Here is a 72,089-nt window from a genome sequence, read left to right on the forward strand (position 1 = left end):
TCGCTTCGTTAATGCTAATAATAATCCGTTGCCATTGCAGTTATTTTATCAAAATATTTTTGCTTATATTTTTTCCAGGACTGCTTTATTGATTTTCTGATATTAAGACAATTTTCAATGGCTTGAAACGTTTATTCTTTGTTTGCGGTTCATAGTGACCAACCTCTGTCCTCCGCAGAGGCCTCTTTGTGTCGTAGGGGGGCTGGGGAGAAAGAAGTATAGAGCACGCGGGGCACGATGGGAAGGGGAAAGAGAGAAGAGGTCTCAGTCATTTAACGCGCTGTTCTCCCATCGTCCCCCGTGCGCTTTCTATTTTTCGATTACTGCTTTTTTTATTGGGATATCCAGCGGGAGCCTCTGCGGAGAAGAGAGGTGACTAATTAACTCTGTTGCATGTTTTGTGATGTATTTATTTTATGCGGTTGTCTTTCAGCTATATGTTTTCAGCAGTGGTGGTACTCCCTTATTAAGCACGCATATTTGCCTTTGAACAGCAGGGTATGATTCTCAGGGTCTTCTGTTTTAAACATGGCATACAATTTCACTATAATCAAACACGTGTATCTGCCTGGATTTTATTCATCGGAATCAATGTATGCATTTCTCTTTGTGAATAAATTATAAAATAAGTTGGGTGCAAACTACGGTTTGAAAGAGCAAATATGAAATTGATATGAATTGATATAATTTAGTCATGTATTTGCCACAGACCAAAAAGCTAGTCCATAGACTAAAAGTCAAACAAATTAATCCCTCGTCTAGAGTCTTTTGAATAGGTTTGGAAAAATTTACATTGATAAAAACTATTAATTGGTTGCAATTGCCTGCTCTGTGATCCGGTGTTTGTTAAAGAGGGTTTTAGAGCAGTTATACTCGTTTTCTTCGGAGAAACGTCTTTTACCATATTGGCCCTCTTATGCAGAAGCTGTCTGAGGATTCGCAAAACATCAAAAAACAAATCTATAATTTTTCCTGTCAGCTGCAATACGATTCTTTTCCATGCAAATGATTCTGACTGAAATGTCAAATTTCATTCCTATCGGAATATAGTTTCACAAAACAGTGTGTAATCAGGGTTAGCCAAGAATGCAGTTTTGTTACGTTGAATATGATGGTGATAAAGTTTTTTGTTCAGACCGGGTCAGTGTTTAAAAAAAACAACTCAGGGCAGTATAAACAGTGACTTGAAATTAGATAATGATTAGGTCTTCCTCTAAGCTGAAAAGGAAGTCACGTTTTCAGTGTTGAAAAATCATGACAAAAACCTTTATTTATTAAAAGAGATTCCGTGTTTATTCGATCCAGTCGCGTTTGTACTGTTTTCAAGCACTTTTGAAATAGTCATTGGTCTAAAAACATGCACCCTAAAAGAGGTTTGACGTTTTGAGTTACTATACAACTTCCTTTGTTGTAATAAATGGCTGAGCAATTCAATGAATACATTAAGCCACATTAGCTCTGAGGAGCTCCTGAATGACTACTACTTTATTGGGGGTAATTATGATCACGGTAAAATGTTATACAATTATTGAATGATCACGGTAAAATATTCAACAATTATTCAATGAGAATGAGTATGATGCAAAGAATTATACAGATCGAAGAGGATAACAGCCTCGTAACCCTAAACTTTTAATAAGAGCAACAGCAAACTTTGTGGGAAATGTTCTTCACTTCTTGTCGCACATCTCTAATCTTCCAACAATAAAGTACTGGGTTGAAAGAAGAGTTCGAAAATAGGAGAGTTAATAATGCTCGCCAAGCGACTTCCATTTCGGTGGAAGAATGGGGTATGTTAATAGCCAGACCTATTAACAATGCAATGCCGTATGGAGCATAGCAAATAAGTAAAGCAAACTGCACCCATGCTATGGCGTACACCGTCTTCTTGTATCGCGCTATAATTAGTTGATTCTGGCGTGCTCCGTATGGTTGTTCTTGTTGAATTTGAGCTTGCTGACGACGAAGAGAGACAAAGATTTTTATGTAAGAGAACGCTGAAATAACCACAGAAATTATCACTAAGAAAATGAAGGTCCCTCTAGTAAAGAAATATGCTATCTTATTAACAAAGAATATAACCCCTGTGTAAGTTAGGGCACTTAGAAACCACACACCGACTATGACCCCCCAAACGCGCCTTAAGGTTACAGTGTGTCTATATCTCAGCCCTAATGATAGGGCAAGAAGTCTGTCCACACTTATAGCGGACAATGTAAGAACCGATACTAGAGGCAACAAACCACTCCAAAACCCTCGATATTGCTCAAGGGCAAGAATGCGATCCGCGCGGCTCTTTGTTATTGAAGAAATAAGAGTCTTTACGTAAATAGGTTGAGTGTGGAGACCAACTAATAGATCGGTGACTGCCAGGCATCGAAATAACAGTTTTGTTGGTGGATAAATAGACGTCACTTTATGAAGAGCAATCAGGATCAGAGCGTTGCCAAGAGATGCGGTGATGGCGAGAAAAATATTGAGACCTGCAAGAACTGCCATGCTTGTTGAATAAGCATTCCATGATGCTGTTACTTCAGTCGAGCTTGTGCTGTTTTTATATTCAGTTAAGTTTGCCATTAGTCGTGTTAACTGCTTTGTTAAAGTACACCGGCCCACTGTTTCTATAGAATAATTTTCTTTTAGCCAGGTTTATGATGATCAAATTAATGCTGTCGCTATCTGCGGTATATTATACACTATATTAATTTTGGGAGCCTGCGTGTCTATTAAACAAACTTGACTTGCTTTTCAATAGAAAACCATGTTTTTTTTTTCAGATATTCTCAACATCCACTTGTAAATTTGAAACCACTATGAAGATTTCAAAAAACATTTCAAGGATACACCGGTATTCAGCGGTTATTTCATTCTATTTTTTTAAGCTTTCTTTTCTTGACCAAGATCGTAGAAGGTATTATATAGTTATTTTGTGTTTATTTATCGGGGTGTTTCGTTGACCTAATGAAAGTCAAAAATGAAAACAGCGATCTACACTTATTTACTAGAGAAAATTGAAACTATGGCTTGACAGCCTGAATGGTAAGATAGCCGAGAGGGTAGCGATAGTAACCTTAAGTGCCATAATAGGTCTTTTGCATTAGTAGTTGATCACGTGATCAACTTTCGGTAAACACGAAAACAGTTCGCTTGAGGATGACTAGAGCCAGGGCTTGACGTAGGACTCGACAATTTTTCGCTTTCCCGCCATTTTCACGTCCTGGCAACTCGCATTTTTTTAAAAATGATCTTTTAAATTTTATTGGAGCGTCAATGTATTTGACAGTGAAAGTACTAATTGGGGACACTATTTTTACCTCTCCGACTTGAGACGGGACAGCCAGTTTGAGTGGTCATCCGAGCCACGCGAAGGTCTAGTAGCTTGCACGCAGTGCAAAGGGAGTAACTTAAAACAAAACTGAATGCAGGGCTGGCGCTACAGCAAAGGGTTGATTTAATAAAAACTCTGAGCAGTCTCAGGCCTGCTCAGAGTTTTTTAAGACCCTTAGTATCCAATCGAGAATCGAACCCGAACCTCCTCTCTTCAGTCAAGCGCTCTAGCGACTGAGATTGGCTCAAATGAACAATAGCTCTTGTGCAAATGTATTTCCAACAGGAGAGGCTAACTGTATCGGTTCCTAGAAAGGGAACGGGAAGCATCCCATGAATCGATTTGATTTGTACAGTGCCCAGGCCTCATTGGCTTGGCCGCGCGTTGATCTGGCCCGGCCACTTTCGGCCTTCTTGGATTATATCCTTCGAGTTTGTCAACGTCTGCTGGATTCGTTTCCCTAGCCGGGAAAGCTTCATTGGTTTCTATAGCATGTTTATTTATCATTCGTGGAAAAAGTTGTGTTCGAAAGGGAGCATGGCCGCCGAGATGCCATCTCATGCCTCCTACCTTGTGTATTATATTGTAAGGGGGGGGGGGGGGGGGGGGAGGGGGCGGGGGTGAATTTGAGAAAATAATCACAAAAAATAATTCGGAGAGTAAGTGTCATTGACCTTTATTAAGTATTTCCTATAAATTTTAAGATCGTATTTTTACCCCATACAAAGTCTGTAAAGCATGTTGCATTATTTTTTTGCATTTTTCAAGGGCTAAAGATGCGATTAGTCATCTGTAGTAACATCAAAGAAAATTTCTTATAGGAGCCCGAGAAAATAAATGTCAAATTTCACAAAATTACATCTTACTCATGAAATTTCCAGAATTTTACCTGCGTTTTCACAATTCTTGTGAAACTCGACATTCATTCTCTCTGACTTCCGTGAGAAATTTTCTTTAGTGTTATTACAGATGACTAATTACATATTTAGCCCTTGAAAAATGTAAAGAAATGCAATATGCTTTAAATTGCTCTGGTATAAGGTTTCTGTCCACTGAAAATTAAAATTACTCAATTTCCTGGTGGATTCCGTCTCATTATCATAAAGTTTGTTTTCTTCCTGTTAAAAGACAACTTATTAAGATTGCAATAGTTAATTACTTTCTGAAGTTCTGAGTTCATAACTGCCCCAAGATCGTGGCATAGAAGATATTAGCATCATTAGCAAAAAGTCGAAAGGAAAGCATATCTAAAGAGTTAGCAAGATCATTTATGTGAAGAAGAAATAATAGTAGCCCAAGGGTTGATCCCTGAGGTACACATTCATTGCTTCATAATTCAACACTTGGAACAAATGCATACGTATAACTGGATGGTCCCTATGAGCCGCATGGAATATTAGAACAAATTAAGAATGTATTAGTTTGTCCGAATATGAAAAAACCAATCAAACAGTCTTGAAGGCATTCGAAGATATTTAACAAATGACTGCAATTGTTATGCATTTCAGCTATAATAATTATCATTTGTGACACGATCGAGTAAAATAGCCGGCTTCCTTGTTTGCAGAAAACGAGAAATTTTTAAAAAATTCAAGCCACTTAACAATTAATATCACCTGCCCACATGCGTCTCTAATATAAACCGCAGTATTTTATATGATCATTTACACAACTGAGGTAGTAGTCATTGAGTGTTGCTAATTTAGCCTCTCTTTGCGTAGACATTCGATCAAACAAACGAAGTTTTATAGTTAATCCAGCTGTCACTGACACCTTTTTAGACTACATGTTTTGCCGTGCGGCAAAATGACTATTTCAAAAGAGCCAGTATGAAAACAGTTCAAACGCGACTACAGCAAGCACGGCATCTCTGTAAGGTCTCCGATACTTTTCGATTTTTACTTTTCGTGATTTCTAGCAAAGACGAAGAGCAAGTTGTACATGTACAAATAACTGTTTATGTTTTTTTTGAATTACACGCCAATTACAAGGCTTTCTAATTCCCAGAAGAGATGCGAGAACCGAAGGAAGCCAAACTAAATATAGAAATATGACCAGAAGGCTTCGGGATCATATTAGACGTTTGAACTTACACCAACCGGATTTTTCTCTCAACTGGTTAGCACCCCTGGCCCAGATTTTAGATTTTTAATGGTATCAGGACTGAGTGGAGTCCAATTCGGTCTGTAATTACGAGTGATTAACAACCGCGTGGCGGGAGTCCGATTTGTTTAATGACGAGTATGATCACAGACCGAATTGGACGACACAAAGTTCTGTCGCCAATTAATCATAACTTTAACAAAATTTGTGACGTATAAAATAAGGCTCTTTTTTAAATCAAACACAAGAAATTCCAAGATGTTTCTGCTAGCTGTAAAAAAAGCCATTTAAGCGCGCGAGTGATGGCGCGTTCTGTCCTATTAAACTGTCCTATAAAGGCTGATATCAGGCAGATGATAGCCAATCAGATTTGAGAATTTTGTTATAATTATGATTATAAGCATAATTGCCCGTCCTTACGGCCCATATATTTTCTTCAAATCAAACAAGCAGACAGGTACATTACCGTGCGATTGCAAAAGACCGTGAACACTTGATTCTAACAGGTCAATTGTGTAGTGACCAATCACAATAAGTTCAGGACATGCAAGCAAACTTCAAAAACTAATCATGAACTAATTACTGTTGCTTTTTCCGTTTTTTTTCTCACGCCTGATTGGCTTTTTTCCTGGATGCACAATAACGTTCCTTGTCATACGGATGGCTCCTTGAGCGGGCAAGATGACGAGAATCCTTTGCTTTGATTGACTACCTGAGCTGGCGAGAAGGGCCTGAGATCTTACCTGCTCGGGAACGCCAGTTTTGTTCCACCAAAAAACATTTAGTTTTGGCCATATGATAAATAAATCGTTTATCAACCGACGGCGAGCTTATTCGGTCAAAGATGACTAATTATGGCCTTGTTCTGTTTTTTTTTTTTTCGACCAATATCTAGCCATTTTCACCTCACGCTTGGTCAATAACGCATGCATAAGAGTTTTCTGAGTTTCACCGCAAGCATAAAATATTTTTTACATGATACTTGGTAGTTTGCACCCCTCGGCTTATATAAAAGCGAAAACGGGTCGTCGGTCTGAAGCCTGATAACTATAATTGCAGTTTGGAAATACGTATCACAGCTTACCTATATACTCTAATGTAGACACGAATATGACAACTCGGTATATATATAAATATTACTCTTCTTCGCTGTTACTCTTCGATAAACTTAACTTAGCACTTTCACGTGATTCCAACGTTGGAACCAATCAAATGGCACGGAGAAAACATTTGCATGTGCAACATAAGGCAATCGACTCAGCACTTTCAAGTGGAACCAATGAAATAACACACAAAAAGGAAGATTAGGCAACTTACAGCTAATGGCATCAAAATTCGTTCTGTTTCACGTAAATACCTTTTGTTATTTTAATTAGCTAATACCAACGGAAGAGTTTAAAAGAGTACAGAGCGCAACGCAATGAGAAGACACAAAGTGATTGCACTGTAAGTATCCCGGAGAGCTCCATACAATTCCTTATAATTTTGTTATAAGGAATTGTATGGAGCTTTCGAGGAGACTTTTCTTCATTAGCTTAGGCGCGGCGGATTTTGTCACGTATGATCAGTGCGAGGTGTTTCTCCCGACACCCTTCTGTCAGGAAAATGTCATCATATGAAAGCAAAACAGACACGATCGCGTCGGCAGGCCGAAGCCTGCAAAATAAAAGGCTTTTCTTCTTCCATTTCAGAGGTCAGTTTTGTTTCGATCTGGTCAAAAATCAGGTTTTTAGGTTGTAGGTAATAAAATATTGTCTTATTCTGTTCTCAAGGACCTTTAGAAAACGAGACAAACGAGATAATTGACTAGAGAAAGAAGCGTGAAAACGCTTTTTTGGAAGAAAATATTTTTTAATTCCCGGAGCGATTTTGCGAAATCGCGAAGCGCAATATATTCAGTTTCTTCCAAAGCCGTCATGATTAAGCAGTGTAAAACGATCACAACTAAAAATGAATTTAGTTTGTATCGCAAAAGCAGCGAAAATAGGGCTGAAAAAAAAAAATGGATCGGAAAAATTAATAAAAACACCAAGAAACCGTCAACCGGGAGCTTTGTCAAACAAACCGTTGGTACGGTTTATTTAACCTAACCTGGAAAAGGAAACGTCGGCACGCAGAATACATTTCATCCTACATGTAGTTGTGATTTCCAGAACGGACCTCGGGAGCCTCATTGCCGTAATATCTTCTACATTAACTTTCCGCTCCAATATTATGACTATACAGTACCAGTGAATTGTTTCAAAATTTAAAGCGGCCGAGACTTATTTCCATCAGCGCGTAGTTAATTAGTTAAGCAATAATAATGCACAGCACTGTAAATAACACGGTTCTAGAATATCTGATGGCTTCGCGTTTTGTTCGTCGCTGCATGCGATTTAATCGCTTATAACCTAACAGAAAATGTAAATGTACCTGAAGGAAATACCGTGTATTACCTTACCTTAACGCTGTGATGTGTGTAAATTTTTCTTTTGCTATGGTTTTAGACAATACGACTTCTCCTGACTATCAATTGTGCGTCAAAACAAGCGCGATAATGAAATAGTCGAAATGCCATGGTGTAGCACTTTATTACAAAGTTTTAGCTGGAAAACTTGTTACCATCTGATGTACACCTGTATAGTCTATGTTTGTAAGCTCTGCCTAAAGAATCACTGGGTTACACTGCACCCATGGGTGTGCCACCTAAAGTGCAGCCCATGTTTGTTACCTCTACCTAAAGAATCACTTGGTTACACTGTACCCATGGGTGTGCCACCTAAAGTGCAGCCTATGTTTGTTAGCTCTACCTAAAGAATCACTGGGTTACACTGCACCCATGGGTGTGCCACCTAAAGTGCAGCCTATGTTTGTTAGCTCTACCTAAAGAATCACTGGCTTACACTGCACCCATGGGTGTGCCACCTAAAGTGCAGCCTATGTTTGTTAGCTCTACCTAAAGAATCACTGGGTTACACTGCACTTATGGGTGTGCCACCTAAAGTGCAGCCTATGTTTGTTAGCTCTACCTAAAGAATCACTGGCTTACACTGCACCCATGGGTGTGCCACCTAAAGTGCAGCCTATGTTTGTTAGCTCTACCTAAAGAATCACTGGCTTACACTGCACCCATGGGTGTGCCACCTAAAGTGCAGCCTATGTTTGTTAGCTCTACCTAAAGAATCACTGGCTTACACTGCACCCATGGGTGTGCCACCTAAAGTGCAGCCTATGTTTGTTAGCTCTACCTAAAGAATCACTGGGTTACACTGCACTCATGGGTGTGCCACCTAAAGTGCAGCCTATGTTTGTTAGCTCTACCTAAAGAATCACTGGCTTACACTGTACTCACGGACGTTTGCCTCGCGCTCTCTTCAAAGACAAAAAAGCTATAGTCTGTTTGGCCAAAAATCAAGCTTTGTTTCCCCTAAAAATTTGACACCATATTAGGGACCCGAAAGACGTTAAAAGTTCCTCCATAATAGAAGAGTGTTTTGCTAGAGTCAACAAACGTTTGGCTTACATTAGTTTCAATATAAAGGTGCAAAAACGTATCAGCATAATTATAGCACACAAACATTGTCATCAAACTCCTGGCATGTAGCCTGAATGAGCTAACCAAATATGAATAAAGCATATAACGAGAAATATTCGTCAAATGGTCTTGTTAAGTAAATTATACTTCACTTTGCGAAAGAAATTTATCGCTTGTATCCGTGTTACGCATCGAAAAAGCGAGGAGTCATCGCATGACATTAGGTAACAGAGGTAATACTCACGAGTATGCGAGTTTGCGAGTTTGCGAGCGATTGGCGAGAATTCAGTGGTTAAAAGTCTGAACGAAGACGATGTCACCATTCCGTCATTCACAAAAATAAAGCGAATGCAGATTATTGAAGGACACTTTCGAACACTTCGATTTTGTACAGCTTGATTTCGAAGATAAAGTAACATCTTTGAATGTAACTACTCCACATATTATGATCGTGTATTCAAAGGACAAAGGTTTCATTGCAAAAGCGGCGAAAGATGTGAAAGTAGGCGATCAAATGTTATGCAGCAAAACAGGAACAGTTATAAGAGTATCAAAAATCAGCTCCTTCTACAAAACCAGGAAAATTAATGTTGAAACCGAGAGCGGAACCCTAGTTGCCAATGGATTATATGTAAGTGGAGTTTGTGAATATAATCCACGTATTCAAAACACAACATCTCAAAGCCCCCAAAATGTCTATTTCCTAAATGAGTTTTTGCATACCTACAGAAAAAGTCATGGTTATTTTCAGATAAATGTAAATTGGCCATCATATTTACACGTTTGATTTCTCAATGTGGCCTTAAATTTACACCATCTTATATTAGGGGAACTCAACGACAGCTTTCTGTATATAGTACTGCTCCATGAAGAAACAATTTTGCGCAGAAGTCATCGCCGTATCTGAAAAAAAAAAAAAAAAGCTAGAAATTTCTAGGTGTCTTGTTCAATTTATCTAAGATTTTCTGATGTTTTCTGTTCACTCGCCGACGATTTTTGGAATTTAATTAGAATTTCACTTCAAGCTTTCTTCCAACATTTGGCTATATTATTCGTAATAGTGGCGGTAATCTGATATTCTTGACCGTTTCATGCATGAATAGCATCTACGTATTTTAGGGAAATGGTAGAAATACGCCAAAAAATTCGAAAAGGTTTAAGTTTTTGTCCTGGGATGACCGAACAAATATACACTCTTAAATAGCTTGGCTAGAATGTATTCGTAGAGCCTTAAACGAACTCTACGCAGCTGAAAACAAGCTTTCGAAAAAAAGGAAAAGGAAAGAAAGGAAGAAAGAAAAAGAAACAGTCATTGGGTTGGTGCCCCAGTTGTATACCGAAAACTGGGGCCGGCTAATTGCTTTTATATTTTCTGTAACTTTTTACTCCATTGATGCAGTTAAATTAAATGATAAAGGCAGTGTAATTGCCTACGTCTATATATGTGTGAGTACTATGTAAGTTTTAAAAGTGAATAAATTCCTGTTACGCCACAAATATTTGTTAACATTTTCATAGTGAAATATTATGTAATACAGCAAGGGACCTCTAACGAAAATGCTCAGAGATTTTAATGAATTTAATGTATGCTTTTATATGGGATAAAAAAAAAAAAAAAACAATTGTCAACCTTTTCTATTTTTTTCTACTTTACGTAGGGGGAGGTAAGGGGGAATTGGGTTGTAGAAAAGGAAGACACTGATCCAGAGACTGAGACAGTGATTTTGAGGGAGGCGGTTTCCTTGTTTTTGGGTCTTCGATCTCTGTTTTCTACCCATCCTTCTTAGATGCACTGTTCTACGCAGAAAAAGACTGCCTTCTCAACAGTATAGCCCGGCTACAATGCACTCAACACCATCACAAACATAATTTGATACCTTGAAGAACACGTTAGCGGAAATGGCTCCCAATGTACTTCGTTCCGCCACCGGGACAGAACAGGGTGTAAATGCTGGTAGAATACCTAAACGATCGGCACAAATGCCTCTGTTTCTATTTGTGAGGCCATGTTTGATGTATGCAGCTACATAAATTGCCCTTCCGCTCGTTACACATATTTGTCCCATTTTAGATTCAAGGCTTAACCAAAGTAGCAATTTTTCGTTGTACTGGTAATTATCGCTTGCATTCGCCCAAGTTCGATTTATCAAATTCGAATATGAATTCTAGGCAATAAGGACAAAATTGCACAGGAGCAGGATTGATATTTTTGTATTTTTGTCTGGAACAGGGTCGGAAATTTATCACTATTTGTCCGAATCAGTTCCAGAGACTCAAAGGCTCAGTGGGACGCTTCCATGCCTTTGCTAACATAAGAGATTACCTCCACGAAAAAATGACAACAGCCAACTGCTATAACGGACACCCCGATAAAACGGAGAGTAGCTACATCCCCGGCAAAAACAAATTAGAGGTGTTTGACTGAAATAAATTCCCGATATTACGGACTCTCGCTAAAGAGGACACGAATTCGAGGTCCCTACAGTGTCCGCTATAAAGCAGGCCCGTGGCAGGGGGAGGGGCAGGGGGGCTCGAGCCCCCTCAGAAATTTTCAGACTTGAATTAAATTCTGCTACAAAAGTGGAATTTTTCTACTAAAATGGACAGCTGTCAATGGAAGCTAACGTTTTAAAGTATTGTTGATCATAGTAAGATTATGTACTGTTGTTCTTCTGTGCAATTTGGAATTGTGTAAATGAACGAAATCGTATTTTTGCTCTGCAAAAACAACCAACAGCTTTAAAATATCTGCTTATTAAGCATTAAAAAAGTCAGAAGCAAAATGGATCGAAATGCACCAATGACAATCCCTGAACTTGACCTCTTGAACTTTATTGGTTTCCTAAGAGGTCCCCCAGTGTAAAATATACTACTGTACTAGAGTAAAACTTCGGTGTTTGCGCGTTTATATTGTTTATATTACAATGTTTTCGCAAGAGCCGCCGAAAAAGAAATCCAAACAAGTCGAAAATAAGCAGGAAACACTTTTATTGTGGGTAAAACCCTGAAATGTAGTGGTCTGACATGTACCAAGAAGTATGGCTTTAACCGAGGGACCGAAGAGGGGAGGGGGGAGTTTATGTTGGCCACTCGCTCAGCCCCCACCCCCCAGGCATTTTATGCTTGCTACGGGCCTGTAAAGGGAGTTGACCTCTCTCCTCCGCAGAGGCTCCCGCTGGGTATCCCTATAAAAAAAACGAGAGCACGTAACGCGGTTAGGGATGGGAACTACTCAAACCGCAATTTTCAAGATGGCTTCGATGGTTTCAAAAACTTGCGGCTAAATACAGGAAGTGTAGCCTAGTAAGCATGCGATCTGGGTATGGAAAAGTGACCATTCCTGTCGCTAAACTCTCTATACGATCGAATCTCCAGCCCACGATGTATGGACGTCGAGTGCAATTTGGAATATTAATGCTTTTTTGGAAGTCATTGTTATTTAACGTTCTTCACGACTTCAAAGGTTAGGTTTGTTTAATATGGCACTTATTCAGCTGGGATTCAACTGGATCGATTCCTTCAAGTAGCAAGGAGAGTGTCCTGGGCTAAATACAGAAAAAAAAATATTCGCGCAAGGCAAAATTGAATGAAAAAAAATTCATGCACGCCAATTAACCCTAAAAAATATTCATGCTACGGCCTAAAAAAAATTCATACAAGGAATTTGATAACGAAAAAAAATTCCTGCGGCTCAAAAATTCCCCTCCCCCCCCCCAATAACTTTTCTAATGGTCCGTCCCTAAGGAGCTCAGTATGCGCACCGACTGTTGGATTTGTAAGAAAACTTTCTTTGTTTGAAAAATTGTGTGTAATTTGAAATTCAATGCACGAACCCCCAGCCCGAATTTAATATAAAACTACGAAATGACAACCAACTTATTGGGTTGATAAATACTGTCGTGTATAAACGATATGGGTAGATATGGACAGGTGATATTGAATGGCTTGAATTACTGATAACTGTGTCTCTGTCTGCACGCAAGGAAGCCAACTTTCGCTTCGTTAATGCCAATAATAACCCGTTGCTATTACAGTTATTTTATCAAAATATTTTTGCTTATATTTTTTCCAGGACTGCTTTATTGATTTTCTGATATTAAGACAATTTTTAATGGCTTGAAACGTTTATTCTTTGTTTGCGGTTCATAGTGACCAACCTCTCTCCTCCGCAGAGGCCTCTTTGTGTCGTAGGGGGGCTGGGGAGAAAGAAATATAGAGCACGCGGGGCACGATGGGAAGGGGGAAGAGAGAAGAGGTCTCTGTGATTTAACGTGCTGTTCTCCCATCGTCCCCCGTGCGCTTTCTATTTTTTCGATTACTGCTTTTTTTTATTGGGATATCCAGCGGGAGCCTCTGCGGAGGAGAGAGTGATTATTTAACTTTGTTGTTTTGTGATGTATTTATTTTATGCGGTTGTCTCAGGAGCCCATAACCCTGGTTGTCTTTAATTAAAGAATGTGCTTTTAACAGTGGTGGTACTCACTTATTTGGCACGCATCAGACGCTAAAAGGGGATTTGCCTTGGAACAGGGTGTGGTTCTCAGTAGTCTGTACACAGCCGTTGATCTATTTTTCCTTTAGTTCTTTTCGAAAAGATCGGCGAGCGGGAGAGCGAAGCGAGCGAGGGCGAGCACGGAGCGCGAGAAGGAAAAATTTCTTCCCCTACCCTACCCTCTTGCGCTGGCGGTCAATAAATCCTCCGCTGTTTATATCACGCGGCTCGACGGACTTTGAAGACTGAAATAGAGGATCTGTGAACAGGCTAGATTCTCAGGGTCTTCTGTTTTAAACATGGCATACAATTTCACTATAATCAAACACGTGTATCTGCCTGGATTTTATTCATCGGAATGAATGTATGCATTTCTCTTTGTGAATAAATTAATTAAATCATGTTTCAGCAAACTTAACCCCCGTAGGTGCCTTCCCTTGCCTTCCGTATGCCTTCCCTTAATTAATATGTATAACAGTCGCAGAAGCGGAGACAACTAACGACCGTCCGTACACCCACTACATGTAAGCCGATGCCAAATGTCAGGTTATTTTGGCGGGAAAGCGTATGGCCACCCGCGTCTTGTGAAGCAGAGACAACTAAAGAGTCAATAAAGACGAAAACGGAAAGCGGAAAATGTTTCTGTATCCGTGTTGTTTTACAGCGGTTACCACTAACACGCGCCCTCAAAGGGTTTTTTCTTCGGTTCAAACCTGCGTTTTGGTGGACGTCAATCAACCGTTATCATGGTTTTTCACGCGTTAGCCTAGAGAAGATTCTTTCTCCGTTTCTTGAGCACTCGGAAGAATATGTCGGCGTTTCAGCCGTTTTTGCAATATTTTGCTACAGGATCTGACACCGCTTCATGTCAAGATTACGAGGAGAAACAATTTGTTGAGTGTTTTTCGGTGGAAACTCTAATTATCGACATAATTACACACTGTAAGTTACAAGTTACAGCCACATAAGCTTTCTCAATCGCTCGCAACTCGTCTGAGTTCTTGCTAGTTCTGGTTTCTATTCGATAACATGAAGAATGATAAGAAGTAAAATTCATTTTCGAAAACAGCCTCCATTCAGAGGAAACTTTTTCCCCTTTCGGTGTGATATCCGAGTTTTGTTTCTTTGAATTTATTCTAGCTTTGTGGCATATTCGTCCACGGCTCCCGTGTTTTCATACAATCAAATAAATAAACAACCTGAAAACCGTTACGTAAACTATAGAGAATGTTTCGGCTATTTCACTCAGCTCGCAGAGACCTCGTTGTTTTAACAATGTAATCCTTCATCTTAATAAAATAATTTAAAAAGCCGTCGTCGTTCGAAATTATTCGCCCCTCATTCAGCGATGAGGGAGCCTTCTCTGTCAGAGCGCTTGGAAAACCATGGAAACAGTTGATTGACGTCCACCAAAACTCAGGTTTAAACAGACAGAAAAACCCTTCAAAGGCGCGTGTCAGTGGTAACCGCTGTAAGTATTAAGCTTAGATTAACTGTCATGTCCACAAATTTGGAAAATCGAGAAAAAAAAGACAGAGAAAAAGAGAAAGTAGGGGACAGGCCAGCGAGGCTCAACGAGAAAAGGAGCTAGAGCGAGAGACAAGAAACAAAGAGAGACATTTTTTGTTGGAGGAACAACGTGAAATTTTGTAGCGGCGGGATTCTAGCGGCCACCAGGGTGAAAATGAGTGACAGTGAAAAAAAAAAATGTGAGCAAGAACACGCACGACACTTAAAACATGTAACCAGGAAGTTTCTGGACGTTTCACGTTGCAGTCGTGCAAAACAACGGCAAAGAAATGTACAAAAAAGGTGTGCTGCGCGTGTAAAGTTGCTTGTTTGCTAATTAGACCTATAGAGCACTAAAGTGATGACGTCATAAAAATGAAATTTCTGAAATTATGGGATTTGTCAAGATATTCTGAAAGAACAATTTCCAAGAGGCCTACTTGCCAAAAATGAGCATTTGGCCGGGGGGGCAAATTGTCTCCGAGATCGTAGCCCAGTTATACTCAGAAAACTCCATACAAACCCTTCTAATTTTTTTTTGGGTCGACCCAAAAAAAATTTAGAAGGGTTTGTATGGAGTTTTGTAAGCATAACTGGGCTACGATCTCAGAGACAATTTGCCCCCAAATGCCCATTTTTGGCAAGTACGCCTCTTGGACATTGTTCTTTCAGAAAATCTTGACAAATCCCATAATTTCAGAAATTTCATTTTTATGACGTCATCACTTTAGTACTCTATTGCTGTTTGTTTTTTACCGTTCTCGTTGCCTCGCCCCTTAGCATTATACGATTTTATATTCAGTTTGAGCAAACTATCAAAATTATCGAGAGCTTCGCTTTTAGCCCTGGCTAAATCTATATATTAAGTGGACTGATGAAAACGGAAATTATAAAATGTAACGAGTCAAAAGAATGGTTAAACGGCCATTTGTTAAATTTCGAACGCCAAATACACTTACATAATCCAGCTGCCAGGCCTATTATTTTGTATATATTTCTTCCACTTAGCGTCGTAGAAAGCTCGCTTTCCATTAGAGGACTGTCTTGATAATTATAGTTGCCATGAAGTAAGCATCGACCCCTCTATTTCGGGTAAACAATGCGCATGCTATGCTATAAGGAGCAAAGCAAACAAGTAAGGCCAACTACAGCTATGCTAAACTGACTGTTCAGTCTTTCTGTATCGCGCTATGTTCACTGCATACAAAATCTTATATCCAATTTTCAGGTTAAAAATTCGTTTCCACCACCCTCACCAGGCCCTGGTTGTTCAAACGTTGGATAGCGCTATCCACCGAATAAATCACTATTCAGTGGATAAGTATCAGGGAAACCGACTACTTATCCACCTTTTGAACAACTGGGGCCAGATGGATGCCCTAAATCTCGTCCCTAGATCTGTAAGTTTGAACAGCGGAAGATAAGGGTAACCCTAGTGGGTCCTTGTTGACATATCATCCCTCACCTCGCAAGCTTTTTTCCGCCCTCTCAGTGATGAACGAAACCTTCAAAGTTTGTCCTGATTGGGGGTTGTGTTGTGTGAAAACTGAAAAACAACAATTTTGTCTTCGTAAATAATACAAGTGGTATTTCGAAATTGTTATACGTAAAATCACGAGCCTTTAGGCGAGTGAAATTAGAGACAATTTTGAAATATCACGAGTGGTATTTATGCCAAATATAACGTACAAACCATGCTATTATTAGTTTATACTACTACCCGCAAAAGGTTTGTAATATTTACATGTAGGCATTTCAAATTAAGCTGAAAAACCACTGCTCTAATTGTACAAATTTTTCATGTAGAGTATAACTTGAGATATTTTCTAACTTTGTATGGGTCTTAAAAGATATATACAGGCTTTGATATCCGCAGCAAAACGAGCTCACTTTAGCAGTTCCTTTTTTATAGTTTTTAATTTTAAAAGCAGCGGAAAATCTTGCGGATGATGTTCTTCACTTCTTGTCTCACATCTCTGATCCTCCAACAATAAAGCGCTGGGTTTAAAGAAGAATCTAAGTAAAAGAGAGTTACAAATGATTCTGTGGGAATATATATATATCTATCCTTGAAGGGCAACCAGTATCAACCAAAAACAAGCTATTACTACCCAAACTCGTCTTAATGTTACAGTGAGTCTATATCTCAGCCCTGACAACAGGGCAAGAAGTCTGTCCACACTGATGGTGGCTCATGTAAGGAGTGATACTGCAGGGAGCAGAGAAAAGACTTGCCAACATTAGTCAATTTTATTTGATTTCATTTTTACCAGATGAAAATCATCAATTTTCTAGACACATGAGTTCACAAATCATCCCCTTTAATTTCTGTTTTGATTACTGGAGATATTTTCTAACTTTGTATGGGTCTCAAAAGATATACAGGCTCTGATATCTGCAGAAAAACGAGCTTACTTTAACAGTTCCTTTTTTAAAAGTTATTCATTTCAAAAGCAGCGGAAAATCTTGCAGATCATGTTCTTCACTTCTTGTCTCACATCTTTGATCCTCCAACAATAAAGCGCTGGGTTTAGAGAAGAATTTAAATAAAGGAGAGTCACAAATAATTCCGAAAGAATAGATATTTCGGTCGAAAAGGGTAGTTTACCAAGAATTCTTAAAAGACTTAAAAACCGTATTACGATATATGGAATATAACAAATAAATAAAGCTAACTGCACCCATGCTATGCTGTACACTGTCCTCTTGTATCGAGCTATGTTCAGTTGATTCCCTCCTCCATTTGGCCGCTGTCCTTGTTGAGTATTGCGATGAACCTGAACTTGTCGATAACGAAGGGTTTTGAATATCTTCGCGTAAGAGAATACTGAGACTAGCAAGGAAAGTGTTAATAGAGCACAGAACAACATATTGGTTATTTCATCTAGTTTTGGACATTCAACTGAACATGTGCTACCTGTAGCTCGAAGAGCACTAATCAGCCAAAAACAAAGTATGACCAGCCAAACTCGCTTTAATGTTACAGTGTATCTATATCTCAGCCCTAACAACAGGGCAAGAAGTCTGTCCACACTGATGGCGGCTGATGTAAGGAGTGATACTACAGGGAGCAGAGAAAAGAAAAACTCGTCTGCACGCGGAATTGCGACATTCACATTCCAAGTTGTGAACTGGGGAAAGAGAATAGTAACATACAGTGGCTGAGAGATAAGTCCAACTAAGAGATCGGTGACTGCCAGGCATCGAAATAACAGTTTTGTTGGTGGATAAACGGACGTCACTTTATGAAGAGCAATCAGGATTAGAGCGTTGCCAAAAGATGCAATGATGGCGAGAAAAATATTGATGCCTACAAGAATTACCATACTCGTTGAACGAGCATTCCATGATGTTACTTCAGTCGCACTTGTGCTGTTTTCGTACTCAGTTGAGTTTGCCATGTCTTTACATTTGTTGCAAAGGAACTACACTCGGCTTAATATATATGGAAAGAATTCCTTCTAATTTTTGTAATTGCTTTTGGAAACAACACAGGCCTTTATAAACAGTTTCTACAAGTAAAGAGATTATGATAACAGGTTATTTTTAATTGGTTCTGAGCTAAACAGGATGACTGTCACATTTAGAACTGCATGATTTTACGACATACCGGTCAGTGGTCTTTGAACTACTATCGTATCCTGTTTATTTTTCTGTTCTTTCTATGAGCTAAACCTAATCTAAGAAGCTGAGTATGCCGATTGTTGAATTTGGGAGAAAATTTATTTGTTTGATTAAGTGTCTTAAGTTAGCCGTTCAATGCACGAACTCTTAGTCCGATTATAAAACAACGAATTATGACAACCACCTTATTGGTTTGATAAATGTGGTCGCTTATGGACGATATGGGCAGACTTGGGCAGGTGATCTATTTACTAAATTAGAAAATTAAAACAATAAACCGATCCTTACGGCAAGAAGATTGTTTTCTTTCTTCATCTTTTCTATCACTCCTAAGGATCAGTTAACTGTTTTAATTTTAAAACTTGGTATTCCAAATTTTACTGATCCTGGCCAACTAAACATGACTAAAGATCCCAGTCCGACTGACCCTCACTGGTTTTTCGTCGTGGTTTTGCCTTCACAAGTGTTTCTGATCTATTGACAGAATAACCAATAACAGTGTCTCTGTCTGCAAGAAAGCCGTAAGGAAGCCTATTTTCTTTCCGTTAGTGCTATTTAATAATGATGATAATAATCTTAATGAAGCTTGTAGCCATTGCAGTTATTATTTCTTTAATATCTTGGTTTGTAATTTGCTTCCAAGGCTGCTTTATTGTTTTTCTTATATTCGGACAATTTCAAATGGATTGAAACGTTTATAGTCTTAATTAGCGGTTCATAGTGACCAGGTGACCAGTTCTGTCGTTTGTCATACATTTAGTTTGTCATTTTAACGACTCTACGTTCTCTTAAAACTCTGTGTTTTTAGTAGTGGTGGTTCTTCTTTATTTGGGCTAAACGGAAACATGCCAGTGAACAGGGCCGTATTGGTCCAAGAGTCTTTTGTTTTAGAAATTAAAAGGTTAACAGTTTCTCTATTGAGCGTCTTAAACGCGGGTATCCGGCTGCAGGTTTATTCATCGGATTCAATGTATGCATTTTTTTAATTGGATGACAAGTTGGTGTTCTTTTAAGCTGAAAAGGAAGTCACGTTTTCAGTGTGAAAATTAAAAAGTTTCAACTTTGGCAGAAAATTGATGGATAAGGTATAAGGGGGGAATTTCACATATCCATGATGCATCGCTTCATTCTATGTTATCAAGCTTCCAAACGCACGTGATCTATCAGTTCAACAGGGACGCGATAATTGAACTACGGTGGAAATCGACTTGTGTTGCTGATAAAACCTTCTGTACCTTTGCCGTGTCAATCTATTTACGATTTTCGTTCTACTATTCCAAATATATCTCTTGTTAAGTCAAAGAGAGTGTTTTGGCGGCCGATTATTAGTTAACTAGCCTTACCATCGCAAGGCAGTCCACGCAAATGTTCTTAGAAGCTTGCAAGGTCTTTGCTTCAATACGTCCTGTTTTAACGAGCGTTGATACAGCTCTCCATGGATTAACAAGCGATTTCCACGTACTTGTCCTGAAATAAATACATATTCTAGTTGTGATATTTCTCTTCGTTGCTTGCTTGTGATCGCGGTGTTCATATTGTCAGTTCAATAATTCATCGATGCAGTACATCAACCGTTCACTGACCGTTCGTTCACCGCACATGCTTTTACTTCAACAAGCTCGGCTTATGCAGTCGAAAACACCGAGAGAGTACAAAGTGACGTCTATCGGAGATAAAATTCAACGGAAGAGATAGCTCCAACAAACAAAAAAATAACAAAGACATCTCTGCATTTTTCGCAACAGAACACCAGCTAAGCATTCGTCAAACATAAACAGAAAAAGCTTTATTAAGAAAAGGTAAAATATATATACAAAAACAAAAAAACCCACTTCTTCTTTACAATGGATCGTAAAAGACTTATTGAAATGTCTTTAAAGGTTTTATACGCCGGTTGAGATCCTACGGCATGCTATTCCATGACATTTGCTGGCCTGTACATTTCAAGTTCGCCTAGCGCGTTTCCGACCGGAAGCCACCATGAGAAACCAATTTTACCTAAAATAATGAGACAAACAAGCTTTAATACTATAAACCATTGAATTTAAACACTCATAATACCCTCCGGAGATAATATTTGTGTTTTGATCAGCGGAAAAAGAGCGAATTCAAGAAAAAATGTCCCATCTTCGCAGGACTTAGCATAAAGAAGTTGAAACCTTCGCCTTGCATCTTTGCGGAGAAAGGGGAGAAAATACGATATTCCAAAACGATCAAACCCATAAAAATCGAGAGGTCGAAAGAGGTCGGAGCGTGGAACTAGTATCAAGCACCCCTTGTCCGCCGATTTAAATAATTTATTAGGGCAAAACCTTTCTAGAATAAAGACAGTTTTCGATAATTGAAAGTCATCTAAATAAATATTCACTTGCGAGTTAAAACAGCATGGCTTAACAGGGTCGGAAACGAGAGCAATAACGCGTGAAATGACCTTGGAAACATTTTACATTATCAATCAGATACCTGGATGAGCTGCATCTTGAAATTCAGGCCCTTGAAAATCTCCCTCGAAAATCTCGAACGCTCTTTCCACCGCGGAGAGAAGACAGAAATTAGCCGCGAAGCATCATGGGATATATGAAATTCCCACCTCCCCCCCCCCGCCCACCCCCCTTTGATAAGTGATATTTTTCTCAGCTGAACCGTCGGGTGGATTCTTAACCGTTAACCGTAGTATTTGCCCGGGCTGGGATTTATTATAATTTTTCTTTTTTTAACTTCAAACTGGTAATGCTATTCCGGCTTCGAAGCAAACATCCCATGAAAGCCAAACAACAGGTGCTTAGGAAATGGTTTCGGGTTCAACGATCCCAAAAACATTTTTTTGAAATTAAAATTTTCATGTTACTACTTCATATATGTTGTGTCTTTGTTATGTTGCTCGTTTACAGCCATTAAACTCAACAGCAGAAAATCTTGCGGATCGTGTTCTTTACTTCTTGTCTCACATCTCTGATCCTCCAAAAGTAAAACGCAAGGTTTAGAAGTAATTTAAATGAAAGAGAGTTACAAATGATTCCCGAGCAATGGCTGTTGCCGTATTTAACTGAAACCGGCTATTAAACAGAATGTTATTGAAATGACAGCTAGTGGAGCATAGCAACCAAGTAAGGCTAGCTGCACCCATGTTATGCCTGTAAACGGTTTTTATTTGTATCGAGCTACAATTTGTCGGTTCAGTTGATTCCCCTTTCCGTTTGATCGTTCTTGAATATTTCGTTGAATTCGAGCTTGCTTCTTACGAAGAGTGTGAAAAATGGTTAGGTAAGAAAACGTTCATATAACAACAAAAATAATAGTAAAGTTCACAAAATAAAGAGCTTCTAAGGATGTTAGGACACTAATTAACAAAACAGATTAAAACCAAAGAGACGAGTCTTAATGTTATAGTGTGTCTATATCTCAGCCCTGATCCAAATCAGTTCTAGGAAGTAAAGAAAGAGGGCTAGCGTACCCTTAGTGGGTCCTTGTTGACATATCATCGCTCACCTGCCCAGTTTTATTCCACCTTCTCAGTGATGAACGAAATCTTCCAAGTTTATCCTTATTTGTGAAAACTAAAAAACAACAATTTTTGTCTTTGTAAACCATCAAAAAGGTGATTTTAAGTAAAGGCCTACAGAAAAACGAGTCAAAATAAGGTATAAAAGTGGCCAACATTAGGCAATTTTATTTGATTCCATTTTTACCGTGTGCGCAAAATCATCAATTTTCTAGACACATGAATCAGCAAATCACCTCTTTAATTTCTGTTTTAATTACTTGAGATATTTTCTAACTTTGTATGGATCTCAAAAGATATACAGTCTCTGATATCCGCAGTAAAATGAGTCAACTTTATCAGTTCCTTTTTTTATAGTCATTAACTTTAAAAGCAGCAGAAAATCTTGCAAATCATGTTTTTCACTTCTTGTTTCACATCTCTGATCCTCCAACAATAAAGCGCTGGATTTAAAGAAGAATTTAAGTAAACGAGAGTTACAAATGATTCTGTGGTAATATATGATTTGGTCGAAAAGGGTAGTTTACGAAACAGCCTTATAAACCCTAATAAGATGTATGGAATATAGCAAATAAGTAAAGCTAACTGCACCCATGCTATGCTGTACACTGTCCTCTTGTATCGAGCTATGTTCAGTTGATTCCCTCCTCCATTTGGCCGCTGTCCTTGTTGAGTATTGCGATGAACCTGAACTTGTCGATAACGAAGGGTTTTAAATATCTTCGCGTAAGAGAATACTGAGACTAGCAAGGAAAGCGTTAATAGAGCACAGAATAAGCAAAAGGCAATTTTTAGCTAGTTTTGGATATTCAAAGAACACCTGGAAGGGCACTTATCACCCAAAAACAAACTATTACTACCCCAACTCGCCTTAATGTTACAGTGTATCTATATCTCAGCCCTAACAACAGGGCAAGAAGTCTGTCCACACTGATGGCGGCTGATGTAAGGAGTGATACTGCAGGAAGCAGAGAAAAGAAAAAGTCGTCTGCACGCGCAATTGCGACATTCACATTCCAAGCTGTAAACTGGGGAAAGAGAATAGTAACAACATACAGTGGTTGAGAGATAAGTCCAACTAAAAGATTGGTGACCGCCAGGCATCGAAATAACAGTTTTGTTGGTGGATAAACAGACGTCACTTTATGAAGAGCAATCAGGATCAGAGCGTTGCCAAGAGATGCGGTGATGGCGAGAAAAATATTGAGACCTGCAAGAACTGCCATGCTTGTTGAATAAGCATTCCATGATGCTGTTACTTCAGTCGAGCTTGTGCTGTTTTTATATTCAGTTAAGTTTGCCATTAGTCGTGTTAACTGCTTTGTTAAAGTACACCGGCCCACTGTTTCTATAGAATAATTTTCTTTTAGCCAGGTTTATGATGATCAAATTAATGCTGTCGCTATCTGCGGTATATTATACACTATATTAATTTTGGGAGCCTGCGTGTCTATTAAATAAACTTGACTTGCTTTTCAATAGAAAACCATGTTTTATTTTCAGATATTCTCAACATCCACCTGTAAATTTGAAACCACTATGAAGATTTCAAAAAACATTTAGAAGATACACCGGTATTCAGCGGTTATTTCATTCTATTTTTTAAGCTTTCTTTTCTTGACCAAGATCGTAGAAGGTATTATACAGTTATTTTGTGTTTATTTATCAGGGTGATGGGGTTTCGTTGACCTAATGAAAGTCAAAAATGAAAACAGCGATCTACACTTATTTACTAGAGAAAATTGAAACTATGGCTTAACAGCCTGAATGGTAAGATAGCCGAGAGGGTAGCGATAGTAACCTTAAGTGCCACAATAGGTCTTTTGCATTAGTAGTTGATCACGTGATCAACTTTCGGTAAACGCGAAAACAGTTCGCTTGAGGATGACTCGAGCCAGGGCTCGACGTAGGACTCGACAATTTTTCGCTTTCCCGCTTTTTTCACGTCCTGGCAACTCGCATTTTTTAAAAAAATGATCTTTTAAATTTTATTGGAGCGTCAATGTATTTGGCACGAAAGTACTAATTGGGGGCACTAGTTTTATGTCTCCGACTTGAGACGGGACAGCCAGTTTGCGTTATCATCCGAGCCACGCGAAGGTCTAGTAGCTTGCACCCGGTGCAAAGGGAGTACCTTAAAACAAAACTGAATGCAGGGCTGGCACTATGGCAAAGGGTTGATTTATCAAAAACTCTGAGTAGTCTCAGGCCTGCTCAGCGTTTTTTTAGACCCCGAGTATCCAATCGGAAATCGAACCCAAACCTCGAGCTTCTCTCTCAGTAGAGTCAAGCGCTCTACCGACTAAGATTGGCTCAAGTTAACAATAGCTTTCGAGCAAATGTATTTCCAACTGGGGAGGCTAACTTTGGGAAATCTATGCCCGGCCACCCCAGCAGGAGACCCGGGATGGATTTGATTTGTACACAACCTCGTCCCCAGGGATTTTCCCTAGGGACGAGGTTGGATTTGTACAGTGCCCAGGCCTCATTTGCTTGAATTTAATTGTGAAGCAAGGAACAGCTTACAAAAATGAAGGACTGGATCCTAATGAAGGATCTACTCAGCAATAAGTGAAAATGTAAAACAAAAGAAGCAAGGATGATTTTACAGTCGGGAATATATATATATTTACCAATATTTCGGAAGGCACGGCCTTCCTCACGAGGAGCCGCAAGCGGTGATATTTTTGCACGGCATCTGGCGTCTTCAGGGTCTTACATACTGAATGAAGAGGTTAAGCTAAGACGTTACAATTTGAAATAAAGAATAGCGTACAATATGATACTATAATAACGTGTGAAAATTTAAATGAGAAAAAGTGGACGTTGAAAACCGTCGTTGAAGTAGTGATTGGAAAGAAATTAGAAATTTAAAAATAGAATAAATAACTGATAACAAATAGAAGAAATAAAGACTGTATTCTTGAACCGTTTGGTATGAATAAGAAAGATGAAATGTAATACAGTCTTTATTTCTTCTATTTGCTGTTATTTATTTACTCTATTTTTAGCCCTCCGAAATATTGGTAAAAATATATATATATTCCCGACTGCAAAATCAGCCTTGCTTCATTTTTTTAATATTTTCTCATTTAGAAAGTAGTCATGTTTCATGTTAGAAAGTAGTCATGTTTCAGCAAACTTAACCCCGTAGGTGCCTTCCCTTGCCTTCCGTATGCCTTCCCTTAATTAATATGTACAACAGTCGCAGAAGCGGAGACAACTAACGACCGGCCGTACACCCACTACATGTAAGCCGATGCCAAATGTCAGGTTATTTTGGCGGGAAAGCGTATGGCCACCCGCGTCTTGTGAAGCAGAGACAACTAAAGAGTCAATAAAGACGAAAACGGAAAGCGGAAAATGTTTCTGTATCCGTGTTGTTTTACAGCGGTTACCACTAACACGCGCCCTCAAAGGGTTTTTTCTTCGGTTCAAACCTGCGTTTTGGTGGACGTCAATCAACCGTTACCATGGTTTTTCACGCGTTAGCCTAGAGGAGATTCTTTCTCCGTTTCTTGAGCACTCGGAAGAATATGTCGGCGTTTCAGCCGTTTTTGCAATATTTTGCTACAGGATCTGACACCGCTTCATGTCAAGATTACGAGGAGAAACAATTTGTTGAGTGTTTTTCGGTGGAAACTCTAATTATCGACATAATTACACACTGTAAGTTACAAGTTACAGCCACATAAGCTTTCTCAATCGCTCGCAACTCGTCTGAGTTCTTGCTAGTTCTGGTTTCTATTCGATAACATGAAGAATGATAAGAAGTAAAATTCATTTTCGAAAACAGCCTCCATTCAGAGGAAACTTTTTCCCCTTTCGGTGTGATATCCGAGTTTTGTTTCTTTGAATTTATTCTAGCTTTGTGGCATATTCGTCCACGGCTCCCGTGTTTTCATACAATCAAATAAATAAACAACCTGAAAACCGTTACGTAAACTATAGAGAATGTTTCGGCTATTTCACTAAGCTAGCAGAGTCCTCGTTGTTTTAACAATGTAATCCTTCATCTTAATAAAATAATTTAAAAAGCCGTCGTCGTTCGAAATTATTCGCCCCTCATTCAGCGATGAGGGAGCCTTCTCTGTCAGAGCGCTTGGAAAACCATGGAAACAGTTGATTGACGTCCACCAAAACTCAGGTTTAAACAGACAGAAAAACCCTTCAAAGGCGCGTGTCAGTGGTAACCGCTGTAAGTATTAAGCTTAGATTAACTGTCACGTCCACAAATTTGGAAAATCGAGAAAAAAAAAGACAGAGAAAAAGAGAAAGTAGGGGACAGGCCAGCGAGGCTCAACGAGAAAAGGAGCTAGAGCGAGAGACAAGAAACAAAGGGAGACATTTTTTGTTGGAGGAACAACGTGAAATTTTGTAACGGCGGGATTCTAGCGGCCACCAGGGTGAAAATGAGTGACAGTGAAAAAAAAAAAAATGTGAGCAAGAACACGCACGACACTTAAAACATGTAACCAGGAAGTTTCTGGACGTTTCACGTTGCAGTCGTGCAAAACAACGGCAAAGAAATGTACAAAAAAGGTGTGCTGCGCGTGTAAAGTTGCTTGTTTGCTAATTAGACCTATTGCTGTTTTTTTTTACCGTTCTCGTTGCCTCGCCCCTTAGCATTATACGATTTTATATTTTGTTTGAGCAAACTATCAAAATTATCGAGAGCTTCGCTTTTAGCCCTGGCTAAATCTATATATTAAGAACATCAACAATTTAATTTCGCTTTTGTACAAAATTATGCTGAACTGACGCAAAATAAAGAAACCTCATGCTCTTGAGCGAAAATGCGCATGCTCAAAAATTGCCACAGGACAACCATTAAGTTTTCTTCGCAACTGGACTAATGAAAACGGAAATTACAAAATGTAACGAGTCAAAAGAATGGTTAAACGGCCATTTGTTAAATTTCGAACGCCAAATACACTTACATAATCCGGCTGCCAGGCCTATTATTTTGTATATATTTCTTTCACTTAGCGTCGTAGAAAGCTCGCTTTCCATTAGAGGACTGTCTTGATAATTATAGTTGCCATGAAGTAAGCATCGACCCCTCTATTTCGGGTAAACAATGCGCATGCTATGCTATAAGGAGCAAAGCAAACAAGTAAGGCCAACTACAGCTATGCTAAACTGACTGTTCAGTCTTTCTGTATCGCGCTATGTTCACTGCATACAAAATTCTTATATCCAATTTTCAGGTTAAAAATTCGTTTCCACCACCCTCACCAGGCCCGCGTTGTTCAAACGTTGGATAGCGCTATCCACCGAATAAATCACTATCCAGTGGATAAGTATCAGGGAAACCGACTGCTTATCCACCTTTTGAACAACTGGGGCCAGATGGATGCCCTAAATCTCGTCCCTAGATCTGTACAGTTTGAACAGCGGAAGTGGTATTTATGCCAAATATAACGTACAAACCATGCTATTATTAGTTTATACTACTACTCGCAAAAGGTTTGTAATATTTACATGTAGGTATTTCAAATTAAGCTGAAAAACCACTGCTCTAATTGTACAAATTTTTTCATGTAGAGTATAACTTGAGATATTTTCTCACTTTGTATGGGCCTTAAAAGATATATACAGGCTTTGATATCCGCAGCAAAATGAGCTCACTTTAGCAGTTCCTTTTTTATAATTTTTAATTTTAAAAGCAGCGGAAAATCTTGCGGATGATGTTCTTCACTTCTTGTCTCACATCTCTGATCCTCCAACAATAAAGAGCTGGGTTTAAAGAAGAATTTAAGTAAAAGAGAGTTACAAATGATTCTCCGGGAATATATATATATGCTTGAAGGGCAACCAGTATCAACCAAAAACAAGCTATTACTACCCAAACTCGTCTTAATGTTACAGTGTGTCTATATCTCAGCCCTAACAACAGGGCAAGAAGTCTGTCCACACTGATGGCGGCTCATGTAAGGAGTGATACTGCAGGGAGCAGAGAAAAGACTTGCCAGCATTAGTCAATTTTATTTGTTTTCATTTTTACCAGGTGAAAATCATCAATTTTCTAGACACATGAGTTCACAAATCACCCCTTTTAATTTCTGTTTTGATTACTGGAGATATTTTCTAACTTTGTATGGGTCTCAAAAGATATACAGGCTCTGATATCTGCAGAAAAACGAGCTTACTTTAACAGTTCCTTTTTTAAAAGTTATTCATTTCCATTGCAGCGGAAAATCTTGCGGATCATGTTCTTCACTTCTTGTCTCACATCTTTGATCCTCCAACAATAAAGCGCTGGGTTTAAAGAAGAATTTAAATAAAGGAGAGTCACAAATAATTCCGAGAGAATAGATATTTCGGTCGAAAAGGGTAGTTTACCAAGACTTAAAAACTGTATTACGATATATGGAATATAACAAATAAATAAAGCTAACTGCACCCATGCTATGCTGTACACTGTCTTCTTGTATCGAGCTATGTTCAGTTGATTCCCTCCTCCATTTGGCCGCTGTCCTTGTTGAGTATTGCGATGAACCTGAACTTGTCGATAACGAAGGGTTTTGAATATCTTCGCGTAAGAGAATACTGAGACTAGCGAGGAAAGTGTTAATAGAGCACAGAATAACATATTGGTTATTTCATCTAGTTTTGGACATTCAAATGAACATGTGCTACCTGTAGCTTGAAGAGCACTAATCAGCCAAAAACAAAGTATGACCAGCCAAACTCGCTTTAATGTTACAGTGTATCTATATCTCAGGCCTAACAACAGGGCGAGAAGTCTGTCCACACTGATGGCGGCTGATGTAAGGAGTGATACTACAGGGAGCAGAGAAAAGAAAAACTCGTCTGTGCGCGAAATTGCGACATTCACATTCCAAGTTGTGAACCGGGGAAAGAGAATAGTAACATACAGTGGCTGAGAGATAAGTCCAACTAAGAGATCGGTGACTGCGAGGCATCGAAATAACAGTTTTGTTGGTGGATAAACGGACGTCACTTTATGAAGAGCAATCAGGATTAGAGCGTTGCCAAAAGATGCAATGATGGCGAGAAAAATATTGATGCCTGCAAGAATTACCATACTCGTTGAACGAGCATTCCATGATGTTACTTCAGTCGCACTTGTGCTGTTTTCGTACTCAGTTGAGTTTGCCATGTCTTTGCATTTGTTGCAAAGGAACTACACTCGGCTTAATATGTATGGAAAGAATTAAATAACAGGTTATTTTTTATTGGTTCTGATGAGCTAAACAGGATGACTGTCACATTTAGAACTGCATGATTTTACGACATACCGGTCAGTGGTCTATGAACTACTATAGTATCATGTTTATTTTTCTGTTCTTTCTAGGAGCTAAACCTAATCTAAGAAGCTGAGTATGCCGATTGTTGAATTTGGGAGAAAATTTCTTTGCTTGATTAAGTGTCTTAAGTTAGCCGTTCAATGCACGAACTCTTAGTCCGATTATAAAACAACGAATTATGACAACCACCTTATTGGTTTGACAAGACTGCTTTATTGTTTTTCTTATATTCGGACAATTTCAAATGGATTGAAACGTTTATAGTCTTAATTAGCGGTTCATAGTGACCAGGTGACCAGTTCTGTCGTTTGTCATATATTTAGTTTGTCATTTTAATGACTCTACGTTGTCTTAAAACTCTGTGTTTTCAGTAGTGGTGGTTCTTCTTTATTTGGGCTAAACGGAAACATGCCACTGAACAGGGCCGTATTGAGCGTCTTAAACGCGGGTATGCGGCTGCAGTTTTATTCATCGGATTCAATGTATGCATTTTTTTTAATTGGATGACAAGTTGGTGTTCTTTTAAGCTGAAAAGGAAGTCACGTTTTCAGTGTGAAAATTAAAAAGTTTCAACTTTGTCAGAAAATTGATGGATAAGGTACAAGGGGGGAATTTCATATATCCATGATGCATCGCTTCATTCTATGTTATCAAGCTTCCCTTCCAAACGCACGTGATCTATCAGTTCAACAGGGACGCGACAATTGAACTACGGTGGAAATCGACTTGTTTTGCTGATAAAACCTTCTGTACCTTTGCTGTGTCGATCTATTTACGATTTTCGTTCTACTATTCCAAATACATCTCTTGTTAAGTCAAAGAGAGTGTTTTGGCGGCCGATTATTAGTTAACTAGCCTTACCATCGCAAGGCAGTCCACGCAAATGTTCTTAGAAGCTTGCAAGGTCTTTGCTTCAATACGTCCTGTTTTAACGAGCGTTGATAAAGCTCTCCATGGATTAACAAGCGATTTCCGCGTACTTGTCTTGAAATAAATACATATTCTAGTTGTGATATTTCTCTTCGTTGCTTGCTTGTGATCGCGGTGCTCATATTGTCAGTTCAATAATTCATCGATGCAGTACATCAACCGTTCACTGACCGTTCGATCACCGCACATGCTTTTACTTCAACAAGCTCGGCTTATGCAGTCGAAAACACCGAGAGAGTACAAAGTGACGTCTATCGGAGATAAAATTCAAAGGAAGAGAATAGCTCCAACAAACAAAAAAATAACAAAGACATCTCTGCATTTTTCGCGACAGAACACCAGCTAAGCATTCGTCAAACATAAACAGAAAAAAGCTTTATTAAGAAATGGTAAAATATATATACAAAAACAAAAACACCCACTTCTTCTTTACAATGGATCGTAAAAGACTTATTGAAATGTCTTTAAAGGTTTTATACGCCGGTTGAGATCCTACGGCATGCTATTCCATGACATTTGCTGGCCTGTACATTTCAAGTTCGCCTAGCGCGTTTCCGACCGGAAGCCACCATGAGAAACCAATTTTACCTAAAATAATGAGACAAACAAGCTTTAATACTATAAACCATTGAATTTAAACACTCATAATACCCTCCGGAGATAATATTTGTGTTTTGATCAGCGGAGAAAGAGCGAATTCAAGAAAAAATGTCCCATCTTCGCAGGACTTAGCATAAAGAAGTTGAAACCTTCGCCTTGCATCTTTGCGGAGAAAGGGGAGAAAATACGATATTCCAAAACGATCAAACCCATAAAAATCGAGAGGTCGAAAGAGGTCGGAGCGTGGAACTAGTATCAAGCACCCCTTGTCCGCCGATTTAAATAATTTATTAGGGCAAAACCTTTCTAGAATAAAGACAGTTTTCGATAATTGAAAGTCATCTAAATAAATATTCACTTGCGAGTTAAAACAGCATGGCTTAACAGGGTCGGAAACGAGAGCAATAACGCGTGAAATGACCTTGGAAACATTTTACATTATCAATCAGATACCTGGATGAGCTGCATCTTGAAATTCAGGCCCTTGAAAATCTCCCTCGAAAATCTCGAACGCTCTTTCCATCGCGGACAGAAGACAGAAATTAGCCGCGAAGCATCATGGGATATATGAAATTCCCACCTTCCCCCCACCCGCCTTTGATAAGGGATATTTTTCTCAGCTGAACCGTCGGGTGGATTCTTAACCGTTAACCGTAGTATTTGCCCGGGCTGGGATTTATTATAATATATTATAACTTCAAACTGGTAATGCTATTCCGGCTTCGAAGCAAACATCCCATGAAAGCCAAACAACAGGTGCTTAGGAAATGTTTTCGGGTTCAACGATCCCAAAAACATTTTTTTGAAATTAAAATTTTCATGTTACTACTTCATATATGTTGTGTCTTTGTTATGTTGCTCGTTTACAGCCATTAAACTCAACAGCAGAAAATCTTGCGGATCGTGTTCTTTACTTCTTGTCTCACATCTCTGATCCTCCAAAAGTAAAACGCAAGGTTTAGAAGTAATTTAAATGAAAGAGAGTTACAAATGATTCCCGAGCAACGGCTGTTGCGGTATTTAACTGAAACCGGCTATTAAACAGAATGTTATTGAAATGACAGCTAGTGGAGCATAGCAACCAAGTAAGGCTAGCTGCACCCATGTTATGCCTGTAAACGGTTTTTATTTGTATCGAGCTACAATTTGTCGGTTCAGTTGATTCCCCTTTCCGTTTGATCGTTCTCGAATATTTCGTTGAATTCGAGCTTGCTTCTTACGAAGAGTGTGAAAAATGGTTAGGTAAGAAAACGTTCATATAATAACAAAAATAATAGTAAAGTTCACAAAATAAAGAGCTTCTAAGGATGTTAGGGCACTAATTAACAAAACAGATTAAAACCAAAGAGACGCGTCTTAATGTTATAATGTTACTATATCTCAGCCCTGATCCAAATCAGTTCTCGGAAGTAAAGAAAGAGGGCTAGCGTACCCTTAGTGGGTCCTTATTGTCATATCATCGCTCACCTGCCCAGCTTTTTTCCACCTTCTCAGTGATGAACGAAATCTTCCAAGTTTATCCTTATTTGTGAAAACTGAAAAACAACAATTTTTGTCATCGTAAACCATCAAAAAGGTGATTTTAAGTAAAGGCCTACAGAAAAACGAGTCAAAATAAGGTATAAAAGTGGCCAACATTAGGCAATTTTATTTGATTCCATTTTTACCGTGTGAAAATCATCAATTTTCTAGACACATGAATCAGCAAATCACCTCTTTAATTTCTGTTTTTATTACTTGAGATATTTTCTTACTTTGTATGGATCTCAAAAGATATACAGGCTCTGATATCCGCAGCAAAATGAGTCAACTTTATCAGTTCCTTTTTTTATAGGCATTAACTTTAAAAGCAGCAGAAAATCTTGCGGATCATGTTTTTCACTTCTTGTCTCACATCTCTGATCCTCCAACAATAAAGCGCTGGATTTAAAGAAGAATTTAAGTAAACGAGAGTTACAAATGATTCTGTGGTAATATATAATTTGGTCGAAAAGGGCAGTTTACGAAACAACCTTAAAAACCCTAATAAGATGTATGGAATATAGCAAATAAGTAAAGCTAAATGGACCCATGCTATGCTGTACACTGTCCTCTTGTATCGCGCTATGTTTGGTTGATTCCCTCCTCCATTTAATGTTACAGTGTGTCTATATCTCAGCAATAACAACAGGGCAAGAAGTCTGTCCAGACTGATGGCGGCTGATGTAAGGGGTGATACTACAGGGAGCAGGGAAAAGAAAAACTCGTCTGCACGCGTAATTGCGACAATCACATTCCAAGTTGTGAACCAAGGAAAGAGAATAGTAACAACATACACTGGTTGAGAGATAAGTCCAACTAAAAGATCGGTGACTGCCAGGCATCGAAATAACAGTTTTGTTGGTGGATAAATGGACGTCACTTTATGAAGAGCAATCAGGATCAAAGTGTTGCCAAGAGATGCGGTGATGGCGAGAAAAATATTGATGCCTGCAATAATGGCGCTGCTTGTTGAACGAGCATTCCATGATGTTACTTTAGTCGCAGTTGTGCTGTTTTCATATTCAGTTGAGTTTGCCATGTCTTAATCAGTACATTAATTTGTTTTAAAGAAACTACTGATATGTTCAATATACGAAGAGAATTCCTTCTGAAACTGCTTCGGGAAGCAACACACAGGAACTGCAAGTCAGTATAAACAGTTCCTAAGTAAAGAGAGTATGACAACCGTAACAGGTTGTTTTTAATTGTTCTGAGTTGAGCAGGACGGCTGTGACGTTTAGTAAATTCGTGTTATGAGGAAAAGGATATTGTAACAAAAAATGCAATTCTTAATTAAAAAGGACTGCATGATTTTACTACAACCAGTGTTCCTCAGGAGCGTTATTCTAGCTGCCATATTCGCACATACTTTACGCCCGTGCATATAGATGAATTATGGAAAAGAAATAATGTTTTTTTTTCACTTCCTGAAAGCCTTTTTACCATCAAATAGGGGTGACTTATAACTTTTTCGCATTGTTGGTGTCTTTGCCCGTCTGAAAGGTAAACGTCTCGTCCTCTTTGAACCGAGATGTTATCTTGCTGATTTTTCTTGGTGGTAGAAGCCAAACCTAAGGAGCTCAGTATGCGCACCGACTGTTGGATTTATAAGAAAACTTTCTTTGTTTGAAAAATTGTGTGTAATTGGAAATTCAATGCACGAACCCCCAGCCCAAATTTAATATAAAACTACGAAATGACAACCAACTTATTGGGTTGATAAATACTGTCGTGTATAAACGATATGGGTAGATATGGACAAGTGATATTGAATGGCTTGAATTACTGATAACTGTGTCTCTGTCTGCACGCAAGGAAGCCAACTTTCGCTTCGTTAATGCTAATAATAATCCGTTGCCATTGCAGTTATTTTATCAAAATATTTTTGCTTATATTTTTTCCAGGACTGCTTTATTGATTTTCTGATATTAAGACAATTTTCAATGGCGTGAAACGTTTATTCTTTGTTTGCGGTTCATAGTGACCAACCTCTGTCCTCCGCAGAGGCCTCTTTGTGTCGTAGGGGGGCTGGGGAGAAAGAAATATAGAGCACGCGGGGCACGATGGGAAGGGGAAAGAGATAAGAGGTCTCTGTCATTTAACGCGCTGTTCTCCCATCGTCCCCCGTGCGCTTTCTATTTTTCGATTACTGCTTTTTTTATTGGGATATCCAGCGGGAGCCTCTGCGGAGAAGAGAGTGACTAATTAACTCTGTTGCATGTTTTGTGATGTATTTATTTTATGCGGTTGTCTTTCAGCTATATGTTTTCAGCAGTGGTGGTACTCCCTTATTAAGCACGCATATTTGCCTTTGAACAGCAGGGTATGATTCTCAGGGTCTTCTGTTTTAAACATGGCATACAATTTCACTGTAATCAAACACGTGTATCTGCCTGGATTTTATTCATCGGAATCAATGTATGCATTTCTCTTTGTGAATAAATTATAAAATAAGTTGGGTGCAAACTACGGTTTGAAAGAGCAAATATGAAATTGATATGAATTGATATAATTTAGTCATGTATTTGCCACAGACCAAAAAGCTAGTCCATAGACTAAAAGTCAAACAAATTAATCCCTCGTCTAGAGTCTTTTGAATAGGTTTGGAAAAATTAACATTGATAAGTATATGTAATAGGACTACATGCTGTCCAATTTGGAAATAATTGGATGAAAAAAATTCCGAGGACAGCCAAAATTGGACGAGGCCGTAGGCCGAGTCCAATTTGGCTGTCAGAGGAATTTTTTGAATCCAATTATTTCCAAATTGGACAAGCATGTAGTCCTCTTACTTATTAATTATATAGCTAGTGAGGAAACACAGCTTTGCAAGGAAAACTATGGGAACTGTCTCTGATAAAAAACAGACTGAAATCTTAATAATTTTTTTATTTTAATTCATTTTTAAATACATGCTGTAGTCCAAATAGAAATGAATTTCATTATCACAATTGAATTTAATAAATATAATAAATATAACAATACTGTAAAACTTTAAGGTCAAAAAATTTAGAATTCCATTATTTTGAAACTATCCAGTTTTCAATATCAAGAAATAAAAGTGTGTAAAGAAATAACACACACACAATAAAGATGGAAAAGATTAAGAAAAGAATGCAATTAACAAAGTGCAGAAAAAATAAAATTAATTATTTTAGTCTGTACAAAACATGCACACATTAAAAAAGTGCAAAACTACAATGAATACAAGAAAGGTGTAAATTTAAAGTTTTTGTGCAGTCAGCAATAGCTAGTCCTCATCTGAGTCTGAGAGTACAGAAGCTCTGATCCTTTTCCATGTATGTGGTGGCTCTGTGCTTTGGTGAGTTGGCACTGGCATATTAGATAGACCTGGAAAGCCAGGAAATGCACCATAGAAATTCACTGGACCTGTAAAGTTGTTGATGGTACTGAAACTGTTGCTGGAAGAACTGGCTTGAAGGGGTAGTCTATCCTTATTGGGGCTGCTGTTAGCAGGTTGTTGTTGAATATCACTTGTTTGCTTGCATCCACTGATTATATTTGACAGTTCCCTTGCCTGATTCTCGTCATCTCCTTCATATGAATTAAGGCTGAGAATATTACGGTGTCCAGTAACATCAATAATCTTGTCCCTCGGGACACCAGCATTCTTTAGCTTTTGCACACAAGTTTTTCTGCTCGAATGATTGGTAATTTTCTTACCAGTGGCAGCAGTTAGACCAGACTTGACAGCCATGTCTTTCATAAGCTGTCCAATTTTGTGTTCACCCATTCGTTGTCTGCTAAACCATACTTGGCCCTTGGGTTTTGAAATAGTTGTCAAGTAGAATGGCCCACTGTCTCTCATTTCTGGTGGTCTTCTAGACAGCATTTCTTCGAAAAGCATTACAGGGCATCTTTCGCCGCCAGTCGAAAACATTTTGGGTTGTACAGCTCTGTGGGCGATCCGGAGACCTCCTTGCCTCGTTTTTGTAGGACCTTCTTTAAAAGTTATGTATTTGACAACGCTGTCAGGACTGGTTATGATGCTGAAATCTTCCACCGTCATTGAATAGTGCTCTTGTCTCCCTCGGAGGCCAAAGTGTTCAGTGACATTTTCAAAGTTTACATTGACCAGAGCTTGAGCAGAATGTTTACCGAGCTGACCTGACTGCCAGAGGAATTCTTCGTCTTCTTCATTCAAAGCGTGAGATGCATTTTTTCGCTTTCCGTAACCCTTCACTCTCAATTCTCTTGCTTTCGCCTCAAGTTGTTGCCTTGACTTTTCAAATTCGCGGTCTCGCAAGATGCTGTGTTTTTTGCCAGCGTTTTTTAAATGGCGGTCCAACGCGCTCTGCATCACTGCCAGACTTTCTGGTTCATATTCGCCGCCGTCTTTTTTTCGAATTTCGGCAAAGAAGCGGCAGAGAATTGCATCTAGCTCTTCTGGAGGGATATCTTCCAAACGTCTCGCTTCGTTACGCTGGAGTTTCCACTCGTTGAAAACGTTCAGCCACGTTTTTGTGCTCTTGGCGGTGTTTGAGTTTTCGTTTCTGCTTCTAAGAGTATTAATTTCCTCTTCCTGCAACCATGGAAATCTCTCATTTGTGTTAGAACTGCTAAAGATGGAAAAATTTGGCAAATTTTCTTCACTGAATTCCTCCATGTTGTCAACAACAATGGCGACCTGTGCGGCTTTTAGTGCTGACGTTTGCTCACTGCTGATTGGTTGGTTTCACAATCCATTGTTTTTTCTCGGATTTCATTGGCCGAAACAAACTGTCCTATTTTTTCCCAAATAGGACAGTTTCTGCATTTTTTACTCAAATTCCATATTGAAAACTGTCCAAATTAAATCCCAAATTGGACAGTTCTGAGAAATTAAAGGATAATAGCCGTGCTGACAATACTGGATTAACTGACTGCTATATAATTAAAACTATTAATTGGTTGCAATTGCCTGCTCTGTGATCCGGTGTTTGTTAAAGAGGGTTTTAGAGCAGTTATACTCGTTTTCTTCGGAGAAACGTCTTTTACCATATTGGCCCTCTTATGCAGAAGCTGTCTGAGGATTCGCAAAACATCAAAAAACAAATCTATAATTTTTCCTGTCAGCTGCAATACGATTCTTTTCCATGCAAATGATTCTGACTGAAATGTCAAATTTCATTCCTATCGGAATATAGTTTCACAAAACAGTGTGTAATCAGGGTTAGCCAAGAATGCAGTTTTGTTACGTTGAATATGATGGTGATAAAGTTTTTTGTTCAGACCGGGTCAGTGTTTAAAAAAAACAACTCAGGGCAGTATAAACAGTGACTTGAAATTAGATAATGATTAGGTCTTCCTCTAAGCTGAAAAGGAAGTCACGTTTTCAGTGTTGAAAAATCATGACAAAAACCTTTATTTATTAAAAGAGATTCCGTGTTTATTCGATCCAGTCGCGTTTGTACTGTTTTCAAGCACTTTTGAAATAGTCATTGGTCTAAAAACATGCACCCTAAAAGAGGTTTGACGTTTTGAGTTACTATACAACTTCCTTTGTTGTAATAAATGGCTGAGCAATTCAATGAATACATTAAGCCACATTAGCTCTGAGGAGCTCCTGAATGACTACTACTTTATTGGGGGTAATTATGATCACGGTAAAATGTTATACAATTATTGAATGATCACGGTAAAATATTCAACAATTATTCAATGAGAATGAGTATGATGCAAAGAATTATACAGATCGAAGAGGATAACAGCCTCGTAACCCTAAACTTTTAATAAGAGCAACAGCAAACTTTGTGGGAAATGTTCTTCACTTCTTGTCGCACATCTCTAATCTTCCAACAATAAAGTACTGGGTTGAAAGAAGAGTTCGAAAATAGGAGAGTTAATAATGCTCGCCAAGCGACTTCCATTTCGGTGGAAGAATGGGGTATGTTAATAGCCAGACCTATTAACAATGCAATGCCGTATGGAGCATAGCAAATAAGTAAAGCAAACTGCACCCATGCTATGGCGTACACCGTCTTCTTGTATCGCGCTATAATTAGTTGATTCTGGCGTGCTCCGTATGGTTGTTGTTGTTGAATTTGAGCTTGCTGACGACGAAGAGAGACAAAGATTTTTATGTAAGAGAACGCTGAAATAACCACAGAAATTATCACTAAGAAAATGAAGGTCCCTCTAGTAAAGAAATATGCTATCTTATTAACAAAGAATATGACCCCTGTGTAAGTTAGGGCACTTAGAAACCACACACCGACTATGACCCCCCAAACGCGCCTTAAGGTTACAGTGTGTCTATATCTCAGCCCTAATGATAGGGCAAGAAGTCTGTCCACACTTATAGCGGACAATGTAAGAACCGATACTAGAGGCAACAAACCACTCCAAAACCCTCGATATTGCTCAAGGGCAAGAATGCGATCCGCGCGGCTCTTTGTTATTGAAGAAATAAGAGTCTTTACGTAAATAGGTTGAGTGTGGAGACCAACTAATAGATCGGTGACTGCCAGGCATCGAAATAACAGTTTTGTTGGTGGATAAATAGACGTCACTTTATGAAGAGCAATCAGGATCAGAGCGTTGCCAAGAGATGCGGTGATGGCGAGAAAAATATTGAGACCTGCAAGAACTGCCATGCTTGTTGAATAAGCATTCCATGATGCTGTTACTTCAGTCGAGCTTGTGCTGTTTTTATATTCAGTTAAGGTTGCCATTAGTCGTGTTAACTGCTTTGTTAAAGTACACCGGCCCACTGTTTCTATAGAATAATTTTCTTTTAGCCAGGTTTATGATGATCAAATTAATGCTGTCGCTATCTGCGGTATATTATACACTATATTAATTTTGGGAGCCTGCGTGTCTATTAAACAAACTTGACTTGCTTTTCAATAGAAAACCATGTTTTTTTTTTCAGATATTCTCAACATCCACTTGTAAATTTGAAACCACTATGAAGATTTCAAAAAACATTTCAAGGATACACCGGTATTCAGCGGTTATTTCATTCTATTTTTTAAGCTTTCTTTTCTTGACCAAGATCGTAGAAGGTATTATATAGTTATTTTGTGTTTATTTATCAGGGTGTTTCGTTGACCTAATGAAAGTCAAAAATGAAAACAGCGATCTACACTTATTTACTAGAGAAAATTGAAACTATGGCTTGACAGCCTGAATGGTAAGATAGCCGAGAGGGTAGCGATAGTAACCTTAAGTGCCATAATAGGTCTTTTGCATTAGTAGTTGATCACGTGATCAACTTTCGGTAAACACGAAAACAGTTCGCTTGAGGATGACTCGAGCCAGGGCTCGACGTAGGACTCGACAATTTTTCGCTTTCCCGCCATTTTCACGTCCTGGCAACTCGCATTTTTTTAAAAATGATCTTTTAAATTTTATTGGAGCGTCAATGTATTTGACAGTGAAAGTACTAATTGGGGACACTATTTTTACCTCTCCGACTTGAGACGGGACAGCCAGTTTGAGTGGTCATCCGAGCCACGCGAAGGTCTAGTAGCTTGCACGCAGTGCAAAGGGAGTAACTTAAAACAAAACTGAATGCAGGGCTGGCGCTACAGCAAAGGGTTGATTTAATAAAAACTCTGAGCAGTCTCAGGCCTGCTCAGAGTTTTTTAAGACCCTTAGTATCCAATCGAGAATCGAACCCGAACCTCCTCTCTTCAGTCAAGCGCTCTAGCGACTGAGATTGGCTCAAATGAACAATAGCTCTTGTGCAAATGTATTTCCAACAGGAGAGGCTAACTGTATCGGTTCCTAGAAAGGGAACGGGAAGCATCCCATGAATCGATTTGATTTGTACAGTGCCCAGGCCTCATTGGCTTGGCCGCGCGTTGATCTGGCCCGGCCACTTTCGGCCTTCTTGGATTATATCCTTCGAGTTTGTCAACGTCTGCTGGATTCGTTTCCCTAGCCGGGAAAGCTTCATTGGTTTCTATAGCATGTTTATTTATCATTCGTGGAAAAAGTTGTGTTCGAAAGGGAGCATGGCCGCCGAGATGCCATCTCATGCCTCCTACCTTGTGTATTATATTGTAAGGGGGGGGGGGGGGGGGTGAGGGGGCGGGGGTGAATTTGAGAAAATAATCACAAAAAATAATTCGGAGAGTAAGTGTCATTGACCTTTATTAAGTATTTCCTATAAATTTTAAGATCGTATTTTTACCCCATACAAAGTCTGTAAAGCATGTTGCATTATTTTTTTGCATTTTTCAAGGGCTAAAGATGCGATTAGTCATCTGTAGTAACATCAAAGAAAATTTCTTATAGGAGCCCGAGAAAATAAATGTCAAATTTCACAAAATTACATCTTACTCATGAAATTTCCAGAATTTTACCTGCGTTTTCACAATTCTTGTGAAACTCGACATTCATTCTCTCTGACTTCCGTGAGAAATTTTCTTTAGTGTTATTACAGATGACTAATTACATCTTTAGCCCTTGAAAAATGTAAAGAAATGCAATATGCTTTAAATTGCTCTGGTATAAGGTTTCTGTCCACTGAAAATTAAAATTACTCAATTTCCTGGTGGATTCCGTCTCATTATCATAAAGTTTGTTTTCTTCCTGTTAAAAGACAACTTATTAAGATTGCAATAGTTAATTACTTTCTGAAGTTCTGAGTTCATAACTGCCCCAAGATCGTGGCATAGAAGATATTAGCATCATTAGCAAAAAGTCGAAAGGAAAGCATATCTAAAGAGTTAGCAAGATCATTTATGTGAAGAAGAAATAATAGTAGCCCAAGGGTTGATCCCTGAGGTACACATTCATTGCTTCATAATTCAACACTTGGAACAAATGCATACGTATAACTGGATGGTCCCTATGAGCCGCATGGAATATTAGAACAAATTAAGAATGTATTAGTTTGTCCGAATATGAAAAAACCAATCAAACAGTCTTGAAGGCATTCGAAGATATTTAACAAATGACTGCAATTGTTATGCATTTCAGCTATAATAATTATCATTTGTGACACGATCGAGTAAAATAGCCGGCTTCCTTGTTTGCAGAAAACGAGAAATTTTTAAAAAATTCAAGCCACTTAACAATTAATATCACCTGCCCACATGCGTCTCTAATATAAACCGCAGTATTTTATATGATCATTTACACAACTGAGGTAGTAGTCATTGAGTGTTGCTAATTTAGCCTCTCTTTGCGTAGACATTCGATCAAACAAACGAAGTTTTATAGTTAATCCAGCTGTCACTGACACCTTTTTAGACTACATGTTTTGCCGTGCGGCAAAATGACTATTTCAAAAGAGCCAGTATGAAAACAGTTCAAACGCGACTACAGCAAGCACGGCATCTCTGTAAGGTCTCCGATACTTTTCGATTTTTACTTTTCGTGATTTCTAGCAAAGACGAAGAGCAAGTTGTACATGTACAAATAACTGTTTATGTTTTTTTTGAATTACACGCCAATTACAAGGCTTTCTAATTCCCAGAAGAGATGCGAGAACCGAAGGAAGCCAAACTAAATATAGAAATATGACCAGAAGGCTTCGGGATCATATTAGACGTTTGAACTTACACCAACCGGATTTTTCTCTCAACTGGTTAGCACCCCTGGCCCAGATTTTAGATTTTTAATGGTATCAGGACTGAGTGGAGTCCAATTCGGTCTGTAATTACGAGTGATTAACAACCGCGTGGCGGGAGTCCGATTTGTTTAATGACGAGTATGATCACAGACCGAATTGGACGACACAAAGTTGTTACCAATTAATCATAACTTTAACAAAATTTGTGATGTATAAAATAAGGCTCTTTTTTAAATCAAAACACAAGAAATTCCAAGATGTTTCTGCTAGCTGTAAAAAAAGCCATTTAAGCGCGCGAGTGATGGCGCGTTCTGTCCTATTAAACTGTCCTATAAAGGCTGATATCAGGCAGATGATAGCCAATCAGATTTGAGAATTTTGTTATAATTATGATTATAAGCATAATTGCCCGTCCTTTTGGCCCATATATTTTCTTCAAGTCAAACAAGCAGACAGGTACATTACCGTGCGATTGCAAAAGACCGTGAACACTTGATTCTAACAGGTCAATTGTGTAGTGACCAATCACAATAAATTTAGGACATGCGAGCAAACCTCAAAAACTAATCATGAACTAATTACTGTTGTTTTTTCCGTTTTTTTTCTCACTCCTGATTGGCTTTTTTCCTGGATGCACAATAACGCTCCTTGTCATACGGATGGCTCCTTGAGCGGGCAAGATGACGAGAATCCTTTGCTTTGATTGACTACCTGAGCTGGCGAGAAGGGCCTGAGATCTTACCTGCTCGGGAACGCCAGTTTTGTTCCACCAAAAAACATTTAGTTTTGGCCATATGATAAATAAATCGTTTATCAACCGACGGCGAGCTTATTCGGTCGAAGATGGCTAATTATGGCCTTGTTCTGTTTGGTTTTTTTCGACCAATATCTAGCCATTTTCACCTCACGCTTGGTCAATAACGCATGCATAAGAGTTTTCTGAGTTTCACCGCAAGGATAAAATATTTTCTACGTGATACTTGGCAGTTTGCACCCCTTTCTTATATAAAAGCGAAAACGGATCGTCGGTCTGAAGCCTGATAACTATAATTGCAGTTTGTAAATACATATCATAGCTTACCTCTATGTGACCCTCCGCAGGAATTTGACACTAAAGGTGAAAGCACGCGCACGACACGCTTGCACGACACACTTAGCGTGCCGTAGATCACGGATATGCGCATATTAAATTGAAAAAACAAAGACGGACACACTTGCCTTTGTTTTGGCAAATTTAACACGCTAGACCTTTTGTTTTTTTGTAGCGTGCCATATGTCACGGTAAGTGTGCGAATTATAGCACGGTTAGCGTGCAATTTGGGTAAGACACGCTGAATACGCTTGAGGCTAAAACCGCTATTAAGATGATAAAAATGGCTTGGATTTTCAGCGGATTTAATCAGCATTGATAACTGGTCGAAGTGAATCAAATATACCAATTGAGACTGTTTTGGAATTTGATCGTAACCGTGGCCATTTGAAAATCACGACTTAATGGTGGTCTAGCCTGGAATTAACGCGAGATCAGTGTAAACCCAGTTAAGCTATTTTTCGTAGAGAATTTTTCGTAGAGAATTAAGGAATTCTAAAGTTTTCGGAACCGAAAATACGCTAAAATTCTCACTTTCCTAAAACTTTCAATTGGAAGCTAAATTTTTCGGGAAAATAATGCTGAAGCCGTTGTAATTTCGAAAAGACTGATGTTGTCCTAGGATGCTAGGATGCATTTAGGAGGAAATCACCGTCAGGTGCCCCTGACGAACGAAGCGCTATCAAGACGATAACAAGCGCGTGTACTATATCTCGTTCTTCACAGGACGAAAAAACAAGAATCTGTAAACTAAAAACACTGTAGAATGAGGGAGGATTGCGGGCGACTTTTCTTTGAATTTTGGGCGACAACACTCATATTATCAGGTTTGGACGACATAACTTCAAACGACATCACTTTCGAGTAGCTTGACCGTCTCCCCTTCAGATCGAGCTCGATGAATTAATCCAATGACCGAACTTTATGGAACAAATGATTGCCTTCAAGAATTTCACGCTGACTACTTTTAATTTAGTTCTTTTTCTCTTTTCTCAGTGTGTGACTGACAGAGATTTAATTCTCGGATCGAACTTTAGTACTATAAACACGCCGTATTATCTGGAAGGAACTTTGATTTTGCAATGCTAATATTAATATAGTTCTACCCATAAATCCAGTAGGTCACACCGTTCACTGTTTATACTTTTCAAGCGACAACGTTTTTTCAATCAGATACTATCGCTGCCATCGCTGAGGTATAACTTTTTCTTTCTAGATAGTTACCAAACAGGGTGCCGTTCATAATCATTTACGGTTCCTTTTTGTAGAGGAAATTTATTTAGCTTATAGATAACACACCTTGCGTGCTTTAGCGCACACTGAAAGCGTGTTGTGCTTTTTCGCACGGAGCTTTTGTTTGAAAACTTTAACACGCTCTTTTGTTCGACTTGCTCACGCTTAATTGTCTCAAGCGTGTCCTCTGAAAAAAAAGAAACTGCTAATGAGGCAAGATTGCAAGCGTGCTAAAGCGTGTTAAAATAAATTCTTTTGTTTTAAAGTGAAAGCGTGTCGTGCGCGTGCTTTCACCTTTAGCATTAAAATCCTGTGGAGGGTCACAATTATATACTCTAACGTAGAAACGAATATGACAACTCGGTATATATATAAATATTACTCTTCTTCCCTGTTACTCTTCGATAAACTTAACTTAGCACTTTCACGTGATTCCAACGTTGGAACCAATCAAATGGCACGGTGAAAACATTTGCATGTGCAACATAATGCAATCGACTCAGCACTTTCACGTGGAACCAATGAAATAACACACAAAAAGGAAGATTAGGCAACTTACAGCTAATGGCATCAAAGTTCGTTCTGTTTCACGTGAATACCTTTTGTTATTTTAATTAGCTAATACCAACGGAAGAGTTTAAAAGAGTACAGAGCGCAACGCGCACAAACCAAAAGTAAGAACTGCAACTGATTCCGCTCAGGTTTTCCCTTTGGTCCAGGTCGTCAAGCAAAGTAAGTGCGTTTTTGTTTTTTAGCCTTCCATATTCGAAGTTGGCTCGAGTTAGTGGAGTTTTTACCGAACCAGATAATTTATCTTTTCCCTTTATGGTTCCCTCTGGCCGAAACGCCGGCGAGACGAACTTCCTCTTTCGTGATTTAACCGCACCACCGTTTTAATTCTAATTTGTATCATCGACGGAAGACAAACTTGTTAGCATTACCCTAGAGGTCAATAATCTCTGTTTTTGTTCGTCTCTTTAGAAAAGTGGCTAGAGGAATGAATTGCGTTTTTGCCTTTTTGCTGTTCACCTCAACGGGCTTTTTACTGTCACCCGTTGTGGACGGTGGTGCTGCCTTTGCCGAGGCATGTCCAGTGGTTTGCACGGCCTTGGTAACTGGTGGAGTAACTGCGGCAAATGCCGCAGGTATCGCAGCGGGCATTGCAAACCCTATCCTTGGAACACTAATAGCAGCGCTAGAAGGAGCACTTGGTGCAGCAGGTGTCGGAATGACTGTAGCTGGATGCACAACTGTGTGTATGACCGCTTTGTTTACAGCGTCTTGCTTTGACGAAGAAACCATTTCAACAGTTTTAGAAAATGGAAAACTGCAAGATGTTCCTTTGCGAGCGATTGGCGAGAATTCAGTGGTTAAAAGTCTGAACGAAGACGATGTCACCATTCCGTCATTCACAAAAATAAAGCGAATGCAGATCATTGAAGGACACTTCGATTTTGTACAGCTTGATTTCGAAGATAAAGTAACATCTTTGAATGTAACTACTCCACATATTATGATCGTGTATTCAAAGGACAAAGGTTTCATTGCAAAAGCGGCGAAAGATGTGAAAGTAGGCGATCAAATGTTATGCAGCAAAACAGGAACAGTTATAAGAGTATCAAAAATCAGCTCCTTCTACAAAACCAGGAAAATTAATGTTGAAACCGAGAGCGGAACCCTAGTTGCCAATGGATTATATGTAAGTGGAGTTTGTGAATATAATCCACGTATTCAAAACACAACATCTCAAAGCCCCCAAAATGTCTATTTCCTAAATGAGTTTTTGCATACCTACAGAAAAAGTCATGGTTATTTTCAGATAAATGTAAATTGGCCATCATATTTACACGTTTGATTTCTCGATGTGGCATTAAATTTACACCATCTTATATTAGGGGAACTCAACGACTGCTTTCTGTATAGTACTGCTCCACGAAGAAACAAATTTTGCGCAGAAGTCATCGCCATATCTGAAAAAAAACCTAGAAATTTCTAGGTGTCTTGTTCAATTCATCTATGATTTTCTGATGTTTTCTGTACACTTGCCCACGATTTTTGGAAGTTAATTAGAATTTCACTTCAAGCTTTCTTCCAACATTTAGCTATATTATTCGAAATAGTGGCGGTAATCTGATATTCTTGACCGTTTCATGCATGAATAGCATCTACGTATTTTAGGGAAATAGTAGAAATGCGCCAAAAAATTCGAAAAGGTTTAAGTTTTTGTCCTGGGATGACCGAACAAATATACTCTCTTATGCGTAGCTTGGCTAGAATGTATTCGTAGAGACTTAAACGAACTCTACGCAGCTGAAAACAAGCTTTCGAAAAAAAGGAAAAGGAAAGAAAGGAAGAAAGAAAAAGAAACAGTCATTGGGTTGGTGCCCCAGTTGTATACCGAAAACTGGGGCCGGCTAATTGCTTTTAGATTTTCTGTAACTTTTTACTCCATTGAGGCAGTTAAATTAAATGATAAAGGCAGTGTAATTGCCTACGTCTATATATGTGTGAGTACTATGTTAGTTTTAAAAGTGAATAAATTCCTGTTTCGCCACAAATATTTGTTAACATTGTGATAGTGAAATATTATGTAACACAGCAAGCGACCTCTAACGAAAATGCTCAGAGATTTTAAGGAATTTAATGTATGCTTTTATATGGGAAAAAAAAACAATTGTCAACCTTTTCTATTTTTTTCTACTTTACGTGGAGGGAGGTAAGGGGGAATTGGGCTAATTATGGCCTTGTTCTGTTTTTTTTTTTCGACCAATATCTAGCCATTTTCACCTCACGCTTGGTCAATAACGCATATATAAGAGTTATCTGAGTTTCACCGCAAGCATAAAATATTTTTTACATGATACTTGGCAGTTTGCACCCCTCTCTTATATAAAAGCGAAAACGGGTCGTCGGTCTGAAGCCTGATAACTATAATTGCAGTTTGGAAATACATATCACAGCTTACCCACAGCTTACCTACTCTAACGTGGACACGAATATGACAACTCGGTATATAATGATACTGCGGGAGAACCACGAATAAGCACGTATTATACTATAGAGGCAGTAAACTTGACAATGTTAGCAATTACAAATATCTTGGCCTACAATTTAGTACTTATGAGACCTTCACGTACGCTAAACAGAAAATAAAGAAGGTTGCCCTTAAAACTTTGTACAAACTCAGGAAGGAAATGGGCGACCATTTCAGAGACGATGTACAGCTCACAATGAAAATTTTTGACACGGTTATTTCCCCAATACTCACCTACGGAAGCGAGGTCTGGAAGGTCGATCACGACGGAAAGCTAGAAAATGATCCAATTGAGTTTGTTCAAACAAAGTTCATTAAGTGGCTATTGGGAGTTAACAAATTCTGTAGCTCAAATGCGTGCAGATCGGAGGTAGGCCGTTTCCCAATGCGAACGAAGACAAAGTGCAGAGCCATTAAATAAACTCTCTGGAATAAAGTACAAACATTAACCACAAAGGACTGCAAAGGGCCGCAAACGAATAAGCCGGAGAACGTAGGATCTATAAAGACCTGATCAGCAAAAATGAAAAGTAGACATGTTAAATTCTGCAAGCAGAATACTTCAATGCTGATCGTACTACGTGAAAATTAACTCTGCAAGACATCAACACGACACCGAAAGAACTCAAAACAGAGCGGGATTGTAGCCATAGACAGCTGTTTCGCCCTCTTTAGGGCTCGTCAGTATGGCGTAACAATTAGAAGGCTCTGGTGAAAAATATCCGCGTACTCTGATTTAAGCTCTGACCCAGAACTCTCAACACCCACAGAATCACGCCATACCACGTGTCTTCTGGGGGGCAAGAGTCCAAGTGTCAAGTTGATGTCTCGCAGAGAAAATAAATAGTTGGCCAAAACCAACCTAAAACACATGGACAAAACCATGCAAAAATTACGGCATATCGGACCTATAAAAGATCTACGGCCCCAGAATACATGAAGTACAAACATTAACCACAAAGGATTGCAAAGGACCGCAAACGAATATACCGAAGAACGTAGGATCTATAAAGACCTGATCAGCAAAAATGAAAAGTAGACATGTTAAATTCTGCAAATTTTTGCATGGTTTTGTCCATGTGTTTAAGGTTGGTTTTGGCCAACTATTTATTTTCTCTGCGAGACATCAACTTGACACTTGGACTCTTGCCCCCCAGAAGACACGTGGTATGCCGTGATTCTCTGGAATAGCATTTACAGACCAAATTGGTCAAGATAAAAAGGAACTTTGGTCAAGCAAATTAAAACGACTAATAAATCTCGCAGTTCTTGGCGACATATGGTCAGCGAAAACTAACACTCCCGCAATCATAAACTATATACGACAGAGACTCTTAGACATAGAACAGCAAACATGGATTAGCGAAATACACAATGATGAACGAAGGGACCCGCATCAAAAAGAACTTTTAGGAAATTTAAACTTACCCATGACTACGAAAATTACCTCACAAATGTAAGAAACATCAATCATAGAGTAGCAATCTCAAAGCTAAGATTACGCAACCACAAACTAGCAATTGAAACTTGACGATACGTTAAACCCTATCAACCACCAGACCAAAGAATCTGTCCATTATGTAAAACTGGATTAGAAGACGAGGAGCATTTTTTGATGAACTGCATAGCCTATAGGGATCCTAGGAGAGAGCTGTTCAATACGCTAGAAAAGGAAACTAATCTTATTCTTGACTCTATGACTCCAAGCTCTGCCTTTACAACGTTGATAAGTATAAAGCAAGGAGAGAAAACGCAAAAAATTGTGGCTAAATACGTATATGATCGCTTCCGCGAAAGAGATAGACGCGTTAAATATAACCTTGTTTAATAGTTGTATAAATTACACCTCAGTAATTATTGCACCAAAATCTTTGTTATCGTTGTAAACACATGTGTCTGTAGGCGCTCTGTTGATAATAAAAAACTTATCCTATCCTATCCCATCCTATAAATATTACTCTTCTTCCCTGTTACTCTTCGATAAACTTAACTTGGCACTTTCACGTGATTCCCACGTTGGAACCAATCAAATGGCACGGTGAAAACATTTGCATGTGCAACATAATGCAATCGACTCAGCACTTTCGCGTGGAACCAATGAAATAACACACAAAAAGGAAGATTAGGCAACTTACAGCTAATGGCATCAAAGTTCGTTCTGTTTCACGTGAATACCTTTTGTTATTTTAATTAGCTAATACCAACGGAAGAGTTTAAAAGAGTACAGAGCGCAACGCGCACAAACCAAAAGTAAGAACTGCAACTGAGTCCGCTCAGGTTTTCCCTTTGGTCCAGGTCGTCAAGCAAAGTAAGTGCGTTTTTGTTTTTTAGCCTTCCATATTCGAAGTTGGCTCGAGTTAGTGGAGTTTTTACCGAACCAGATAATTTATCTTTTCCCTTTATGGTTCCCTCTGGCCGAAACGCCGGCGAGACGAACTTCCTCTTTCGTGATTTAACCGCACCACCGTTTTAATTCTAATTTGTATCATCGACGGAAGACAAACTTGTTAGCATTACCCTAGAGGTCAATAATCTCTGTTTTTGTTCGTCTCTTTAGAAAAGTGGCTAGAGGAATGAATTGCGTTTTTGCCTTTTTGCTGTTCACCTCAACGGGCTTTTTACTGTCACCCGTTGTGGACGGTGGTGCTGCCTTTGCCGAGGCATGTCCAGTGGTTTGCACGGCCTTGGTAACTGGTGGAGTAACTGCGGCAAATGCCGCAGGTATCGCAGCGGGCATTGCAAACCCTATCCTTGGAACACTAATAGCAGCGCTAGAAGGAGCACTTGGTGCAGCAGGTGTCGGAATGACTGTAGCTGGATGCACAACTGTGTGTATGACCGCTTTGTTTACAGCGTCTTGCTTTGACGAAGAAACCATTTCAACAGTTTTAGAAAATGGAAAACTGCAAGATGTTCCTTTGCGAGCGATTGGCGAGAATTCAGTGGTTAAAAGTCTGAACGAAGACGATGTCACCATTCCGTCATTCACAAAAATAAAGCGAATGCAGATCATTGAAGGACACTTCGATTTTGTACAGCTTGATTTCGAAGATAAAGTAACATCTTTGAATGTAACTACTCCACATATTATGATCGTGTATTCAAAGGACAAAGGTTTCATTGCAAAAGCGGCGAAAGATGTGAAAGTAGGCGATCAAATGTTATGCAGCAAAACAGGAACAGTTATAAGAGTATCAAAAATCAGCTCCTTCTACAAAACCAGGAAAATTAATGTTGAAACCGAGAGCGGAACCCTAGTTGCCAATGGATTATATGTAAGTGGAGTTTGTGAATATAATCCACGTATTCAAAACACAACATCTCAAAGCCCCCAAAATGTCTATTTCCTAAATGAGTTTTTGCATACCTACAGAAAAAGTCATGGTTATTTTCAGATAAATGTAAATTGGCCATCATATTTACACGTTTGATTTCTCGATGTGGCATTAAATTTACACCATCTTATATTAGGGGAACTCAACGACTGCTTTCTGTATAGTACTGCTCCACGAAGAAACAAATTTTGCACAGAAGTCATCGCCATATCTGAAAAAAAACCCTAGAAATTTCTAGGTGTCTTGTTCAATTCATCTAAGATTTTCTGATGTTTTCTGTACACTTGCCCACGATTTTTGGAAGTTAATTAGAATTTCACTTCAAGCTTTCTTCCAACATTTAGCTATATTATTCGAAATAGTGGCGGTAATCTGATATTCTTGACCGTTGCATGCATGAATAGCATCTACGTATTTTAGGGAAATAGTAGAAATGCGCCAAAAAATTCGAAAAGGTTTAAGTTTTTGTCCTGGGATGACCGAACAAATATACTCTCTTATGCGTAGCTTGGCTAGAATGTATTCGTAGAGACTTAAACGAACTCTACGCAGCTGAAAACAAGCTTTCGAAAAAAAGGAAAAGGAAAGAAAGGAAGAAAGAAAAAGAAACAGTCATTGGGTTGGTGGCCCAGTTGTATACCGAAAACTGGGGCCGGCTAATTGCTTTTAGATTTTCTGTAACTTTTTACTCCATTGATGCAGTTAAATTAAATGATAAAGGCAGTGTAATTGCCTACGTCTATATATGTGTGAGTACTATGTTAGTGTTAAAAGTGAATAAATTCCTGTTTCGCCACAAATATTTGTTAACATTGTCATATTTGTACAATGCCCAGGCCTCATTTGCTTGGCCGCGCGTTGATCTGGCCCGGCCACTTTCGGCCTTCATGGATTACATCCTTCGAGTTTGTCAAAGTCTGGTGGACTCGTTTCTCTAGCCGGGAAAGCTTCATTGGTTTCTATATTTGATGCTATCCTATTTCTTCGGATCCTAGCATGTTTATTTATCATTCGTGGAAAAAGTTGTGTTCGAAAGGGAGCATGGCGGCCGAGATGCCATCTCATGCCTCCTACCTTGTGTATTATATTGTAAGGGGGGGGGGGGGGGGGGGGGGTGGGGTGAATCTGAGAAAATTATCACAAAAAATAATTCGGAGAGTAAGTGTCATTGACCTTTATTAAGTATTTCCTATAAATTTTAAGATCGTATTTTTACCCCATACAAAGTCTGTAAAGCATGTTGCATTATTTTTTTGCATTTTTCAAGGGCTAAAGATGCGATTAGTCATCTGTAGTAACATCAAAGAAAATTTCTTATAGGAGCCAGAGAAAATGAATGTCAAATTTCACAAAATGACATCTTAGACATGAAATTTCCAGAATTTTACCTGCGTTTTCACAATTCTTGTGAAACTCGACATTCATTTTCTCTGACTCCCGTGAGAAATTTTCTTTAGTGTTATTACAGATAACTAATTACATCTTTAGCCCTTGAAAAATGTAAAGAAATGCAATATTCTTTAAATTGCTCTGGTATAAGGGACTGGTCAAAAAGTATAAGGGGGGTGGGCTGGAGCAGAGAGGGGGTGGGTCATGAGGTTTTGAGCCTTGTGCAAGGGGTGGGTCAGGCAATTTTCAGCCACCCTCAGGGGGTGGGTCACCCTATTTTATTACATAGACAGGCACTAACTACTAACGAGACAGTTGACAACACTTGTTATATAAAACACAGCCAGCTGGAATTAATGCTAAAATACTCACAAACCTGTTGTGCGAGAAAATACAAAGAGTGACAGGCCGCACATCTATACGGGCGTGGAACCCTCTGTTAACCTTTTTTTTTTTGGCTCTAACGAGCATGTCCTTTAATGGTTTTCCTTTTTTGTAAGGAAATGATCGGTGGTTCCTTAAAAATTTATTGAAGTTATAGTTGGTTTGTATAAGATTCCATTTTTTCATTCAAGCTTCCTTTATAGTAGACACTGAGGGCTGGTATTGTGTCAGGAAAGGCAATATTTGTTTTTCCTCATTGTTGTTTTGTTTTATGAGTTTAGATAGTTTAGTTTAGAGGAGTTTATGAGTTCTGATAGTAGGTTTTCTGAGGAGTTTATTCGTAGAATTCTCAAGGCTTCTCCTTTGACAAATCCTTTTTTAACATTTGGAGGGTGACACGAGGTGAAATGTGTGTGCAAGAAGGTTTCCGTTTCTTTAAAATGTGTCTTTGCATCAAGGATAGATCTTTCCTTGAATCTTGTGCCTTTGTATACAACCGTGTCTAAAAACGCAGTCTCAGTGTCAAATGTTTCGGCCGTGAATTCAATAGTTGCATGGGTGAAGTAAGTTTGCTTGTTCAATGAAGGCTTCGATGTCAGGTTTACTCATTTCCCATAGGAAAAAGATATCGTATATGTAGCATTTCCAAACTGTCGTTCCCAAGACAGTTTTGCTTAGAGTTGTTGTTTCAATATATGTGATGAAAATTATTGGCAAAGGAATCAAAACTGCTGTCTTTGTGCCCATTGCAGTTCCATGGTTTTGTAAGTAGTGCTTTCTATTGAAGTGGAAGAAATTTTCTTTGAGGATTGATCTAAGCATTTCCGGCAAGTAATGTGTAGGAATGGGTTGTCTGTGTAGAAATTTTCATATGCTTTGTGACAGACAATTCAATATACCCTCGTTTTGCTGTATATTTGTGTCAAGACTCATAACGTCCATCGAAACAAGAAACGTTCGGTTTTACACATTTGTCTTTTCAGTGAAAGGTTAGGCTGAAATTCATCCGATTGCTTCGAGTCGTTTTCTCCTCTCAAGGAGTAGTAACGACTCGAAGTAATCGGATGAAATTCAGGCTAGTGAAAGGTATGATTTCTGTGATTTTGATATTGGTTGTAGCAGTGTATCAACAAATTTTGTCAAGCACAGAACAAGGTTTTCTTGGATTATTAAGAGGAAACCAAACATCCATGTTTTAACTAGGGGGTGGGTCATGCAATTTCGAACCTTGCTTTAGGGGTGGGTCAGTCATTTTTGTGCTGAAGGGAGAGGGTGGGTCATGTGTTTTTTATCAACCACATTTCCAAATGCTCCGGCCCACCCCCCCACCCCCTATACTTTTTGACCAGTCCCTGAGGTTTCTGTCCACTGAAAATTAAAATTACTCAATTTCCTGGTGGATTCCGTCTCATTATCATAAAGTTTGTTTTCTTCCTGTTAAAAGAAAACTTATTAAGATTGCAATAGTTAATTACTTTCTGAAATTCTGAGTTCATAACTGCCCCAAGATCTTTGATGTTTTAGTGGCATAGAAGATATTAGCATCATCAGCAAAAAGTCGAAAGGAAAGCATATCTAAAGAGTTAGCAAGATCATTTATGTGAAGAAGAAATAATAGTAGCCTAAGGGTTGATCCCTGAGGTACACATTCATTGCTTCATAATTCAACACTTGGAACAAATGCATACGTATAACTGGATGGTCCCTATGAGCCGCATGGAATATTAGAACAAATTAAGAATGTATTAGTTTGTCCGAATATGAAAAAACCAATCAAACAGTCTTGAAGGCATTCGAAGATATTTAACAAATGACTGCAATTGTTATGCATTTCAGCTATAATAATTATCATTTGTGACACGATAGAGTAAAATAGCTTGCTTCCTTGTTTGCAGAAAACGAGAATTTTTTAAAAAATTCAAGCCACTTAACAATTAATATCACCTGCCCACATGCGTCTCTAATATAAACCGCAGTATTTTATATGATCATTTACACAACTGAGGTAGTAGTCATCGAGTGTTGCTAATTTAGCCTCTCCTTGCGTAGACATTCGATCAAACAAAGGAAGTTTTATAGTTAATCCAACTGTCACTGACACCTTTTTAGACTACATGTTTTGCCGTGCGGCAAAATGACTATTTCAAAAGAGCTAGTATGAAAACAGTTCAAACGCGACTACAGCAAGCACGGCATCTCTGTAAGGTCTCCGATACTTTTCGATTTTTCCTTTTTGTGATTTCTAGCAAAGACGAAGAGCAAGTTGTACATGTACAAATAACTGTTTATGTTTTTTTGAATTACACGCCAATTACAAGGCTTTCTAATTCCCAGAAGAGATGCGAGAGCCGAAGGAAGCCAAACTAAATATAGAAATATGACCAGAAGGCTTCGGGATCATATTAGACGTTTGAACTTACACCAACCGGATTTTTCTCTCAACTGGTTAGCACCCCTGGCCCAGATTTTAGATTTTTAATGGTATCAGGACTGAGTGGAGTCCAATTCGGTCTGTAATTACGAGTGATTAACAAAATCGGACGACCTCGTAGCGGGAGTCCGATTTGTTTAATGACGAGTATGATCACAGACCGAATTGGACGACTCGAAGTTCTGTTACCAATTTATCATAACTTTAAAATTTGTGATGTATAAAATAAGGCTCTTTTTTAAATCAAAACACAAGAAATTCCAAGATGTTTCCGCTAGCTGTAAAAAAGGCCATTTAAGCGCGCGAGTGATGGCGCGTTCTGTCCTATTAAACTGTCCTATAAAGGCTGATATCAGGCAGATGATAGCCAATCAGATTTGAGAATTTTGTTATAATTATGATTATAAGCATAATTGCCCGTCCTTATGGCCCATATATTTTCTTCAAGTCAAACAAGCAGACAGGTACATTACCGTGCGATTGTAAAAGACCGTGAACACTTGATTCTAACAGGTCAATTGTGTAGTGACCAATCACAATAAATTCAGGACATGCGAGCAAACCTCAAAAACTAATCATGAACTAATTACTGTTGTTTTTTCCGTTTTTTTTCTCACGCCTGATTGGCTTTTTTCCTGGATGCACAATAACGTTCCTTGTCATACGGATGGCTCCTTGAGCGGGCAAGATGACGAGAATCCTTTGCTTTGATTGACTACCTGAGCTGGCGAGAAGGGCCTGAGATCTTACCTGCTCGGGAACGCCAGTTTTGTTCCACCAAAAAACATTTAGTTTTGGCCATATGATAAATAAATCGTTTATCAACCGACGGCGAGCTTATTCGGTCAAAGATGACTAATTATGGCCTTGTTCTGTTTTTTTTTTTCGACCAATATCTAGCCATTTTCACCTCACGCTTGGTCAATAACGCATGCATAAGAGTTTTCTGAGTTTCACCGCAAGCATAAAATATTTTTTACATGATACTTGGTAGTTTGCACCCCTCGGCTTATATAAAAGCGAAAACGGGTCGTCGGTCTGAAGCCTGATAACTATAATTGCAGTTTGGAAATACGTATCACAGCTTACCTATATACTCTAACGTAGACACGAATATGACAACTCGGTATATATATAAATATTACTCTTCTTCGCTGTTACTCTTCGATAAACTTAACTTAGCACTTTCACGTGATTCCAACGTTGGAACCAATCAAATGGCACGGAGAAAACATTTGCATGTGCAACATAAGGCAATCGACTCAGCACTTTCACGTGGAACCAATGAAATAACACACAAAAAGGAAGATTAGGCAACTTACAGCTAATGGCATCAAAATTCGTTCTGTTTCACGTAAATACCTTTTGTTATTTTAATTAGCTAATACCAACGGAAGAGTTTAAAAGAGTACAGAGCGCAACGCAATGAGAAGACACAAAGTGATTGCACTGTAAGTATCCCGGAGAGCTCCATACAATTCCTTATAATTTTGTTATAAGGAATTGTATTGCACTGGGTTACACTGCACCCATGGGTGTGCCACCTAAAGTGCAGCCTGTGTTTGTTAGCTCTACCTAAAGAATCACTGGGTTACACTGCACCCATGGGTGTGCCACCTAAAGTGCAGCCTATGTTTGTTAGCTCTACCTAAAGAATCACTGGGTTACACTGCACCCATGGGTGTGCCACCTAAAGTGCAGCCTATGTTTGTTAGCTCTACCTAAAGAATCACTGGGTTACACTGCACCCATGGGTGTGCCACCTAAAGTGCAGCCTATGTTTGTTAGCTCTACCTAAAGAATTACTGGGTTACACTGCACCCATGGGTGTTCCACCTAAAGTGCAGCCTATGTTTGTTAGCTCTACCTAAAGAATCACTGGGTTACACTGCACCCATGGGTGTGCCTCCTAAAGTGCAGCCTATGTTTGTTAGCTCTACCTAAAGAATCACTGGGTTACACTGCACCCATGGGTGTGCCACCTAAAGTGCAGCCTATGTTTGTTAGCTCTACCTAAAGAATTACTGGGTTACACTACACCCATGGGTGTGCCACCTAAAGTGCAGCCTATGTTTGTTAGCTCTACCTAAAGAATCACTGGCTTACACTGTACTCACGGACGTTTGCCTCGCGCTCTCTTCAAAGACAAAAAAGCTATAGTCTGTTTGGCCAAAAATCAAGCTTTGTTTCCCCTAAAAATTTGACACCATATTAGGGACCCGAAAGACGTTAAAAGTTCCTCCATAATAGAAGAGTGTTTTGCTAGAGTCAACAAACGTTTGGCTTACATTAGTTTCAATATAAAGGTGCAAAAACGTATCAGCATAATTATAGCACACAAACATTGTCATCAAACTCCTGGCATGTAGCCTGAATAAGCTAACCAAATATGAATAGAGCATATAACGAGAAATATTCGTCAAATGGTCTCGTTAAGTAAATTATACTTCACTTTGCGAAAGAAATTTATCGCTTGTATCCGTGTTACCCATCGAAAAAGCGAGGAGTCATCGCATGACATTAGGTAACAGAGGTAATACTCACGAGTATGCGAGTTTGCGAGTTTGCGAGCGATTGGCGAGAATTCAGTGGTTAAAAGTCTGAACGAAGACGATGTCACCATTCCGTCATTCACAAAAATAAAGCGAATGCAGATTATTGAAGGACACTTTCGAACACTTCGATTTTGTACAGCTTGATTTCGAAGATAAAGTAACATCTTTGAATGTAACTACTCCACATATTATGATCGTGTATTCAAAGGACAAAGGTTTCATTGCAAAAGCGGCGAAAGATGTGAAAGTAGGCGATCAAATGTTATGCAGCAAAACAGGAACAGTTATAAGAGTATCAAAAATCAGCTCCTTCTACAAAACCAGGAAAATTAATGTTGAAACCGAGAGCGGAACCCTAGTTGCCAATGGATTATATGTAAGTGGAGTTTGTGAATATAATCCACGTATTCAAAACACAACATCTCAAAGCCCCCAAAATGTCTATTTCCTAAATGAGTTTTTGCATACCTACAGAAAAAGTCATGGTTATTTTCAGATAAATGTAAATTGGCGATCATATTTACACGTTTGATTTCTCAATGTGGCCTTAAATTTACACCATCTTATATTAGGGGAACTCAACGACAGCTTTCTGTATAGTACTGCTCCATGAAGAAACAATTTTGCGCAGAAGTCATCGCCATATCTGAAAAAAAAAAAAAAGCTAGAAATTTCTAGGTGTCTTGTTCAATTTATCTAAGATTTTCTGATGTTTTCTGTTCACTCGCCGACGATTTTTGGAAGTTAATTAGAATTTCACTTCTTCCAACATCTGGCTATATTATTCGTAATAGTGGCGGTAATCTGATATTCTTGACCGTTTCATGCATGAATAGCATCTACGTATTTTAGGGAAATGGTAGAAATGCGCCAAAAAATTCGAAAAGGTTTAAGTTTTTGTCCTGGGATGACCGAACAAATATACTCTCTTATGCGTAGCTTGGCTAGAATGTATTCGTAGAGACTTAAACGAACTCTACGCAGCTGAAAACAAGCTTTCGAAAAAAAGGAAAAGGAAAGAAAGGAAGAAAGAAAAAGAAACAGTCATTGGGTTGGTGCCCCAGTTGTATACCGAAAACTGGGGCCGGCTAATTGCTTTTAGATTTTCTGTAACTTTTTACTCCATTGATGCAGTTAAATTAAATGATAAAGGCAGTGTAATTGCCTACGTCTATATATGTGTGAGTACTATGTAAGTTTTAAAAGTGAATAAATTCCTGTTACGCCACAAATATTTGTTAACTTTGTGATAGTGAAATATTATGTAATACAGCAAGGGACCTCTAACGAAAATGCTCAGAGATTTTAATGAATTTAATGTATGCTTTTATATGGGATATAAAAAAAAAACAATTGTCAACCTTTTCTATTTTTTTCTACTTTACGTAGGGGGAGGTAAGGGGGAATTGGGTTGTAGAAAAGGAAGACACTGATCCAGAGACTGAGACAGTGATTTTGAGGTGGGCGGTTTCCTTGTTTTTGGGTCTTCGATCTCTGTTTTCTACCCATCCTTCTTAGATGCACTGTTCTACGCAGAAAAAGACTGCCTTCTCAACAGTATAGCCCGGCTACAATGCGCTCAACACCATCACAAACATAATTTGATACCTTGAAGAACACGTTAGCGGAAATGGCTCCCAATGTACTTCGTTCCGCCACCGGGACAGAACAGGGTGTAAATGCTGGTAGAATACCTAAACGATCGGCACAAATGCCTCTGTTTCTATTTATGAGGCCATGTTTGATGTATGCAGTTACATAAATTGCCCTTCCGCTCGTTACACATATTTGTCCCATTTTAGATTCAAGGCTTAACCAAAGTAGCAGTTTTTCGTTGTACTGGTAATTATCGCTTGCATTCGCCCACGTTCGATTTATCAAATTCGAATATGAATTCTAGGCAATAAGGACAAAATTGCACAGGAGCAGGATTGATATTTTTGTATTTTTGTCTGGAACAGGGTCGGAAATTTATCACTATTTGTCCGAATCAGTTCCGGAGACTCAAAGGCTCAGTGGGACGCTTCCATGCCTTTGCTAACATAAGAGATTACCTCCACGAAAAAATGACAACAGCCGACTGCTATAACGGACACCCCGATAAAACGGAGAGTAGCTACATCCCCGGCAAAAACAAATTAGAGGCGTTTGACTGAAATAAATTCCCGATATAACGGACTCTCGCTAAAGAGGACACGAATTCGAGGTCCCTACAGTGTCCGCTATAAAGCAGGCCCGTGGCAGGGGGAGGGGCAGGGGGGCTCGAGCCCCCTCAGAAATTTTCAGACTTGAATTAAATTCTGCTACCAAAGTGGAACTTTTCTACTAAAATGGACAGCTGTCAATGGAAGCTAACGTTTTAAAGTATTGTTGATCATGGTAAGATTATGTACTGTTGTTCTTCTGTGCAATTTGGAATTGTGTAAATGAACGAAATCGTATTTTTGCTCTGCAAAAACAACCAACAGCTTTAAAATATCTGCTTATTAAGCATTAAAAAAGTCAGAAGCAAAATGGATCGAAATGCACCAATGACAATCCCTGAACTTGACCTCTTGAACTTTATTGGTTTCCTAAGAGGTCCCCCAGTGTAAAATATACTACTGTACTAGAGTAAAACTTAGGTTTTTGCGCGTTTATATTGAAAGTCTTACAATGTTTTCGCAAGAGCCGCCGAAAAAGAAATCCAAACAAGTCGAAAATAAGCAGGAAACACTTTTATTGTGGGTAAAACCCTGAAATGTAGTGGTCTGACATGTACCAAGAAGTATGGCTTTAACCGAGGGACCGAAGAGGGTAGGGGGGAGTTTATGTTGGCCACTCGCTCAGCCCCCACCCCCCCAGGCATTTTATGCTTGCTACGGGCCTGTAAAGGGAGTTGACCTCTCTCCTCCGCAGAGGCTCCCGCTGGGTATCCCTATAAAAAAAACGAGAGCACGTAACGCGGTTAGGGATGGGAACTACTCAAACCGCAATTTTCAAGATGGCTTCGATGGTTTCAAAAACTTGCGGCTAAATACAGGAAGTGTAGCCTAGTAAGCATGCGATCTGGGTATGGAAAAGTGACCATTCCTGTCGCTAAACTCTCTATACGATCGAATCTCCAGCCCACGATGTATGGACGTCGAGTGCAATTTGGAATATTAATGCTTTTTTGGAAGTCATTGTTATTAAACGTTCTTCACGACTTCAAAGGTTAGGTTTGTTTAATATGGCACTTATTCAGCTGGGATTCAACTGGATCGATTCCTTCAAGTAGCAAGGAGAGTGTCCTGGGCTAAATACAGGAATCGATCCAACAACAACAACAACGATTCGTCGATTTATAGATAGTATCAGAGGTGAAAAGTTTCACTTGTCTTCAGAAAGCATGTGAAAGTGAAACAAGGCATTAATTCTAAATATATTTATATTTTTTGAGAAACATCAGCACAGCAAGATGTTTCAGTGGTGATATCATTTAGCGTGCTTTTCCCTCCGTCAGCTTAGCATCCGCGCTTGACCTCGGTTTACATATTTCATTGCGTGAAGTGTAGCCTATTAATAAAGTGTAGCCTAGTAAGCATGCTATCCGGGTATGGAAAAGTCCCGGGGGAAAAGTGACTATTCCTGTCTCCAAACTCTCTTTGCGATCGAGTCCACGATGTATGGATGTCTAGTGTAATTTGGAATATACTTTTTTTTAAAGTCATTGTTATTTACAGAGCTATACACTTCAAGTGCTGTATTTATAAATAACTGCGCTTTTCAAAAACACGCGAATTCTGAAGTTCACAATCGAACTGACCCGGTTGCGTTTTTCGCTGCCGTCAATATTCTCAGCGGACCTCTTAGGAAACAGAACTTTACTCTAACGGGTTCAAAAGGTCATGGAAAGGTTATACCATAACTATGACAAGATAATAAAAAATGCATTAAGAAAGGCAATTCAATAGCCACCCCCTGTCTTAGAACTAATGCAATGGCTAGTGAACCACCGTATAGCCATGGAATAATTATACCTTTACTGGGCTACGCCACACTAGCATAAAGCTAGTTAAGGAAAAAAAAAAAAAGCATTGATGAAAATGGTTCAGTGGCAGCCTCGTTCCCAGTCGTCCTCGGCGATTTCGGATGTGACGTCACCTGTCAAGCTTGTCGGGAAAATTCGCGTAGGACGCCTGGCAAATAATTGCAAATCCAAAATGGCGGCGTCAAGCCAAGAATGCGACTTCAGCCAAGATTCTTGAAGAAATGAAAAAAAACGTCGGAAATAGGTTGGGATTCTTTAATCAACGTTTGCCATCAAATACATAGAGATGTAGGAGAAATTTCTTTCAAGGAATCTTTAAGCGTGTACAACTGTTATTATCGTAGGTCAGTAATTTCGAGTTTTGATTGAATCAAAAAATATGGATTTAATTCAGCCCAACAAATCGTCCCATCTCAGGAGTGTGTTCCATTGCCTGTCAGGAATGAGTTAAACCCTGTTGAAGTTCGTGAAAGATGTGTCATCGAATTAGCTCTGTACTCGGCATATTATCTAGCGGATGAAAAACTTGTTAATCGAATCGCAGCACTGCGCGCATTGCAATTCAAGAGAGACTTCTAGCCTAGGTGTCGTCCTAAACGATAGTGGATCAACTCATAGACGCTGCTTTTGTCCATTAAATATACAAAACAGAAGTCATAAAGTGCTGTCAGCCTTTTGAATACGCCTCAATGTGGCAGATACAAGCTATAGGGGCAGCTTACAACATACTGAGTAACATCAGGAGCGTTCAAATATCCTGAAACGGCATCAGATGTGAAACACTTTGTGTCCATGCTTTTATAGCATTTAGCATGAATAAAATTTAATTCTATATCCAAGTTATCTGCAACCAGTGTATCTACCCACCATTTAAATGATATGATCCTTTGGGGACTGTTGAAAACTTTCAGCAAAGCTTTCTTTCTGATTCTATCAATGTCTGATTCTATTGTTGTTGATGTTGCACGACCCCATATCTATGTTCCACTGTACTACTATCTTATGTAAACTTAATCTCAACCGTGGTAGGATTAGCTCAGTTGGTAGAGTGCTTGAATGCAGAGTGGGAGGTCAGAAGTTCAATTCCCGGGATCGGACCAATACTCAGGATCTTAAAATGACTGAGAAATGAAGGTATTACCTTTGCCCTGCTGCAAATGGCTAGACCTTTGCGTGGCTCGGATGCATGACCACGTAAAATGGCGGTAGTAGACGTAAAAATAGTGTCCCCAATTATTACTTTCGTGATGAATACATTGACACTCAAATTATGTGCTTTCCCTTTTTTTTCTGTTTTCTTTTTTATCTCGAACCACTTTCGCAGCAGTGGTCTTCCGGTGAGTCATAAGTTTAAAAAGAATATTACGAGTTTTTGGTGCTATTTTCAAAATAGACAATATTATACAGATTATAATGTTCTGCATAAACTGGGAGCTGCAAGATACAAGTTCAAGGCACTAGGGTATTACAAAGAGCAAAAAGCATATTCAAACAGCTGAAAATGGCATGTAGCTGGCCCAGCCAATGGTACCATTATGGCATCAAATTAAGTGGAAAAAGGTCTTAAGTTGGTCTTGAAGTCATTCCTCAACCCATTAACACATTAAGCTTTACAAGACAAGAAGTAGTTGTTATCAGGTTTAAAAAATTTCTCTTAACAAATTTCACAAGTGTTCAGAACTATGGCTCGTTAGGAAATCAATCTAATTTCCTTGTAAAATCAACAAAGTTTTGTTTGATGAAATCTAAGAAATTCAATATTAAACATCACGGTTTCATATTTTATTTTCATTTCAAGTTTTCTTCAGCTGAATTACATTTTCCTTTTGCTCCTGTATCCTTTGCATCCCCAGTGTCGTCTATTACATGCTCTCCTTTCATCCCTTGAAAATTAATGTAAAGGAAGGTAAAAAAATAGACAATATATAATAAAAAACTAAACATTTGATGTACAATTCCTTGCTCAGAAATTATGCCTGTCGGGCAGGTAAATTAAGATTAAGTGTCAACTATCCAAAATTTTCCCATCTCTAAAATTGCAACCTCCTTCAGAGTGATTTTACTTACAAATGAAACAGGAAGTAGAATACTAAGCACTACTATGCACTAATTCTGTTGTCTTCTTTTGTTTATTTGTAGCTATATTTTGCACTGGTTGTTATTAAATGTTTCATGGGTCAAGTAAAATCGCTCTAAGTCGCAATCATATAAAGGACTGAATGGTCATATCATTAAAAATCAGGTAAAACTAAGACACCCGAATATTACATAAGTTACTGGTGCTATTTTCAAAATAGACTATTAGAATGTTCAGTACATGCACTGGGAGCTGCAAGGTATAAGTTCAAGGTACTAGGTTATTATAAAGTGCAAAAAGCATATTCAAACAGCTGAAAATGGCATGTAGTGTTTTTTTTTTTTTTGGATTTTCGCGCGAAACCTTGTAAATGATTCTCGTGATTTTTTCCTACCAACGATTCGAACAACAAAGGCAAAATAAGCCCACTATAGCCCTGTAACTAGGAAATCAACGCCCATTTTGTTCAATGAAAATGAAGCCGTTGATACTAGTGTACATACATTGTACAGTGATCGTCCCACGCCCAACTACGAAGACATTTTTTTCTATCTTCGTGTAGCGAACAAGACTGTAAACAACATGCTTAACTTACCAGTGTTTTTGGGAAAACATGCCCGCCACATTTCGTTGCTATCAGTTGAAACGGTCCAAAGATGCTCGGAAGAGATGTATTAATCTCATGAGTCCGAAATATTCCGTGATCGTCGCAGAAAACAAAGGATTTTCGTCGAGAAATTATCTGGGACTTTTTCTCGTCGATCTGGGACTTTTTTGCCATTTTTTGCCAGGCCTCGCGCTATCGCGCTCGGTTCCAAGCCTCCTCTGGTCACTCGGATAGCGCGAACAGGCCTGGGTACGAGGCTGGATCAGTGGCAATTTGAGCTTGGTTCTTACGAGGAGTGTGAAAATTGTTTAGGAAAGAAAACGTTCATTTAACCACAGAAATTATAAATAAGACATGGAACGCCCAGAGAGTAATGTACCTTATGGTAAAGTTCAAAAAATAAAGAGCTTCTACGAATGTTAGGGCACTAATTAACAAAACACAGATTAAAACCAAAGAGATGCGTCTTAGTGCTGTAGTGTGTCTATATCTCAGCCCTGATCCAAATCAATTCTCGGAAGTAAAGAACGAGGGTTAGGGTACCCCTAGTTGGTCCTTGTTGACATATCATCCCTCACCTGCCCATCTTTTTCCACCTTCTCAGTGATGAACGAAATCTTCCAAGTTTATCCTTATTTGTGAAAACTGAAAAACAACAATTTTTGTCTTCGTAAACCATCAAAAAGGTGGTTCTAAGTAAAGGCCTACAGAAAAACGAGTCAAAATAAGGTATAAAAGTGGCCAACATAAGGCAATTTTTTTTGATTCCATTTTTACCGTGTGAAAACCATCAGTTTTCTAGACACCTGAATTAGCAAATCATCCCTTTAATTTCTGTTTTAATTACTTGTGATATTTTCTAACTTTATATGGATCTCAAAAGATATACAGGCTCTGATATCCGCAGCAAAACGAGCTCACTTTATCAGTTCCTTTTTTTATAGTGATCAACTTTAAAAGCAGCAGAAAATCTTGCGGATCATGTTTTTCACTTCTTGTCTCACATCTCTGATCCTCCAACAATAAAGCGCTGGATTTAAAGAAGAATTTAAGTAAACGAGAGTTACAAATGATTCTGCGGTAATATATAATTTGGTCGAAAAGGGTAGTTTACGAAACAACTTTAAAAACCCTAATAAGATGTATGGAATATAGCAAATAAGTAAAGCTAACTGCACCCATGCTATGCTGTACACTGTCCTCTTGTATCGCGCTATGTTTGGTTGATTCCCTCCTCCATTTGGCCGCTGTCCTTGTTGAGTGTTGCGATGAACCTGAACTTGTCGATAACGAAGGGTTTTAAATATCTTCGCGTAAGAGAATACTGAGACTAGGAAGGAAAGTGTTAATAGCGCACAGAATATCCAAAAGGCAATTTCAGGTAGTTTTGGATATTCAAAGAATACACTACCTGTAGCTTGAAGGGCACTAATTAACCAAAAACAAACTATAAACACCCAAACTCGCCTTAATGTTACAGTGTGTCTATATCTCAGCCCTAACAACAGGGCAAGAAGTCTGTCCAGACTGATGGCGGCTGATGTAAGGAGTGATACTACCGGGAGCAGGGAAAAGAAAAACTCGTCTGCACGCGTAATTGCGACAATCACATTCCAAGTTGTGAACCAAGGAAAGAGAACAGTTACGTATAGTGGTTGAGAGATAAGTCCAACTAAAAGATCGGTGACTGCCAGGCATCGAAATAACAGTTTTGTTGGTGGATAAACGGACGTCACTTTATGAAGAGCAATCAGGATCAAAGTGTTGCCAAGAGATGCGGTGATGGCGAGAAAAATATTGATGCCTGCAATAATGGCGCTGCTTGTTGAAAGAGCATTCCATGATGTTACTTGAGTCGCAGTTGTGCTGTTTTCATATTCAGTTGAGTTTGCCATGTCTTAATCAGTACATTAATTTGTTTTAAAGAAACTACTGATATGTTCAATATACGAAGAGAATTCCTTCTGAAACTGCTTCGGGAAGCAACACACAGGAACTGCAAGTCAGTAGAAACAGTTCCTAAGTAAACAGAGTATGACAACCGTAACAGGTTGTTTTTAATTGTTCTGAGTTGAGCTTGACAACTGTCACGTTTAATAAACTCGTGTTATGAGGAAAAGGATATTGTAACAAAAAATGCAATTCTTAATTAAAAAGGACTGCATGATTTTACTACAACCAGTCTTCCTCAGGAGCGTTATTCTAGCTGCCATATTCGCACATACTTTACGCCCGTGCGTATAGATGAATTATGGAAAAGAAATAATGTTTTTTTTTTTCACTTCCTGAAAGCCTTTGTACCATCAAATAGGGGTGACTTATAACTTTTTCGCATTTTTGGTGTCTTTGCCCGTCTGAAAGGTAAACGTCTCGTCCTCTTTGAACCGAAATGTTATCTTGCTGATTTTTCTTGGTGCTAGAAGCCAAACCTAAGGGACGGACCATTAGAAAACTTATAGGGGGGGGGGGGGGGGGGGGGCGAAGTACAAAAAAAATATTCGCGCAAGGCAAAATTGAATGAAAAAAAATTCATGCACGCCAATTAACCCTAAAAAATATTCATGCTACGGCCTAAAAAAAATTCATACAAGGAATTTGATAACGAAAAAAAATTCCTGCGGCTCAAAAATTCCCCTCCCCCTCCATAACTTTTCTAATGGTCCGTCCCTAAGGAGCTCAGTATGCGCACCGACTGTTGGATTTGTAAGAAAACTTTCTTTGTTTGAAAAATTGTGTGTAATTTGAAATTCAATGCACGAACCCCCAGCCCGAATTTAATATAAAACTACGAAATGACAGCCAACTTATTGGGTTGATAAATACTGTCGTGTATAAACGATATGGGTAGATATGGACAGGTGATATTGAATGGCTTGAATTACTGATAACTGTGTCTGTGTCTGCACGCAAGGAAGCCAACTTTCGCTTCGTTAATGCCAATAATAATCCGTTGCTATTACAGTTATTTTATCAAAATATTTTTGCTTATATTTTTTCCAGGACTGCTTTATTGATTTTCTGATATTAAGACAATTTTCAATGGCTTGAAACGTTTATCCTTTGTTTGCGGTTCATAGTGATCAACCTCTGTCCTCCGCAGAGGCCTCTTTGTGTCGTAGGGGGGCTGGGGAGAAAGAAATATAGAGCACGCGGGGCACGATGGGATGGGGAAAGAGAGAAGAGGTCTCTGTCATTTAACGTGCTGTTCTCCCATCGTCCCCCGTGCGCTTTCTATTTGTAGATTAGTGCTTTTTATTGGGATACCCAGCGGGAGCCTCTGCGGAGGAGAGAGTGATTATTTAATTATCTGTACACAGCCGTTGATCTATTTTTCTTTTAGTTCTTTTCAAAAACATCGGCGAACGGGAGCGAAGCGAGCGAGGCCGAGCGCGGAGCGCGAGAAAGAAAAATTTCTTCCCCTACCCTACCCTCTTGCGCTGGCGGTCAATAAATCCTCAGCGGTTTATATCACGCGGCTCGACGGACTTTGAAGACTGAAATAGAGGATCTGTGAACAGGCTAGATTCTCAGGGTCTTCTGTTTTAAACATGGCATACAATTTCACTACCAAACACGTGTATCTGCCTGGATTTTATTCATCGGAATGAATGTATGCATTTCTCTTTGTGAATAAATTATAAAATAAGTTGGGTGCAAACTACGGTTTGAAAGAGCAAATATGAAATTGATATGAATTGATATAATTTAGTCATGTATTTGCCACAGACCAAAAAGCTAGTCCATAGACTAAAAAGTCAAACAAATTCATCCCTCGTCTAGAGTCTTTTGAATAGGTTTGGAAAAATTTACATTGATAAAAACTATTAATTGGTTGCAATTGCCTGCTCTGTGATCCGGTGTTTGTTAAAGAGGGTTTTAGAGCAGTTATACTCGTTTTCTTCGGAGAAACGTCTTTTACCATATTGGCCCTCTTATGCAGAAGCTGTCTGAGGATTCGCAAAACATCAAAAAACAAATCTATAATTTTTCCTCTCAGTTGCAATACGATTCTTTACCATACAAATGATTCTGACTGAAATGTCAAATTTCATTCCTATCGGAATATAGTTTCACAAAACAGTGTGTAATCAGGGTTAGCCAAGAACGCAGTTTTGTTAAGTTGAATATGATCGTGATAAAGTTTTTTGTTCAGACCGGGTCAGTGTTTAAAAAAAACAACTCAGGGCAGTATAAACAGTGACTTGAAATTAGATAATAATTAGGTCTTCCTCTAAGCTGAAAAGGAAGTCACGTTTTCAGTGTTGAAAAATCATGACAAAAACCTTTATTTATTAAAAGAGATTCCGTGTTTATTCGATCCAGTCGCGTTTGTACTGTTTTCAAGCACTTTTGAAATAGTCATTGGTCTAAAAACATGCACCCTAAAAGAGGTGTGACGTTTTGAGTTACTATACAACTTCCTTTGTTGTAATAAATGGCTGAGCAATTCAATGAATACATTAAGCTACATTAGCTCTGAGGAGCTCCTGAATGACTACTACTTTATTGGGGGTAATTATGATCACGGTAAAATGTTTTACAATTATTGAATGATCACGGTAAAATATTCAACAATTATTCAATGAGAATGAGTATGATGCAAAGAATTATACAGACCGAAGAGGATAACAGCCTCGTAACCCTAAACTTTTAATAAGAGCAACAGCAAACTTTGTGGGAAATGTTCTTCACTTCTTGTCGCACATCTCTAATCTTCCAACAATAAAGTACTGGGTTGAAAGAAGAGTTCGAAAATAGGAGAGTTAATAATGCTCGCCAAGCGACTTCCATTTCGGTGGAAGAATGGGGTATGTTAATAGCCAGACCTATTAACAATGCAATGCCGTATGGAGCATAGCAAATAAGTAAAGCAAACTGCACCCATGCTATGGCGTACACCGTCTTCTTGTATCGCGCTATAATTAGTTGATTCTGGCGTGCTCCGTATGGTTGTTCTTGTTGAATTTGAGCTTGCTGACGACGAAGAGAGACAAAGATTTTTATGTAAGAGAACGCTGAAATAACCACAGAAATTATCACTAAGAAAATGAAGGTCCCTCTAGTAAAGAAATATGCTATCTTATTAACAAAGAATATAACCGCTGTGTAAGTTAGGGCACTTAGAAACCACACACCGACTATGACCCCCCAAACGCGCCTTAAGGTTACAGTGTGTCTATATCTCAGCCCTAATGATAGGGCAAGAAGTCTGTCCACACTTATAGCGGACAATGTGAGAACCGATACTAGAGGCAACAAACCACTCCAAAACCCTCGATATTGCTCAAGGGCAACAATGCGATCCGCGCGGCTCTTTGTTATTGAAGAAATAAGAGTCTTTACGTAAATAGGTTGAGTGTGGAGACCAACTAATAGATCGGTGACTGCCAGGCATCGAAATAACAGTTTTGTTGGTGGATAAACAGACGTCACTTTATGAAGAGCAATCAGGATCAGAGCGTTGCCAAGAGATGCGGTGATGGCGAGAAAAATATTGAGACCTGCAAGAACTGCCATGCTTGTTGAATAAGCATTCCATGATGCTGTTACTTCAGTCGAGCTTGTGCTGTTTTTATATTCAGTTAAGTTTGCCATTAGTCGTGTTAACTGCTTTGTTAAAGTACACCGGCCCACTGTTTCTATAGAATAATTTTCTTTTAGCCAGGTTTATGATGATCAAATTAATGCTGTCGCTATCTGCGGTATATTATACACTATATTAATTTTGGGAGCCTGCGTGTCTATTAAATAAACTTGACTTGCTTTTCAATAGAGAACCATGTTTTTTTTTCAGATATTCTCAACATCCACCTGTTAATTTGAAACCACTATGAAGATTTCAAAAAACATTTAGAAGATACACCGGTATTCAGCGGTTATTTCATTCTATTTTTTTAAGCTTTCTTTTCTTGACCAAGATCGTAGAAGGTATTATATAGTTATTTTTTGTTTATTTATCAGGGTGTTTCGTTTACCTAATGAAAGTCAAAAATGAAAACAGCGATCTACACTTATTTACTAGAGAAAATTGAAACTATATATGGCTTAACAGCCTGAATGGTAAGATAGCCGAGAGGGTAGCGATAGTAACCTTAAGTGCCATAATAGGTCTTTTGCATTAGTAGTTGATCACGTGATCAACTTTCGGTAAACACGAAAACAGTTCGCTTGAGGATGACTCGAGCCAGGGCTCGACGTAGGACTCGACAATTTTTCGCTTTCCCGCCATTTTCACGTCCTGGCAACTCGCATTTTTTAAAAAAATGATCTTTTAAATTTTATTGGAGCGTCAATGTATTTGGCACGAAAGTACTAATTGGGGGCACTAGTTTTATGTCTCCGACTTGAGACGGGACAGCCAGTTTGCGTTATCATCCGAGCCACGCGAAGGTCTAGTAGCTTGCACCCGGTGCAAAGGGAGTACCTTAAAACAAAACTGAATGCAGGGCTGGCACTATGGCAAAGGGTTGATTTATCAAAAACTCTGAGTAGTCTCAGGCCTGCTCAGCGTTTTTTAAGACACCGAGGATCGAATCGCAAATCGAACCCGAACCTCGAGCTCCTCTCTCAGTAGAGTCAAGCGCTCTACCGACTAAGATTGGCTCAAGTTAACAATAGCTTTCGAGCAAATGTATTTCCAACAGGGGAGGCTAACTTTGGGAAATCTATGTATCGGCCTAGAAAGGTCACCCCAGCAGGAGACCCGGGATGGATTTGATTTGTACACAACCTCGTCCCCTGGGATTTTCCCTAGGGACGAGGTTGGATTTGTACAGTGCCCAGGCCTCATTTGCTTGAATTTAATTGTGAAGCAAGGAACAGCTTACAAAAATGAAGGACCGGATCCTAATGAAGGATCTACTCAGCAATAAGTGAAAATGTAAAACAAAAGAAGCAAGGCTGATTTTACAGTCGGGAATATATAATATATTTTCACCAATATTTCGGAAGGCACGGCCTTCCTTCTTCAGGGTCTTGCATACTGAATGAAGAGGTTAAGCTAAGACGTTACAATTTGAAATAAAGAATAGCGTGCAATATGATACTATAATAACATGTGAAAATTTAAATGAGGATGGAGTGGACGTTGAAAACAGAAACAGTTGAAGTAGTGATCGGAAGGAAATTAGAAATTTAAAAATAGAATAAATAAATGATAACAAATAGACTGTGAGAAATAAAGACTGTATTCTGGAACCGTTAGGTATGAATAAGAAAGATGAAATGTAATACAGTCTTTATTTCTTCTATTTGCCATTATTTATTTATTCTATTTTTAGCCCTCCGAAATATTGGTAAAAACATATATATATATTATTCCCAACTGCAAAATCAGGCTTGCTTCTTTTTTTTTATATGTATTTTCTCATTTGCTTAGCCGAGCTTTGATCTGGCTCGGCCACTTTCGGCCTTTTTGGATTATTTCCTTCGAGTTTGTCAAAGTCTGCTCGATTCGTTTCTCCAGCTGGGAAAGCTTCATTGGCTTCTCTATTTGATGCTATCCTATTTCTTCGATCCTAGCACGTTTATTTATCATTTGTGAAAAACGTTGTGTTGGAAAGGGAGCATAGCTGCGGAGATGCCATCTCGTGCATCCTACCATGTATATTGTATTTTATGGAGGCTGAATTTGAGAAAATTATCACGAGAATTCGGAGAGTAAGTTTCATTGACCTTTATTAAGTATTTCCTATAAATTTTAGCATCGTATTTTACCAGAAACCCATAAGGGGTTGTTCTTAAGTTTACCCCATACAAAGTCTGTAATTTTACCACAGGTAACCCAAGCTCGAAATTTGAGCATCGGCGAACATCGGCATGGTTGCGTAACATTTGAATATAAAGGTTGGTAAACGTTTATATGTAGAGAAAATCGTTTACATAAAAACCCATGAAGCGGCCATAAATCGGCCCGTGGACCACACAGGGGAGACGTAACACACAATTTAATATAATAAATAAGGTAAGCTGTTTTTTATTGAAATCCTTTTATTTTCGTAGGTTACAGAAACGATA

At 38.8% G+C, this 72,089-nt stretch overlaps 3 protein-coding genes and 2 pseudogenes across 3 annotated transcripts; 1 reads left to right on the forward strand and 4 right to left on the reverse strand.

Annotated features, from left to right (window-relative positions):
• Nucleotides 1–1,582: 1,582 nt before the first annotated feature.
• On the reverse strand, nucleotides 1,583–2,577 carry LOC140932254 (melanocyte-stimulating hormone receptor-like). The gene has a single exon (XM_073381878.1). It carries the CDS (start codon nucleotides 2,575–2,577, stop codon nucleotides 1,633–1,635), a length of 945 nt encoding a protein of 314 aa, XP_073237979.1. The 3' UTR covers nucleotides 1,583–1,632.
• Nucleotides 2,578–17,396: 14,819 nt separating this feature from the next.
• Nucleotides 17,397–18,350, reverse strand: LOC140932255 (melanocyte-stimulating hormone receptor-like). The gene has a single exon (XM_073381879.1). It carries the CDS (start codon nucleotides 18,348–18,350, stop codon nucleotides 17,397–17,399), a length of 954 nt encoding a protein of 317 aa, XP_073237980.1.
• A 4,091-nt stretch (nucleotides 18,351–22,441) lies between these two features.
• LOC140932256 (melanocyte-stimulating hormone receptor-like) lies at nucleotides 22,442–23,379 on the reverse strand (annotated as a pseudogene).
• Nucleotides 23,380–28,250: 4,871 nt separating this feature from the next.
• Nucleotides 28,251–29,201, reverse strand: LOC140932257 (trace amine-associated receptor 9-like). The gene has a single exon (XM_073381881.1). The coding sequence runs from the start codon at nucleotides 29,199–29,201 to the stop codon at nucleotides 28,251–28,253; it is 951 nt and encodes a 316-aa protein (XP_073237982.1).
• Nucleotides 29,202–47,443: 18,242 nt separating this feature from the next.
• On the forward strand, nucleotides 47,444–49,500 carry LOC140932258 (uncharacterized; annotated as a pseudogene).
• Nucleotides 49,501–72,089: the final 22,589 nt, after the last annotated feature.

This window comes from Porites lutea, chromosome 3 (genome assembly GCF_958299795.1).
Source record: "Porites lutea chromosome 3, jaPorLute2.1, whole genome shotgun sequence".
In the NCBI taxonomy this organism is placed as follows: Eukaryota; Metazoa; Cnidaria; class Anthozoa; order Scleractinia; family Poritidae; genus Porites; species Porites lutea.

Excerpts from the sequence above, each read along its gene's own strand:
- LOC140932254 (XM_073381878.1), bottom strand. The coding sequence starts at position 2,577 with ATGGCAAACTTAACTGAATATAAAAACAGCACAAGCTCGACTGAAGTA.
- LOC140932255 (XM_073381879.1), bottom strand. The coding sequence starts at position 18,350 with ATGGCAAACTCAACTGAGTACGAAAACAGCACAAGTGCGACTGAAGTA.
- LOC140932257 (XM_073381881.1), bottom strand. The coding sequence starts at position 29,201 with ATGGCAAACTCAACTGAGTACGAAAACAGCACAAGTGCGACTGAAGTA.